The sequence below is a fragment of the Amblyomma maculatum genome, chromosome 3 (genome assembly GCF_055883805.1).
Source record: "Amblyomma maculatum isolate TAMU_Amacu chromosome 3, ASM5588380v1, whole genome shotgun sequence".
Classification (NCBI taxonomy): Eukaryota; Metazoa; Arthropoda; class Arachnida; order Ixodida; family Ixodidae; genus Amblyomma; species Amblyomma maculatum.
The window spans coordinates 91,106,190-91,172,976 of record NC_139346.1 but is presented as its reverse complement, the minus strand read 5'-3'; the positions used below and the strand labels follow the sequence as shown (position 1 = coordinate 91,172,976).

General features: G+C 46.7%; 1 protein-coding gene and 2 non-coding genes across 3 annotated transcripts; 2 read left to right on the top strand and 1 right to left on the bottom strand.

The window, feature by feature from the left end:
* Positions 1 to 17,018: 17,018 nt before the first annotated feature.
* On the top strand, positions 17,019 to 17,141 carry LOC146195272 (U5 spliceosomal RNA). Its single transcript, XR_014706270.1, has one exon. It is a non-coding gene; the product is annotated as a U5 spliceosomal RNA (small nuclear RNA).
* Positions 17,142 to 43,749: 26,608 nt separating this feature from the next.
* LOC146195271 (5S ribosomal RNA) lies at positions 43,750 to 43,868 on the bottom strand. Its single transcript, XR_014706295.1, has one exon. It is a non-coding gene; the product is annotated as a 5S ribosomal RNA (ribosomal RNA).
* A 5,201-nt stretch (positions 43,869 to 49,069) lies between these two features.
* On the top strand, positions 49,070 to 50,650 carry LOC146195270 (uncharacterized). Its single transcript, XM_084596206.1, has one exon. The coding sequence runs from the start codon at positions 49,112 to 49,114 to the stop codon at positions 50,609 to 50,611; it is 1,500 nt and encodes a 499-aa protein (XP_084452332.1). The 5' UTR covers positions 49,070 to 49,111; the 3' UTR covers positions 50,612 to 50,650.
* The last annotated feature ends 16,137 nt before the right edge of the window (positions 50,651 to 66,787 follow it).

The following is a 66,787-nucleotide window of genomic DNA, read 5'->3' as shown; positions in this document are numbered from 1 at the left end:
ATGCTCGCATGACATAAAATATTTGTATAACAGTCAAAGTAAATACTGTAAGGTTGAGTTTTCAATGTTATTATATTTTATATATTAGCAAATGTGTTGTATTTAAACATTATTTTATTTTGTAAATAAATGCATGCTGTTTTAATGAAATTTTACATGATATTATGCTTATTATGAAAACAATAAAAGAATTGTTTGATATTCATGACACCACTTGTGCTGGAAGCGGTAAAAAGAGGCTAATAAATGACGCAGCTGGTGATGCTCGATTGCAGTGGCTGACAAACGAGTTCACTTGCTATATCGAAAGCATCCAAGAAACTTTCTAAAGTGTTAAAGAAGGAAAATTTCACCGAAGAAACATTTAAAAAAATGCTGTTCATCACGAGTCTAGTGTACAAGTGGTAGAATACCTCCTGGGGAAAGGTGTCGGCTCCGTCCTCACCAGGAAACTCAATAGTGGCCTCATTGAGGCTCTCTTAGGGGAAGTAAGGCTAATGTGCGGCGAGAACGACATGCTAGATGCTAAAGCCGTAACAGCAACAATTGACCACATTATCAAGATGGACGTTTCACCTTGGAGCAAAATCAAGGCAGTTTTCGTCGATGCCGAAGAAATCATTTCTGCTCGGCCACAATCAGTAACCGAGGAAATGAAGCCTAGCACCTCCTGCCATCCCATTACTCTCACATATTCCGGTTTAGCTTACGTCGATGGATACATTGATAAGTTAATCAGTGACCTCGGGTGTGACGCTGCGCTATCTTTCTTGAAACTAGCGAGAGAAGCAGCCCCATGTACACTCTTCCAAGAGGACAAGAAGTCTAGTGTACTGCATTATCCGAAACCAGTGTTTATTGCCCTATTGGACAAGGTTTTCTTAAAAAAAAAAGAAAATTGTGCATCTATCACACACAAATACTCTCGAAGTACTTCAAATCCTGATTCAAGAAGCGCAATTGAGAATTCACCATTGCTGAGTTGCCCTGAAGGAATTAACAGCCTATAAGGTCCGCTTCTTTGATATCTGAAAAATTTATCAGAATCCTTCTTGTCAATTATGCCAAGAAAGTGACAGAGAGGAATTATAGGCCAGCTTCCTATATGAACAAAGCGGCCAGGAAGATTGAGACTGAACTTTCTAGCCGCAGGTCACGTTTTGATGAATTGATGAATATGTAGTACAATGTATAACTTTAAGGACAATTTTTTTATTGTTTGCCGCTGTTTTCAATGAGGCATAACCGTTCATGACCATTTCCTAGATTAAAAGTTGTTGCTTATGTATTGAACCGACTACGTCTGTTATAAACGTACCTACGTGCATCAGTCGCGAGACTACATATACATATTCTGTCTTTCAACCGACTGATTTGCTTTGAACGAAGCTAGAACAACAACTCACTCCACTAGACAATGGCAATTTTAACTATATGCGTAAATTTTGTTCCTTACTCTGAATCTGAGACGCGCCATGAATTTTCGTCGGTGCCTCTTTTGCTCTAAATAAGAACAGAAGCGTTCGACAGAATCTCCAGCCAACAGTTTGCCATGCACTCACGTCAGGTCGCGCTACATCTGTTTACAGCTTTCGAAGGAACACTGCATAGCCTGATAAATTTATTCGAAGTGTCTAAAGGTACTTACGTCCGACGTACCCATTCGATTCTCGCAAAAATACGGCAGACGTCGATATACAGGCTCATGGCTATATGCACGTCGAACGCGTATGTTCTCATTCCGCTTGCTACGCAATGATATCAGTTAGCCGCGACTCCCGATGAGGTGCTACGAAAAGTTCATCCACTCTAACATAGATCACGCTCTTCACTCAGGATTGTGCACGGCAAGCATCGCTTGTTACGCATATAGCTGCAAGCGATGCGACGTACTGCACCAGCTCCGCCAGCTGGCACCCAGACGCGCACATTCACGAGTTTTCGCTTCGAACTAAACTATCACCTTGATCTGCCCGTAATGCAAGCGAGCTGTTCCTAGCATTTACGCTGTCTTAGATCCTGCATCGACCTCCGAAGATCGAGCACCGGCAGAACACACTCAGCTCGCCGTGCAGAACATTCGGCCGTACAAATTAAGTGTGTATACGCGTCCTGTGCGTCAAATGCCATTATGCTCGTTCCTCACATGCAGACAGAAATAGGATGTTTCTAGTTAAATCCTTCCTTTAGATTCTACCTCAGAGCCGTGGAAAAAGACATGCCGAATCTACTAGATGGCTTACGCTGATACAGCGGCAAGCTGCACGTTGACTCGTCGAGGCGAAGATCCACTTCCCCGCAATACATGAGTGCACAACCGGAAAGCCAGAAGCGCGAATGATCCACTTCCCTACAAACAGCAATGTTTTTTGGTATTTAGGGGAAGTCTAGACACGTACTCAGCCTGCATCTCTTTTTCGTCGTTGAAGTTTGCGCACATGTAATTTAAACGCCCGCATGCTCGAGGTTAGCGTGAGCCGACTGAACGGCCGCAGCTTTGAAACGAGCGCGGGAGATATGCATGCGTCGCCGGACTTCGGTACACGGTAGAAAATGTTTGCTGCACATTTCGTTGCAGATGCTGATTCTTGGAATTGTGCACAGAGTGTCATGCAAGCGATCGTTGCTACAACCACGCATCCGTGTTCCCACGGCTGGCCAGCCCTGATGAGCATAAATGCTCCGCTGTGGAAGTATCAGTGATCGAAGAGAGGACGGAGTTTGATAATAGGCTGTGGCTAAAGGTACGTCCGACGGACCCGATCAATGGTCTTAAAGGTACGTCCGACGGACCCGGTGCGTTTTTCTTCGGGATACGACGGACGTATCCGGGAAATATTTTTCAGAGGTACGGCGGACGGACCCGATCGGTAGGGTTCTTCCGACGGACCCAACGCATTTTTCTCCGATATGGGCCTTGGGATCCGTCGGGAAAGCCGGACGGATCCGAGATATCCCCAGATGTGGTTGTAACCATTTGTTGTAACAACAACATGGTAGCCACATGTAGCCAAATCGAAGTTGGTATGAGGTGTACGTGCGAGGTGCAGCAAGTATGTACTACTACTGCATGCGTGAAATGTGAAATTACAAAGAATAGTACAGTGGCAAGAATAGTGCCTAGAATGGGTGATCTACTACGTGATGGCATAATGATAGGTTTACGTGAGTTGGACCGCGGCACGGTCGCAAGCGCATGTAATCGCGGTGTTGACGGCCAGCCCGCGGCCCGCACGCCCGCTCATTTGGTCCTCGTTATCATGTGCATTAACGTCTACGACGGTCGTTATGTAATTATGTAGTTTTGATTCTTCAAAGTTTCGTCACTTCCATCTGTGATGAGATGCGTCACGTAACGCATCGCTTTCTTGGTGCTGCAAGTTCTACGTAGTCGCTGAAAAAGCTGTGTGCCGCCGGCGTGTCTCTAGCCAAAGCATCGCGTCATTCGTGTTTGTTGGAGGTGTGGTTTGTGCTTACCGTGAGATGCTGTGATGTACGGATTACGTCCTACTAGAGTGCTGTGTGAGACTACGAAGAGTGCTGTGATGAGTGCGCCGATGTCCGGACGGACATCAGTGTGTCCGTTTATGATCGGCGATGTTGCACGTGCATGTCAGTGTTTATTAGGTGCGGTGGTAATTTATTTACACGCGCTGTGCAACGATCAGACGAAAATAAGTCATCGACAATTTGTTAGCCTGCACTACAGAGCTCAAAACTCGGAAAATGGGAATGCACATGATGCAGTTCTCGCATGTTGGAGCTAGTGGACCGAAAAATATGTGCCCAGCCCACACCGCCGGGATGCGCATTACTACAGGTGAAATGGTTCAGGTTTCTGTAAAATAGCTGCCTGGCACAGCACCTTCCTAAATGTTCAGGGTTTGTACTATTGTTGAAGGCCACTTTATTATTAATAAAGAAACGAATATGCTTTATGTGTTAATGACTAGTGCTTTTTCAACATATGTTCATTTTTTTTTCGTTTTTCCTTAGTTTTCTTTGTTTTTCATGCTAGAAAAACACGAATAGTACACTTTTAAACTTGTCAGTCCAAAGCTGAACATGAATATCTGCCATGCATGTGACAGCTTTAATGCTAGAAAGGTTGACGTGTATAGCATGTACGTAGACGCTGCGACATCTCAGTGGCACGTTCGGCTACTTGCCCCAAGGTCGTGATGTTTAATGCCAGTGATGGCAGCCGCACTTTGGTGCAGGTGAAATGCAAATGCTTCTGTTTCCTGCAAGATGTCAACGCAAAGTACAAAGCCCGGGCAGTCAAATTAGTCTGGGGCTCTCCACTACGGTATTTTTCATAGCTACATATGTCACTTTAGGATGTGAAACCCTACATGCCACAGGTAGGCTGCATTGTTTTTTAGATTGTGTAACCTCTCATCTATTTTTTGCAACATTTGGCTAATTTTAGTTCTCAAACAGTTGTTAAATATGAAACCAAAGCAGTTCTTGGCATGGTTTCCTGCTTGGATTAATTTGCTAATTGCAGTTCTTTGAAACTTGCATCAATGCTGGACAGTTCAAATAGCAGGCAGTTGAATTACAGAAATGATGTGGATCGTGCATATCAGTTCGGACAAATGGAAAGTAACGGTCCCCTCCTTGCATGCATAGGTGCCCTTAGACAAATACATACTCGGGTGTGTGATTGTGACGCATATCAAGGGTCAACAGAAGGCCATGTGGAGCCAGTGTGATATTCTTCATGAAGGCTAAAGTAGAATTGTACAACAGCTGCTGTACCATGCAGAAAAAAATTGATCGTTTAGTGTATGATTAACTGACCATGAATAGCATCTTACTCAGAGTATGATGTGATATATATCTGGTTTAGCATCCCAAAATAACTACGGCTATGAGGAACACGATAGTTGAGGGCGCCGGTATAATTTCGACCACCTGGGGTTCTTTTACATGCACTGACACCGCACGGTGCATGACGGCCTATTGTTTCGCCTCTATTGAAATGCTCCTGCTCTGGCTGGAACCAAATCTGCATCTTTGGGTTCAACAGCCAAGCACTAACTACTGAGCCAGCACAATGGGGCCAAGTATCAAAATGCATGCCATTACATTTCCTTCTAGCCTGTGGTTTTCTTCACAGAACTAATGTATACAAGGAAAAGTAAATAGCAAGAAAACACTAGTTTTATTGCACATTATATTCGCATTTCAGCAAACATTCTCTAGGAAAAAAATTCTCATAATGTTTGCATGGAAACCATGAACATCTTACAAAAAAACAATGCACTTACTCCACTCCAATTATTAATGGGCAAGGTTGCATCTATGCTACTACACTGCACTTATCACAAAACCACAAGCCCCATCTGCTTTGGCCAATCACTTGATGAAACTAACGGAGCCAGATGTCGCACACCACAGACTGGTCGTCTCGCAACATATCTCCGCATATGTTGCATTTCAATTCCATGCCTTTCCACTTAGCTTCAACTGTTGCCAGCATTACTAGTCACCCATCTTTTCTGAAATTCCGTTTTACGCTGTTGGGATCAACATGCTTGTTAACAATGGTCTCTGGAATTTTTGATGCTATCATTTTCACATCTTCCTCATCTGGAAGAATGAAGGAAATGACAAGCTTTGAGCAGAAAAAAAAATTAGGGAGACTCCTAATCTCCACCTGTAAGGGTATGGTGTGCCAGCGTTAATGATTCTTGTCTGCAGATCCCACTGTGGATTCCCGTTAATTTACATGCCCTTTGCTACAAACATAATTACTAATTCCTTAATTCATGTCTCTGTTATCTCAGATATACTCATTAGCATACGGTCGTAGACTGCCCTGTTAGGTGATAGACAACCTGGCATAGACCTCTGTAAGCCTCAACCTTTCTTAATTGGAGCTGAAACGTCCCAGAACATATTTCAAATATAACTTTGTAAGCTTGACTTAACAGCTCCTGCCATGTCGTGTGGCCTCGTGACATTTGGCTCGTGGGACTTTTGGCTTGTGCACAGGGGTCATCTGTTAAATACTGGTTAACATGCATGAAAAATACATTTTCACACAAACTGGTGGCAAATGGTCAAGTGGTGCACTGCAGATTCTGAAATGTATACCTATATGCATGCAAGGATCGCATCATCACATAACATGATCAAGAGTTCTATCAGTACCTGTAGTTACATAGCATTTCAATGCCCATTAAAGGACCACCTCAGACAATGGTTGTTGTTACCACAAGACCTGTTCTAACAGCGTACTGACACCATTCCACTGAGCGATGGACATGTATATGCATACCCTAGACAGCTCATGATTGTGGATCTCATTTATTTCTATGACTTCCAAGGAATTCTTGTCGTCAGGAACCCTACACTTTATGAAATCGGGACAGTTGTCTTGAAAGGTGATGAAAAGAAATAACCAGGTTACCTTGACGCAATGCTAAATTACAGAGGGTGAATATGCTGCATGAAGATACCAAGAAGATTGTACAAAGAAATGTGAGTGAAATGGCAGGATTTTTGAAACATTGAAATAAACTACAAACTATACTTGTCAAACCTGTCACTAAGGAATGGAAATCATGCAGTAATCAAACACACAACATGGAGGCCATTTTAGGTCATCTTCACAAAACACATACCCACACCTCACACACAGCTTCATACTTATGAAAGAGGAAAAACCAATATACAAGGAGTGTGGAGATGAACTAACAATAAACCATATTTTACACGTGCGCCAGAGTCGAGAAAATAAGAGGAAACATTTTGTACAATTTTGCAACAGATCCCTTTCCATCCCAGCATGATCCTAGGAAATAAGAGAATATGTGTCCTGTTTAAGTTGTTGCGCATTTCTCTTATATACTATGCAGAACCAACTAGCCCGACAACACGCTCTTCTCAACTGTAATCCTAGAAGAGACGTGCAAATTTCCTGCACTTTTGGTTTCTTAAAATGTTCCTAAACAAGCTACATCCTAAAGAACATTTTAGTCTTTACACACAAATAAATACATTAAACCTTGTTCTTGGTGCATGGCAGCATTAGTCGCTTATGCACCATAAAAATCAACACAGTGCTGTAAGGTATACCTTGGTTAGCTGTGTTATATGAGCCAAGCTTTCGGTCTGGTGTGGTGCTTATTCACGTGAAAGCGCTGTCATGAGGGTCTATGTCCCAGCGATCGGAAAGTGACCTATTCCAATAATTTTACAAACTGAAGGCGATTCTACAGATTTCTAAAGACTGGAGTGCTCAACTGTTTTATCAACGTCCGCCTGCTTTGACAGCCTGGAGTGAAACTGTTGAAGAGAATACATTTTTGAACATTTAACGCGTTTCTGAAGGCGTTGCTTTCAATTACGGGGCCCACAAAAAGCAGCTTAATGTCAAACGCCGCCTAGGTAGGCTTTCTAGCAAGACAGCGGTGTAGCGTGAAAAATCGCTCCTCCGGTCCATCGCTGGCGCCGCTGACTTGACAGGCGAACTGTTCAAACTTACAGCTACTGACCACACCTGAAACACTGAATTGCGCATGATCAACGCAGAATAACACTGAGCACTGGTAGCTATCGATTTCGCGCCCAATATTGTGAAAATCTGTCCTCTCTTCGATCATTGATACGTCCACGGTTGAACATTTATGCGCCTCGGGGTAGGCCAGCCGTTGGAACATGGATGTGTGGTTGTAGCAACGACCACTTGCATGGCGCACTCTGCAAAATTCCAAGAGTCAGCTTCTGCAACGAAATGTGCAGCGCACATTTTCTACCGCGTACCCAAGTCCGCGGCGATGCATGCATATCGATCCCGATCGTTTCAAAGCTGCGCGGCCGTTCAGTCGGGTCATGCTAACCTCGAGCATGCGGGGGTTTAAACTACATGTACGCAAAATTCAACGACAAGAAAAAGATGCAGGCTAAGCACTTTAGTCTAGTCTTCCCCTAAATACCAAAGAACATTGCTGTTCACAGGGAATTCGGATCATTCGCGCTTCCGGCTTTCCGGTTGTGTACTCTTGCGGTGCGGTGCAGTAGGTCTTCGCCTCGACGAGTCGATGTGCAGCTCGCCGCAGTAGCAGCGCAGGCCTCTGGTAAATTCGGCATGTCTTCTGCCACGGCTCTGAGGTAGAATTCAAACGAAGAATTTAGCTAGAAACATCCTGTTTCCTCGGTCTGCATGTGAGGAACGAGCATAATGCCATTTCACATACATACTTTGGACTGCCGATCGTTCTGCACGGCTAGGTGTGTGTGTGTTGTGCCGGCGCTAGATCTTCGGAGGTCGATGCAGGACCTAAGACAGCGTAAATGCTAGGAGTAGCTCGCTTACATTACGGGCAGATCGAGGTAATAGTTCAGTGCGAAGCGAAAGCCAGCTGGTGGAGCGGGTGCAGTACGTAGCATCGCCTGCAGCTATGTGCGTGACAGCGATGCTTGCCGTACACAACCCTAAGTGAAGACCGTGATCTATGTTAGAACGGATGCACTCTTCGTAGCACCTCATCGAGAGTCGCGGCTAGCTGATATCATAGAGGATAAGATTCATTCACGCGTAGCAAGCGGAATCGTGAGCGGAATGTGGCCGCGTTCGACGTGCGTATAGCCATGAGCCTGTATATCGACGTCCGCCGTATCTTTACGAGAATCGAATGGATACGTCGGACGTACCTTTAGACACTTCGTTGATAATATAGGGCGCGAAATCGATAGCTACCAGTGCTCAGTGGAAAAATTCTGCATTGACCATGCACAACTCAGTGTTTCAGATGTGGTCAGTAGCTAAAAGTTCGAACAGTTCGCCTTTCAAGCCCGCGGTCAGCGCTGGCCCGGCGGAGCGATTTTTCACGCTACACCGCTGTCTTGCTAGAAAACCTACCTAGGCGGCGTTTGACATTCAGCTGCTTTGTGGGCCCCGTAATGTAAAGCAACGCCTTCAGAAACGCACTGTTCAAAAATGTCTTCTCTTTAACACTTTCACTACAGGCTTTCCAACAAACAAAGTAGGTGGACACTGATAAAACACTTGAGCACCCTAGCCAAAACCAAACACCCGCGAGTCTTTAGATATCTGTAGAATCGCCTTCACAGCTTTTAAATTTATGATAGCATTTGGAAAAGGTTACTTTCCGATCGCTGGGACATTAGACCCGCATGACAGCGCTGTCATGTGAATAAGGACCACACCAGACCGAAAGCTTATAAGTGTTGTGTTGATTTTTATGGTGCATAAGCGACTAATGCTGCCATGCACCAAGAATAAGGTTGAATGTATTTATTTTGCGTGTAATGACTTGTGTTCTTTAGGATGTGGCTTGTTCAGGAACATTGCTTCATTTTAGGAAACCAAAAATGCAGAGTATTTGGACTAGTGCAGTCTCTCCTAGGATCATGCCGGGATGGAAAAGGATGTTGCAAAATTGTACAAAATGTTTTCCTTTTATTTTCTCTAGTCTGGCACACATGTAAGATATGGTTTATTGTTAGTTCATATCCACTTTCCTTGCATATTGGTTTGTCATCTTTCATAAGTATGAAGCTGCGTGTCAGGTGTGGGAGTGTCTTTTGTGAACATGACCTAAAATGTACTCCATGATGTGTTTTTGATGACTGCATGATTTCCATTCCTCAATGACAGGTTCGACAAAGTTTAGTTTGTTGTTTATTTCAATGTTTCAAAAATCCTGCCATTTTGCTTTCAAATTTCTTTGTACAAGCTTCTTGGTACCTTCATTCAGCATATTCACCCTCTGTAATTTAGCGTTGTGGTAAGGTAACCTGGTTATTTCTTTTCATCACCTTTCAAGACAGCTGTCCCGCTTTCATAAAGTCCAGGGCTTCTGACGACAAGAACTCCTTGGCAGTCATAGAAATAAACACGACCCATAATCATGAGCTATCTAAGGTATGCATATATATGTCCATCGCTCAATGGAATGGTGCCAGCACGCTGTTAGAACAGGTCTTGTGGTAACAACAACCATTGTCTGAGGTGGTCCTTTAATGGACATTTGAGTGCCATGTAACTGCAGGTACCGACAGAACTCGTGATTATGCTATGAGATAATGCCTCCCTAGCATGCATATAGGTATACATTTCAGAATCTGCAGTGCACCACTTGACGATTTGCCACCAATGTTTGTGCAAAAATGTCTTTTTTATGCTTATTAGCCACCATGATTAACATACAGACCCTGCGCACAAGCCAAAAGTACCACGAGCCAATTGTCACAAGGCCACGCGACATGGCAGGAGCTATTAACCCGAGCTTACAAGGTTATATTTTGAAATATGTTCCGGGACGCTTCAGCATTGAGTAAAAAAGGTTACTCCTAGGCCATGGAGGCATGCTTGTACAGTGTGGCTAAAGCGAGGCTTACAAAGGTCAACGCCAGGTTGTCTATCGCATAACAGGGCAGCCTGCTACCATATGCTAATGAGTAAGTGTGAGATAACAGAGACATGAATTAAGGAATTAGTGATTAAGTTTGTAGCAAAGGGCATGTAAATGAATGGGAATCCAGAGCGGGATCTGCAGACAAGAGCCATTAACACTGGTCCATCATACCCTTACAGGTGGAGATTAGGTGCCTGACTAATTTTTTGTCTTCTCAAGGCTTGTCATTTTCTTCATTCTTTCAGGTGAGAAAGATGTGCAAATGATAGCATCGAGAATGCCCGAGACCACCGTTAACAAGGATGCCGATCTGAACAGCGTAAAAAATATTTCACAAAAGATGGGCGACTAGTAATGCTGGCAACAGTTGAAGCTAAGTGGAAAGGCATGAAATTGAAATCCAACGAATGCAGATATGTTGCGAGGCGACCAGTCTGTGGTGTGCAACATCTGTCTCTGTTAGTTTCATCAAATGATTGGCCAAAGCAGATGGGGCTCGTGGTTTTTTTTTTGGTGAGAAGTGCAGTGGTATAGTAGCATAAATGCAACTTGCCCATTAACAATTGGAGTGCAGTGAGTGCATTGTTTTGTTTTTGTAAGAAGTTCATTGTTTCCATGCAAATATTATGAGAAATTTCTTCCTAGAAAATGTTTACTGACGTGTGAATATAATGTGCAATAAAAAGCTATTTGCTTTTTCTTGTATACATTAGTTCTGTAAAGGAAACCACAGGCCAGAAGGAAATGTAATGGCGTGCATTTTATTACTTGACCCCGTTGTGCTGGCTCGGTAGTTATAGTGCTTGGCTGCTGAACCCATGGATGCAGATTTGATTGCAGCCACAGCAGCGGCATTTCAATAGAGGCAAAATAATAGGTTGTCATGCACTGTGCTGTGTCAGTGCATGTAAAAGAACCCCACTTGGTCGAAATAATACAGGAACCCTCAACTGTTGTGTCCCTCATAGTTGTTTTAGGATGCTAAACCAGATATTATATATCACTCTGATTAAAATGCTATTTATGGTCAGTTAATCACACACAAAATGACCAAATTTTCTGCAAAGGACAGCAGCTGTTGTACAATGTTATTTTAGTCTTCATGAAGAATATCAAACTGGCTCCACATGGCTTTCTGTAGAACCTTGATATGTTTCACGATCACACACCCGATTATATATTTATCTAGGGCACTGGTGCATGCATAGAGGGGACCATTACATTCTATTTGTCAACTGAAGTGCATGATCCACATCATTCCTGTAAGTCAACTGCCTGCTATTTGAACTGTCTAGCAGTGATGCAAGTTTCAAAGAACTGCAGTTAGCAAATCAATCCAAGCGGGAGACCGTGCCGAGAACTGCTTTGGTTTCATCTTCAACAACTGTTTGAGAACTACAATTAGCCAAATGTTGCGCAACATAGATGAGAGGTTACAAAATCTAACAAAGCAACACATCCTACATGTGGTATGTAGGGTTTCACATTCTAAAGTGACATATGTAGCTATGAAGAATACTGCAGTGGAGAGCTCTAGATAAATTGACTGCCTGGACTTTGTACTTTGCGTTGACATCTCGCAGGAAACAAATGCGCGCATTTAGCCTCCACCAAAGTGCGGCTGCCATCACTAGGATTAAATATCACGACACTGGGTCAAGTAGCTGAACGCGTCGCGTCGCTCAGATGTTGCAGTGTGTACGCACATGCTATACATGTCAACCTTTCCAGGGCCCGTATTCCAAGTTTGCGTCGCTATCTCCCCGACCTCGAGTCACCTGATTGATGGAAACGCCGGAACATGTATTTGCTACCTCTTCAGGTTCCGTAGTGGCACCGCCCGGTTCCAGCGTTTCAACCAATCAGATGACTCGAGGTTACGTGAGATAGCGACACTTCGATAACAATGCGGAATACTGGCCCTGCATTTCAGCTGTCATATGCATGGTAGATATTCATGTTCAGCTTTGGACTGAGAAGCTTAAAAGTGAACCATTCGTGTTTCTCTAGCACCAAAAAGCAAAAGAAATTAAGGTAAAAACTAACAAAAAGAACATAATACATTGAAAAAGCACTAGCCATTACCACATAAACCATATTCGTTCGTTTATTAATGATAAAGTGGCCTTCAACAATAGTACAAAGCCTGAACATTTAGGAAGATGCTGTGCCAGGCAGCTAATATTTCCCAGAAGCCTGAACCATTTCACCTGTAATATCTCGACAGTGTGGGCTGGGCACTTATTTTTCTGTCTACTCCAACATGCAAAAACTGTATCATGTGCATTCCCAACAACTTTGTGCAAGGCTAGGTTAAAATATTGCTTTTAATTTTTTTTTCGAGGCTTCAAAACGCACTAATGTAAACAATGGGGGTACTTTGTTGAAACACCACATTTTCCGAGTTTTGAGCTCTGTAGTGCAGTCTGATAACACGTCGATGACTTATTGTCACCTGACAGTCGCGCACTGTGCGTGTGGATCTCTTTACGCCACGTTTTGGACTTACCACTGCACCTAATAAACACTGGAATGCACTCGGAACATCGGTGATCATAAATGTACACGCTGTCGTCTGTGCGGACATCGGCGCACGCATCACATCATCACGGCACTCTCTTAGTCTCACACAGCACTTTCGATACGACGTAGCATGGACATCATAGCATCTCACGGAAAGCAGAACCCGGCGCGTACACCTCCATTCGCACAACAAACAAGGATGACGCGATGCTTGGGCTAGAGACACAACGGCGGTACCCAGCTTTCTCAGCGCCGCTTGTATGTATGTAGAACTTGCAGCACCGCAAAGCATATATAAACCTCAATACAAGCAGAAAGCGACGCGTTACGTGACGCATCTCATCGCAGATTGAAGTGAGGAAACTTTGAAGAATCAAAACTACATAACTATCGTCGTAGACGATAATCCACATTATAACGAGGACCAAATGAGCGGGCGTGCGGGCCTCGGGCTGGCCGTCAACACCGCGATTACATGCGCTTGCGCTCTGGTCGTGCTTGCACTCACGTAAATCTATCATCATGCCATCACGTAGTCTATCACCCATTCCAGGCACTATTTGTTCCTCGTAATTTCACATTTCACGTATGCTTGGATCCACCGTGCTTGGACTACTTGGATCTCGCACACCTCGTATCAACTTCGATTTGGCTACATTTGGCTATCGCTACCAAGTAACCATTATATTTTCAACACAGCAACGCTAGCGTCCTTCCGAAGATGGCTAAAGAAAAAAAAATAAAAATAAAAAGGGATGCTACAACACTACAATCTACACATCTGGCTTTTCCGACGTATCCCAAGTCCAAAAGGCCCATCTCCATCCATCTACCTTGCCTATCCCGGAGAAAAATGCATAGGGTCCGTCGGACGTTAAACTTGAACCCCACCGACCGGGTCCGTCCTCCGTACCTCTGACAAATATTTGCCGGATCCGTCCGTCGCACCCCGAAGAAAAACGCACCGGGTCCGTCGGACGTACCTTTAAGACCATTAGCCACAGCCAAATTTATTTCTGTTCAAAAGTTCTCCATTCGACCGTGCTCGGCGCAAAGGCGCGTGCGCGCGTGTGCGGTGCTTACTATATTTTATTCCTCGTACACGATAAATCTTAGACGCTGAATACGGTGTCTTTGTATAAACCATAAGGGGTGAAATGTCAGGAGGGAAGAGCGAGCGCGCGTTTTCCTCGCGCGTGAACGGCGGTAGCAGAGGCGCAGCAGTAAAGAGGGGTTTTACGCAGCAGTGGGGTTGGTTGGTTGGTTGGGGTCTTTGGGTTATTCTCGGGGGGGGGGGGGGGGGGGACCGGACACGGGTTATGCCGGCCCACGGCCGGTCTCGGGGGAGAGAGCGCTTCTCTTCTCTTACGGCCTCTCCAATGGGGTCTGTTTCCACCGCCCGCCGCGTCTCGGTGGGGTCGCCACCGCCCCACTGCTGCTTCTCCGCTACAGCCGTTCACGCGCAAGGGAAACGCGCGCTCGCTTTTAGCTTCGCCCGCGTCAGTTGCAACCGGCAGGTCCTGACATTTCGCCCCTTATGGTTTATACAAAGTCCGTAATCAACATCGAACATTTATCGTGTACGAGGAATAAAATACAGTCAACAATCCGCTCTCACGCGCGCGCTCCTTCGTCAGTGCGGCCGTGCACGGTCAAATGAAGCTTCGGGTACACTTCACCATTTTTTACCCCTAAGTTTTGAACAAAAATAAATTTACCACGCTATGCAATGTGCCTTTGAATGTTTTAAGCAGGTGTAGCGCGACCTGACATGAGTGCATGGTGAACTGTTGGGTGGAGATTCTGTCAACCGCTACCGTTTTCGTTTAGATCAGAAGAGGCACCGGCAAACATTCATGGCGCGTCTCAGATTCAGAGTAAAGAACAAAAATTTACTGATATAGTAAAAATTTCACTTGTCTAGTGGAGTGGGTTGTTCTAGCTTCGTTCAAAACATATCAGTCGGTTGAAAGACCGAAGCAGTATATGTATTCTCGCGACTACTTTTAATCAAGGAAATGGGCATAAACAGTTAAGCAGAATCGAAAAGAGCGGCAAACAATAAACAAAATTGTCCTTCAAAGTTACACATTGCACTATATATTCATCAATTCATCAAAATGCGCCCTGCGTCTAGAAATTTCAGTCTCAAAATCTTCCTGCACGGCTTGTGCACATAAGGAGTTGGCCTCTCGGTCTTCTCTGTCACTTTCCTGGTATAATTAATCGAGAAGAAGAATCCTGAGAAATTTTTCAAATATCAAAGAAGCGGACCTAATAATATAGCTGTTATCAATTCCTTCCGGGCAACTCAGTGTTGAATTCTGAAATGCTGACTGAATCAGGATCTTAAGTACTTCGAGAACATTTGTGTGTAGTAGGTGCACGGCAGCTTTTTCGAAAAAAAAAAAAAAAGCTTGTCCAATAGGGGCAACAAGCTCTGGTTTCAGATAATGCAGTCCACTAGAATATTGTCCTCGTATAAGAGCGTACTACATGGGGCTGCTTCTTGCGCTAGTTTCAAGAAGAATAGCGCAAGCGTCACACCTGAAGTTGATTAACTAAACTATATATCCAGCAACGTAAGGTAAACCGGAATATGTGACAGTGGGAGATGGGATGGTAGGAGATGCCATCACTTCCTTCAGTGCCTTGATTTTGCTCCCAGACGAAACGTCCGTCTTGACAATGTAGTCATGTGCCGCTAGCTGTTATGGCCCTCGCATCTAGCATATATATGTCATTGCCTTTCGCACATTAACCTTACTTTCCCGGAGAGAGCCTCAATGGGTCGCTATATAAGGCTTGAAATGAGTCTTCAGTGAGAGTGTCCTTCTTTAACGCTTTAGAAGTTTCTTGCATACTTTCGATATAGCACGTGAACTCATTTGTAAGTCACTGCATCGAGTATCACCTTCATTATTTATTGGCCTCTTTTTACCACTTCGAGCACAAGTGGTGTCATGAATATCAAACAACTTTTTATTGTTTTCATAATAAGCTGAATATGATGTAAAGATTTCATTAAAACAATGTTTATTTGAAAAATTAAAATGATGTTTATAATACCACACATTGGCTAATATATGATTTATAAGAACATTTAAAACTCAACCCTACAACGTTTACTTTGACTGTTATATTAATACTTTATATCATGAAAGCATTTTGTAATTCACATTACATTTTTATGAAGTTATTTTCATCTTCGGTGCTACATGAATGGTTTCGTATCTAGCGCTGGAAGACGGTTTTGCTGTTGCAGACGAGTTGCTGTCATGTTAGCCTTGAAAAAGCTTCGATGTGATCACTGCTCATTCAGTTTTCTTTTTGTTCCTATTCTTGTACAGGCTTGGGAAAAATTCGGATTAAAATGGACAAAAGTAGCTACTATGCCGCAAAGTATGCCATGCTTGTCGAACGTTTGCTGAACGACAGTGTTTTTTATATCCGTTCACGTGTGTAGTACGTTGACGACATGCCGCTGCAGCATCTACCTTCTGTGTTATTTAATTTCGGGGCTGCACTCACCACGAAACTCGCTAGCGACAGCGCGAAACCATAGCGGAGCGAACAGTGAGCAGGTCGCGCCCCTTGCGGCGGCGGAGAGTGCAACTCAAGGAGAAAAGTTCCCATTGTTCCCGCGGCGATTGAGAAGGCCGTAAGAAAGAGCGCGCGCTCTCCCTCGAGACCGGCCGTGGCCGGCCTTAATTCGCGGCGGCAGCGCGCTCTCCCTCGAGACGCGACCCGCCGTGCTTCATGTGTGCGCCGCGGCGCCCAGCTAGCGGTGGCGCTAGCAGCGCGCCGTCTCGGCGTGCACCTCTAGCTACCGTCACTAGATGGCGATTGCCGCGCACAGTGCATGGACCATAAAATGTGTGCGTTTCCAGAAATGCGTTGAGCCTAAGGTCCGAATTTATGCAATATCTTGTAAATATTTGCTAACAGAAGAAGCTTATTAGATATAATAGTGCTTATGCTTTGTTAGGAAATCATTTTACGAAGCAGTTAGGCAGTACTCTAATCATAGCATGGACACACAACTAACACCTGTAGGCGGCACGGCTGGAATAGGGTGGCGAGCGAAACGTTGTTGATGTATCGCTCAGGTCTCTCCTCAAATCCACGTACTAATCTTTCGCCTTTTACTAAAGATTACCGTGGGGAGGGACACTCCAATGAGCCTATAGGCCAATTTTTGTGTGGCCTTACCCGTTTGGGTTAGGCCAAATTCGTTAATCAAAAATAAGACTTTAAGCTAGATACTCATGTGCGAAAGCTTGACTGGCATGCCGCAGCGATCGCCGCATGCGATCTGCCGCCGTAGTGCCAGCCGGGACGCGTATATCCGATCCCAACAAACGGATGCGGCGCGAGGGGGAAAACGAAGATGGAGAGGGAGAAGAGGCCGTCGGCTGGCTGTTACGAGCTGCGGCCGGCACCCCCATTCAACGCTAGCGACCCGTGGGCCTCGGCCAACACCCTCTCGGCGCCCGTGTTGTGGTGGCAGCAGTAGCAGTGCGCGATACGCGTTGTTGCGTGGATGTGTGTGCGCGCTCTTGTGCTATACTTGTGCCGCGAGTTTTCTCCAAAGACCGCATGAGGCTAGTCATCTTGTCTTGCCCTGGATGAACTAAATGCGATTTGTGCATTGATTCAATCGCTGGCGCAAGGCCGCTCCACGAAGCCCTTCGTGGCTGCGACGCAGGTTTGTTACATACCGCTTACATGCAAATCGGCCCCGAAATGCGATCTATTTTATGAGGTAACCCAAGCCTTGTATTTCGGCAAGATCCCCACTAAGGTACGACTGTATTACTTACGCCCTCCGGTGAAGAAAAGACCTGCATTTAAAAAAAAAGCAAACCGTCCGCGGCTGTGCTTTCTGACCGCCTCTACTGCGTGCAGACACATTCCGCCGTGCATGCAGTGAGAGTGATTTGTGCATTTCGCAAGGCGACAATGAAATGAAAGTGCGGAGACCAAAAGCACTTGGCTGCTTTCGGGATGACGTGTTTTGTTCTACTGACAGTAATGTGCGGCTTCTGCAAGCTCTAAATGAAACAGCTGTGATTGAAGTTTGGTTATGTGTGAAGCACGAAGTTTGTTACTCGTCCGCTTTCATGAATGACATGCACGCCCTTTTTTATTTGATCTTGGAAACCAATTCCAAAATTTGGAGATCGCCCGCACTATCATCAGAGGAAGTGACCTTTACAGTATGAAACATTGTTTTTGTATGCTACTTTTTCGATAAATGACAGCAATGTGGCACTTTTCAGAACAATCTTGTTTGCGTTATGCCCCGTCGCCATCTGCTGCCTCTGACTGCACTCGCGAGTTTAGTTTCGTTAATTTGCATGGTTACTAAACAGCGTTTTGTTGCTCTTTTGGTGTGGTATAAGGGGTTCAACTTCTAAAAGCAAGTTTCTTTTTTTTTGCAAAGTAAGTGATGACAATTTGTTGCTACAATATATTAATCCATTTCCCTCCGCCACCAGCCCAAAGTGCCATGTCCGGTGAAGGTATATGTCTATACTGATCAGTTAAGCGAGACAGAATGCATGAAACAAAGTCAGTGACTGTTTTCACATAGAGGAATAGAGAAGAAGTAATTCATTTGTAGCCAATGTGCATGAAGCAAAAAAGGTACTATCATTGGCATGTTTTAACCTTTGCAGCATATCTGCGCTCTTGCTGCCCATGCAGCCACTAGTTGCTACTGTTACGATATGGACAAACTGTCCCGATGAACTAGAATTCTGGCAGGGATTGTCCACAATCACTATAATATTTGGCTTCTGCTGTGCCTTGGTTGTATAGTCCTTCCCCCTAGCAATAGCAACACACTTTCACCACTAGTACATCAAGTGAAAGTTGCTGGTTTGCATCATGCACCTTGCAGCAGCAACCTTGTGCCACTCTTAGGATAAATTAAATTTGAAGGGAATAAACACTGCATGTGATGAATAAGACACCAGTGGAGTGCACATCAATAGAGTGCCCAGATGTACAGGCGCCCAAATCTTTAACTGGCGTGCGCGAGCGGCGACTTTTCTGTGCGTCAGCGCCCTATGACAGAGCGAAGTTGGAAACAGGATGAGGCTAAGCGCATGCTCACAAAGCACGCTCAGCTGGACGCGTCGTCTGCCAGGCTGTTCCGTCCAGCTGAGCGTGCTTTGTGAGCATGCGCTTAGCCTCATCCTGTTTCCAACTTCGCTCCGTCATAGGGCGCTGACGCACAGAAAAGTCGCCGCTCGCGCACGCCAGTTAAAGATTTGGGCGCCTGTACCATTCACAGTAGCATACTGCACCAGTTAAAACTGTCAAAAAGTGTGAGAAGCTCATAGCCAACTTTATTATAAGCGGAACATATTTCAGCTCCATCATGTAATGAGTTGCAAGACGAGAAGCGAAACTTTTCCATAGACGTATCATCAATAGTGGTATTTAGTTAGAAATGTTGCAGTAAGGTGTTCACTTGGCACAAATGGTCTGAGGCTAAGGTTGATGGAAACTGCCTAGCCGGTGTCATCGTCCAGAAGAGCCAGACTTTTTCCATGGCCACAGTGGAAAATGTGAAGTGCTTCCGAGCTTCTCCTTTCCTACTTTTTTTACCCTCCGTCTTTGTTTATACATAACTTATTTTTCATTTTCAATTCAGTTTCATTGCTTCATTAACATAAACTTGTATTTTTCACGTTGAGAAAAACATCCATGAGCAATTTCATTGCTTTAAAATATGGACCTCTGTTAAGAACTTATTCCTGCTTCATTTCTTCACATGCACCAAGCAAAAACCATTAAGCTCTGGTGTCGTAATTTCTGGATGCATAAACAATACTGCCCTACACTGTCACTATCTCCAAAAAAATCTGTTATTGTGTCCTGTAAAGCTGGAAAAAAGGTACAAAATTCTTGTGATGCTCAAGTTGGCAGACAATCCCTGCATATTGTCAATTTCAGTCGTACTCCATGTCTGTCATCTTAAAGTAGAAGGGTATGAAAAGTGAACCAGATATGATTAACGCAGCCTTTTCGATATATTTTGTTCTCAGTGACTTATGAATACACAGCATTCTAAATATATTTTCTGTCACATATGGCCCCTATAGCCAACATGATTAAATGGTTTAGAAGAATGTCAGTTTGGGCTAAATAGTGCATACTGTTCGAGACTGAAAATAATAGTGCTAAGAAGTGACACAAGAGAGAATGACGCAGGACGAGCGCTAAATTCATCTGACCTTTATTCACTGCCAAGGCAGCAAATATATAGAAATTTTAAGGCATGCGCATGAACAACAACACGACGCATTAAACAAACCGTTCAAGATATGTCATCTCGGTCTTGAAAAGGTGAACCGATGTACCACTCACACGCTTTCCCTCTCTTTCTTATGTGAAACGCCTCCAAGACCTCGCGTGCCTTCAAATCTCTACTTCTGCCCAGAATCTTTATGTCATGAAGCCGTGGTTCACATATCTTTCAGTGCACGCATATTTTTTCCCCCGGTGCATGTTTTGCCGCTCGCTTGCACAATGCTGTGAAAGATGTGCACCTCCTGGTTCTTTTTGTGATAGTACATGCTCAGCTGCACGGTCATTCACACGGCGCCTCGATTCGCCCACACAGGCTTTTCCGCAGGCCAGTGGTATCTCATATACTACTCCTATGCAGCACTTCACATACTGCTTGCCATGTTTTTTGCTGCAAGCGCCCTCCTTTTCATTGCTCGCAATGCACGCGCATAATTGTGCAAGCTTTCGTGGAACCTTTTTCACATTGTGCGGAACCCTGTGAACATAGGGTACCACTTCTGGTTTCACGCTTGACTTTCTTGTCTCGCACGACTTTTTGAACATTACACGTTTGGTTTTCCTTAGGAAGGCTTCAGCATCACCAGTGATTACCGAGCTTGGGAACCCCGCCATAGCAAATCAATACACTTGCTTTTCAAAGCTCGCCTGCATAGTATGTTCACACGACTTCACAAGAGCAGACCCAAGGCAGAGGTTAGCAATAGCGCGTTTCACAGTCTTTGAATGAACCGAGGAATAAGGCAGCAGCTCCTTCCGTGCTCGAGGCGAGTATTGCCAACACACATGATGCTCGCCCAAGGTAATACTTAAATCTATACTTAAACTGAAAATATCCTCGCAAAGGGAGTTCACGGGTAAAACACAATCCCTGCCCCTCTTCTTGAAAGTTGGCTAAAACTGGGCTTACAGCATCTGTGTAGGTCAAATCTTTCTGTTCTTTAATAACTATTAGAAAATCATCAACATACCTGAAAACGTTTAGTACTTCCTTCTCAGTCAAACTGAGTTCTAGAGTGCGGTCATTAAAGGCTAAAAAAATGTTAGCACAGGGGCTACGCAGGATCTCATGCAAATCCTTCGTCTTTGTCGGTAAAAGCTGTTATCAAAAGATACAAACGTCACACTGAGATGAAATTATACCAGCTTCATAAAATTACTAATTGACACACCTGAGGAGTTCTGAAATCAACTGTGCCGCTACTCTCTATGGCATCCCTTACAGAAGTGAACAAGGAAGGCATCGTGGGGCTGTCACATGAATATGCATTCATGCACTTTGAACTCGGGTGACTACAGTTTCTGGACCAAAAAGGTACATTTAACCTAGCAGCAATGAACAATTGTCAGTATCCTTCCTTTAACTGTGCTTTGTAGGCCATATTTGTTAGCAGCTTCCTAGCACCCTCTACAGACAAAAGCTTGTGGATGTGTGTTATCAAACAGCCTGGTAGGTACCATAGGTTTTGATGGAACCAATAAGCTTGAAATGGTTGTGAAAATGTTATGAACTCTGGGGACTATGGTTTCTGGGCCAAAAAGGTACATTTAACCTAGCAGCAACAAACAATTGTCAGCATCCTTCCTTGAACTGTGCTTTGTAGGCCATATCCTACCTGCAACTCAAGTCTGAAGAGGTCTGTACCCACATTATGGCAGTTGTCCAGCTGTCCCCTTTCTTAGCAACCGAACTCTCGTGTTCATTCATGCTGCATATACATTTAGTATGTTTCCTTTTTGTTGTGGCATGAAAGGATTGGATAACCACAATATTTAAGATGACTACTGGCAGAGCACTCCAGTATTAAATTTAACAAGGACTTTATGACGTCTTAAATTACACAGCAGAAGTCAAACTGATTGAAGCACTATTGATTTTCTAATGTACCGGTGAAAAACGCAAGAACACACAATTTCAACAAAGACAGGCAATTTCCTTCAATTTGTTTACTGCACGGCAATGACATCTGAACAGCACGCACGAGCTGTTATAATTTGGTTAAAAAAAAAGTTGCATGCATCTGCTCTGGTGTATGTATGTAGGGTATGCTGTATTGCTATTTCTAAAGAAAAAAACACTTTGACCAAAATGTGGCTTCCCTGGCTTAGGGAGAGCGAACCACTTTGCGGCTCTTCATCTATTTACAAACAAACACTCTATTACCATCAAGCAAAAAGCCAGGCTTGCTAACCAAGTGTACATATGTTTTACAAAGCTAGAATTTGCATGTTTCGATTGTAGTTTGTACTGCCTTGCAGTGGATATCTAATGGGGGAGGCAGTACAACTGGTCGGCCCCACAGCTACAAATATAGCAACGACATACCAAACCCCCACAAAAATACTTATCATCGATGTGTGACCGCTTACAGAGTAAAGGATAAAAAATAATGATTTAGGCAACCAGCGCCAAGGCAACGACGAAATTGAGTCGTGTGTGTTGTCCATTTTGGCCTTGAAGTCGAACCAACTTGCCCACCAGCACAAGTCTCAATCGAACAGTATGAAGCATGAGCGCTCAAATCTCGAAGCACAAGTATAACAGTATAAATTTCAATTAATGACGGTGGCACCACCAAAGAAGTATATGGATCTAGCGCCAGTGCAGTCAAACCAGACAGGCAGACGCTTTAAAACTCGGATCAACATTATGCTACTAGCCAGAGCCAAGTACTTGCGGGCAACACATGCGGCAACAGCCGTAGACACCCTATGGTAACAGCGGACCGCGTCCGTGAAAACCGCATACATTCAGAACATAAATATCTGTAGTGCATTTCCATAAGCACAAGACAATTCACGAAAGCCAATAGTTTAAAATCCGGCTTAATGTGGAAGCAGACGGTGCCTGAAGTGGTCATCAGAAAACCAACATCGCTTCAGCACTATTATTGCTGGGAAAAAATGTGAACTTGCAGCACAACTGTTTCCACACTCGTTTAAGGTTAATTTCAAAAGAAATGCTTTGCAAACCGGGAGGAGCAAAACAAACCTCTGAGATATTCTGAGGAGATAGCGAGCTCGCTATACTGGGCGCAGCCATCTTGCAAAATAACATCAATGACAAAAACAAAATGTGTCAAATATAGCCACATTTAACTGTTCCAAAACATGCACGCAAAGTAGTGAATTATATTGTATTTTGTGTTATGACGAGTAAACAAAATAATTTGTAATGTGTCTAAAGGCACATGATTGTATGTGAACAGTAGCAGTAAGCAGCGTAGCAACACAACGCAACCACAGCGACATTAGCAGCATGGCGCATTGTGGCGCAGCACGGGAAGAAACTTGTACACGGTGGTTTTGAATTCGGACATCATCAAAGTGGAGCCATAGAGCTTTCATCATCAGGAATGTTGTAAACTTCGGCAGTGGATCATGGTTCGGACCAGCGGACGGAGACCCGAGGACGACGAGCAGCGTAGGCGCGATGTGTTCCATGCAGTGATAACAAAGATGACCCTTCGTTTAGGACTCCATACGGGTGTTGTAGCTAGAACGCAGCTCAGGGCTTATTCCGAAGCACACGTCTCTGGCAAGGCTGTAAACAACCTAATATTTGAGACGGGGCCTGCTGTCATAAAAAGACTAGGATACTGCAGCTTTTTTCAGATGCCTGCGGCTGTTTCGCTGGTGATACTCTGACGATGCGCGAGTGCTGCCATGGCTTTGTGCAAACTTTGAAAAGCTGCATTTCAAAATGCGCGAAATAAGAGAGCTAGATAACGCAACCATGGTACATGCTCTCTAGGTAAGTATGAACTTCATGCTGCAAACTGAACTATAGCTCAATTATTCAGCAATCTTGATCCGAAGGTAATTGCGTGAAATGTAGGGACAAGGAAGAAATAATTAAGCCACCATCTTCTACAACTGCACAAATGTAACGAGCGCTCATATTTTGCACAGTTTTGCATAAAGTTCTCACAAGCAAGCTTCTTTCACCTCCCAGTTATGAGCCTGCATTGTGTGCCCGTTATTGCTTCCAAAGCATTTTATAACACCAGTACAATTAGTCATACCTTGCCAACAGGTACACATTGATTCTAGACTCAAACTGCCTCATAAAAAGTTTCCTGTTATCAGAAATCTTGATGAAACAAAGATTAAATGCAGTGTCAAGCCAAGTTTGTAGCAGTCAATTGTTCAGTTCTTTCATGTGCAATATCGTGGTTGACATTTCATGCAAATGATTTAACACCTTGACGTGCCTAGTGAGTTATGACAAAACATGGTATAGGTTACATTCTTATATCTTTACAGTGGGACTGTGTTTGTTAAATAAGTGTCTCGTCTCGCACATAATTGCTGTAGAATTGTTACTGAAAGGGCCCACGAAAAGCCATTTATTAAAAATAGAAAACGCGTGCAAGCAATCAGTACCTCTGCAATGCAAACATTTTCAAGCTACCTGCATTAGCACTGATCGTATCGGTGCAAAAAATTACTCTTGTCCCCATCAACTCAGCGCATGCCACCATGCCCTGTCCCGCCTGCCTGCCTGCATCACCTGGGAGTGTCCAGTTATTTTGTGCGCCCAGCAGACCACATCATTGAAGAGTGAGCGCATGAGAGGAGTCACCTTATTTGATTGCGAGCAGTTGCCAGGAGCACTTTTTAAACATTATCTGCAAAGCTTTGAAATTTGACTTGAGTGCTCAGAAAGACCACCTCCGTGAACTTCTTGCATTAGAATATTACCATTGAAGCACTCATCAGCTCAGCATGTTTATCAGCTTCAAGCAGGTAGGGTAACTTTATAGACTGTGACTGTACTAGCTTAATCAAGCAATTCTTGAAACTTTGTGAGGGGTGCGACGATACCTCTGAGCATGTCCATCTGCTTCATTCTTTTGCTTGCCTGTGCCCGCAATGAACATGAATTCTTTCCTGCTGAATGATAGTCATAAAGGACCTATGAAAATGCCTTTCTGGGCTGTGTTAAATGCTTCACAAATTTTCCTGATCGTCGTTGCATTTGCCACATATCAAAACCTACTTTCTCAAGCACTGACGCACATTCACCCCCATTTTTCATTGATATTCTAGGTCTCTAGGGCACCACTCACGTCACACTTGTTTATGTGTTCAACAGCACAGTATTAACATTACAGCGGGCCTGAAATAACAGACAATGTTTAGTTCGAGGTCATTTCCTTCTTGCATTAACTGGAATAGTCCTTTCCGCTTGCAAGGGTAACAATTTCTTTTTCCAACGGATGCCAAGCGTTGCCCTTAAGTGGACTGATGAAGCTAAGACATTTGCAGGGGTCAAGTGGATTCAACTAGTGCAGGACATGGTTAATTCGAGAAATATGGGAGAGACCTTTGTCTTACCTGGGCCTAGAAGCAGTGTGTCCTACTCAAGATCCAAGGGTCTTGGAGGGCTGGATTCCGATCTCACCCTCTTATCTCAAAGGCAAAGTCTGAGTTTTCAGCACTTGCCAAAGTGGCCATGCCGTATAGTCTTCTGCCATACAGACAACCTGATACCCAGTAAGCGCCCGGCCATGACAGCTGCCAACTACTTTCTGACAAAGTTAAAGTGGAAAGACGGGTTAGTTGGTATTGGTATGACGACTGCGGGTACAAAAACACAGGACGAAGGAAGGAGACAGGCGCAGGATGAACGCTTCGTCCTGCATCCTTTAAAGCATTTGCCCTGCGTCTGTCTCCTTTCTTCTTCCTGTGTTTTTTGCACTGAGATGCATATTTTTTTCTGGCAATGACATGTGATTTTTCGCTCATGATGCTGACACATTCCATAACGCTGACAGCAAATTTTCTGCAAAACGCTGCAAAAATTTTGTTATGTTAAAAGTTTTACAGGCTTCCCACGCAAATTCAGTTGAGTGGTACCTTCTCGTGAATGCAGAATAAAGCTCGCTCGATGGCCAATTGGCTGCTGTTGCCTTTTCGTCCTACCAAAATGTTTGCTCACCTATGCCAATGTCAAAATGACATTGCGGCAAAGCGAGCCAGTTCCAAATCAAACAGTTTCATGGTGTAGCGCCTTCCCCTGGCTGCGCAAAGACTGCGGCCAAAGCATGGCCGCTGTAAAAATGAAAAAGGACGCCGGCTGGCAGTGGCACTTGAAACCACAGTTGGCTGGTCTGTTCTAGTCTAGATCCTTATCAGCTGTCTCGTCCTTCGCTCCCGAGGTCTTCAGCCTACAATGTATTCGGCCCCTGTTCCTTTTTGCATAATGCCAGCCTTGCCTCGAGCCCAAGTAGCATTTAGCTTCTGCGGCATTGTTTTGATATGATAGCTTAAAGACCGTTTTCCAGAAAATCCAGCAACAGCAGCAATATTGATGTGAGCGAAAAATCATGGGCATGCCTCTGGCATGCAGTTGGCAGCAGCAGTTCTGGTAGCAGTTGGCAGGTGAGAAGCCGTGCACTGACTGGTCAGCAGGTTGTCTGTCGCCACGAAGCCACAAGACATGGCCGACTTGGACACAAGCAGCTTCTTTGAGATGGAGGGGGAAATGAGAATCGGACCCACCGGAAGCCTTCTATACTGTAACAAGAATCTCCCATTGATAGCGCAAGCTACAACAGCGATGCATCATATCCTCATCGATCGGAGCAGCCAGCTGGGAGCCCCAACCGAGTGCCGTGCGCAGAGTGGAGTGGTTGGCAGCCATTGTCTCCCTCCTCACACAGAGCAGACAACTGACGTTACATGGCATCTCTTCTCTTGCTGCAACACAGCAGGCCCACACCTGTGTAGCCTAGACTAGTTGAACCTGTTATGCCCATTTAAAAACTGCTCGAGTAATTCATCCGTACTAAACAGGCATGAAACAGATAACGAGTCAAGCACATTACTCCTATGCCATGCAGGCACGTTCTAGGTTGAAGCAGGTCTTTTTAGCTATGGCTTTTGGTGTTTCACGTAATGTGGTAGCTCACGAGTATAAGCTAATGAGTAGGTGTGGGATGATAGTGTCACAAATTCAGGAATTGGTGATTCAGCGAGTTGTAAAGTAATGAGGATCTGCAGGGGAAGCCATTAAAACTATCGCATTAGGGCTGATGTCTTCCAGGTTTTTTCTCATTTCTTGCGTTTTTTTTAAGGTTTGATTTTTTTTTTATTTTTGAGGAAATATGCTAAAAGGAACCTATAAAGGTAATTATTGTCATTGTAATGCAGTACATTTCTAGGATTTTCTTTGTTGGTATTCAAGTCAAATTTTAAATGTCTCTGCATACCCCCTTTAATTTACAAATTTCTCAAAATTGCTTTTCGCAGTCTATTTGGACATCATCTCACGGCCTACTCTTAGCTGCCCCCTACTGACATAAACTTGGCCATCTGGGACCAAATGATGCAGGCGAAATGGGCCACAGTGGGGAATGGTTGTGACATTTTCTTTACTTTTCTCATCGGCATGTGTCGAGTTGAAGGGAAAGGAGGGGCATTATTTTTTACCTGCATCTGTGTAGTAAAGCCAGCTTAAGAATTTGTGTCATGGAAATGAGTGATGAAATACTAATCGTTAGTGCACCTTTTCTAGCCACAGCAAATACCTTTTCATTGTTCCTTTAATCGAGCTGAACTAGTTCGTTCATTATCACAAAAATGTATGCAGCTTTGCTTTCATCTATTTGTTCCTTCTTTGTTGTGGTTTCCATGCTGCAGTTTTATAACAACTTCATTCCTTTCGTGCACAGACAAGGGTAGGAAAATGAATGGCTCGTGACGACATGCATATGAAAAAAGCCAAAAGTGATTGAAATCAAGTAAAGCATATGGAAATTTTTAATATTGTTGTTTCACAGGATTTTCCATTGACTAATGGAAAATTATTACTGTAATCGTTTTTTACCTGAAAGATTACGGCGGAAGTAGGAGAGACGGCAACTATATGTAAATAGAGAGATCCAAAGCTACAGCAGTGGCTGTTAAACCTTGTTCGTCCGAGTATACTAATTCGGTTGTGCATAGCTGAATATTGAGATTGCTCACAAGGGTCACCCCCAACCAATGCGGCAATAGGTCTAATACCACAAGTGCCACTTGGAATGCGATTGAGTGGTGAGAGTAACAGCTGTACCAAAACCCTTTAGTCCTCCTCTAGGAGCACCAAAGGGTTCTAGCCAGAGCCACTGTTAAAGGTATACTGCAGGGAATTTGCAACTTTCTCTGAAATCGCTGAAATTGCATTCGGGAGATACAGTTATCAAAAGCTGTTTTGTGCACTGCTTTGAGATTATTGTACTGGCAAGTTATATTTTGTAGAAGATGGCTGTAAAAGTGTGAACTTTCCTTAGAACTAGTGCTAGGTAGTTTTTAATGAGGAATTATATACAACTCTGAAAAGTTTTGTTAAGCAAAAGCTGTAAAGAACTGTATTAACACAATAAGTACAAACCATCTTCTCTTGGTCACGTGTCAGTGTATGTTGTGCCTCGAGGCTCCTGTATTGTGCTCTTTCTGTGATGGGTTCGTTGCGACATAGGCAAGTGGCTTTGCCTTATGAGTGACCTTAAAGCAACTCGCACTTCCTTTAGTTTTGCACTTGTGCAATCAAGCACAAGAGACGAATTATAGGGTCATTCAGCACTACACATCTTGCATCTACAGTACACCTAATGTGGAAAGCCTGGGAGTGTTGCCAGCAATCTCTCTGTTATGCTTTTCTCACTCCGAAATTTTTTTTTATACTGTCCTCAACAGTTGAAAACGCAGCTGAGTTGATGCAGATAATTTTCGGATAATGATTGGGTTTGTCTGCACATTCACAAAGCATGCTTGGGTAGAAATACAGAAAAATACCGAGTTCTCACTATACACTAACTATCTTAAACGCAGTGGCGAACTGATTGTAATCTTCATTTATCGGAATTTGTTTTTGGCAGAATCACAAAGTGGCGGAAATATGTGTAGGTGGTTTCTTCACATTCACATTCAAGAGACTAACAGACCAAAATGTGTCATAAATTATGATGGAAATGGCAAGCTCTAGCCTTGCAATTGAGGACAGCAGTACAGGAAGCAAAAGGATTTATTTATCACTGAAAATCTCATCAAATGAGCTAGAGTGTTACATTGCTGTGAAACCTTGCCGTTACCGGTGCATCCCACCATATGGCCACATCTCGGTGAAGTATTAGAGTGCACATGATTTTTTCTTTTTTTTCACGAGTGTTCATGTTCTATTTTAGTTTATGCACTCTCTGGCCATCACTCTGCTGATTATAAATGCTCCCTTCACTTCGCCAGTGAAGTGCATCTAGCTTCTGTCACTCAGTGGAACCACAATGTTTTGCATTTCTTGGCTGCAATGGCGACCACGGTCATTTAATGCTTGCATAGACTTAGGCGTTTGTCAAAGTGCCATAACGGCTGGGTGCGGGAACTCATATATATATTATTCTCTTCTGTAAAAAAAAATGAATGTCTGGCAGCAAAGCTTTCCTTTTATATTAGCTTTCAATACATCCTTTTTGCCCGCCTGTGATTGACATTTTGCTCATTTATCATGGTTTCCAGCTTCTTCATACAAACAAAAGACATCAGTAACATCAACTGATGAAAATATTCTTGGTAAAAACTTTTCTACAGCATTTCTAACAAAAATTTCATGGAATGATTACCTTAGAAGTATGTTTTTCATTGTGCCGAAAAGATTAGGTGTTTAAACTTTTGTAAGGTGTGAGAAATGTACTCATTTTGCAAAGCCATTGTTGTTGCACGTTGCAGCCATAAAAAGTTTGCAATCTGCAGTTCTCGTAGGACGTAAATTCACTAAGGTGTAAACAAAAAAAATGAGAGATATAATTAGCTGAGGAGGAAAAACTCGAAAGCCCATCATATTCTCCACTGTAGCCATAGAAAAAAGTCTAGCTCTTCCGCACGATGACACAGCTAGGCAGCTCCGAATGGCTTTATTAACCACTGGCTGTTTGTGTCACAGGAACACTTGTTCCTAATACAGTGTGCATTAAAAAACGTTTTGCTTTTTGTCCTGTAACTCATTACATGATGGAACTGAAAGAATTTACATTTAAAATAACGCTTAGAAATGAGCTCAGTCCTACTTCACGCATTTTGATTCAGTTTTCACTGGTGGCAGCACGCTAACTGTGACTGGTGCATTTGTTGACTAAACTATCAGTGAACAGCAGTTGACGATTTAATTTATTCTAGGAAGCAGCTAGAAGTTCAATGGCACAAGGTTGGTACTGTGGGGGGCACGAGGTAAACCAGCAACTTATGATGTACAGACTGATGTAAAGACGTCAGCAAGTCTGCCCGGAGTGCTCGAACACCAACCTGTCGCACAAAGAAAATGAAATTTTTGAGCAGGGGCCCAATTCTAGGAACAATGATGGCGCTATACTGAAGGTGCATAGGCATACTACTTGCACTGACAGCTACACTTTACCACTTATAGAGCAGCCCAAACAAAATTTCACTTTGTTCGCTCCGCAGCACACCTCTCCAGCATTGTAGACGTGCCGACGACTGCACTAGTGGTGAAAGTGTGTTGCTATTGCTAGGGGGAAGGACTATACAACCAAGGCACAGCAGAAGCCAAATATTATAGTGATTGTGTTCAGCCATTTCGCTGCTAATATGTTATTATTATGCTATTATGAATCAAATCATATAAGAATACCCAAGTACAGATGCAGATCTGCTAAGCGAACTCCGAAGCAGATATCTCAATACCGGTAGCAACCCCAATGCTACCTATGAGTACGAAGGGGTTCCTAATGAAGACTTCGACAGAGAGATCGCGGAAGCGGAAATTTGGGCCGCAATTGGCCATTTACATACTACCTCTCAGCAATTAACGACTTAATGAATGAATATTGGAACAAAGGTGAACTTTCGCAGATGTGCAAACACGTGAAGGTTGTCTTTATTCCTAAACACAAAAAGAAACTAAGCATAGAGAACTTAAGGCCCATCTCTCTTACGTCGTGCTTAGGTAAACTTATGGAACATGTTATTCTAAATAGGCTTTAGAACTACGCAGAAGAGAATGACCTTCTGCCCAGCTCAATGATTGGCTTCAAAACTCAACTCTCTACTCAGGACGTAATGCTTCAGTTGCATGCAGAAGTGATAGATCCCCCTAACAAAACCGGAACCAAAGCGATTTTTGCCTTGGATCTGGAAAAAGCCTTCGACAATGTCTCTCATGAAGCCATTCTCCAAACCCTCGCCAACATAAACGCAGGGAACAAAACCTTTAATTACATTCCTTCCTTTCTCTTGGGAAGGACTGCGGGCAGAGCTAAGTATCGCAGGACTTGCATCGGACAAAATAGCAATAGGAGACAGAGGAACCCCGCAAGGATCAGTCCTCTCTCCCTTCTTGTTCAACCTAGCAATGATAGGTCTGCCTCCCAAACTTGAAGAAATCCAAGATCTTCAACACTCCCTATATGCTGACGATGTCACCTTGTGGGTAGCAAAAGGTTCGGACGCTCACATAGAGGAAACGCTTCAAGAAGCAGTGAATGTAGTCCAGTCATACACTAACCAGATTGGGCTGAAATGCTCACAACATAAGTCTGAACTACTAGCAGTGAGAAGGAAAACGCAAGACAAAGTAGAGATAAAAGTCTACCTGCACGGACTACCCATACCCACAGTTGATATTATTAGAGTGCTCGGGCTCTACATCCAGAGCAATAGGAAGAGCAATGTTACTATCAACAGGCTGGAAATGACTGTGCGATAAATCACTAGACTGATACACAGAGTAACGGCAAGAAAGAGGCTGACATTTGTCGTCTTATCCATGCCTTTGTACTAAGTCGATTCACATACTCTGTCCCTTATCTCCGCCTCATTCAATCTGACAAGGAGAAATTAGACACTCATTAGAAGCACCTACAAGGCTGGGCTAGGTCTACCCAGAAACACTGCAACCGAAAAACTTCTCTCACTTGGGATACACAACAATGTAGAGGAGCTGATTGCAGCTACAAAGACTAACAAACTCTAAAGCAGGCAGACAAATTCTCAACCGCATGAGAATTAATGCCGAACCACTAGCCAACCACTAGGACCACTACCAAGAGGAGCTGGCGACAAAATTATCTCCAAACCTGTGCCCAAAAACATGCATCTCTCCTTCCATGAAGGCAGGAGGAAAGCTAGAGCTAGGGCCCTAAACAGAAAATACCGAAATCACGATGGGGTGGTGTATACCGACGCCTTGGATTACTATATGGCTGACGGTGCTGTTGCTATCTTTGTAATTAAGCAGTACAGTAAGTAAATGCGTATCAGCTGCTTCGGTCAAAGTCCGCTACTCGGACCAGGAGGAAGAAGCCGCTATCGCTACAGCAGATGCGGACATAATTGTCACTGATTCAAAAACTGCCATACGTAACTTCTTGCGTAGCAGAATATCAAATACTGCCAGAAACAACCTCGCGGATATCAGACTCGACAGAGAAATAGAACTCATATGGACACCTGCCCACTCAGGGTACCGAGGCAATGAGGGTGCTCATCAACACGCTCGAGGTTTTGTCGGCCGAGCGGTGAGACCTAATGCCGAGGAACTTGAAATGGAAGAATTGCTCACATACAGCGACCTACAGCAACATACCCCTGCCAGCATTTTAGTTCATCGGGATAGTTTGCCCATATGATAACAGTAGCAACTAGTGCAGCTCCCTCATGACTGCATGGGCAGCAAGAGCGCAAGTATGCTGCAAGGGAATACACTGTCAAGGTTATAACATGCCAAAGTTAATACTTTTCTTGCTTCGTGCACACTGACTACAAATGAATTACTTCTCCTCTATGTGAAAACAGTAATAGACTTTGTTTCATGCATTTTGCCTTGCTTAACTAATCAGTATTAGACACATACCTTCACCAGACATTGCACTTCGGGCTGGTAGCAGAAATAAATGGATTAATATATTGTACCAATAAATTATTATTAAACTTTTACCACTTTGTTCGCAAGAAAAAAAAAACATTTTTGCAAATGTGCGTAACATGCAAGGCTGATTTTGTTAATGCCCACATCACATTGACACAGATAAAGTAACATAGTGTGTACCAGTGAAAAAAGTGATTTCTAGTCTGTGTTTGTGCTAGGCTTTGTTTCTGCTGCTGTCTGCAATCAACAAACTACATTTCTAAGGATTGCATTTGCAAAAGAAAATAGTACTCATATCAAGACATCCTAGGCCGAGGACCTGGGTTCAGTTCCAGCCATAGTGGTCGTTACATATCAATGAAGGTGAAATGCAAGACACACTTGCAATGTCAGTGCACACGAAGAACCTCAAATCAATGGCATTAATGCAGAGCTGTCCACTATGACGTCTCTTATAGGCAGTTTTTCTATATCACTTATGGAAGTTAAACACCATATACCACACCGAAGGAGGAACAACACTTTCTTTACTGACCAAATAAGTGAAAAAGAAAAGAAACTCGCGATTGCCCTGGCCTTTAACCCTGATGTTGAAGGAAAGAAAGTGTATTCAGAGGCAGCAGCTGGTGGTGGCAATTTCCACCTGAGCATGGATATTCAATGAATGCTTGTTTTAATCTGAAAGTAAATCTCTAGAAGGAAAATTGTTGATGAAGGGCGACATCTGCAGGTTTTGTTGATGCTATATTGCCATTTATGACACTGTGAGCACCCTTTCACTCTTATCTACTACCCTGCGAAACTAAAGCTTTAAACTGTTTAAAGAAGCAAACAAGATAGCTTTGAACAGTGCCACATTGCTGCAATACCTAAGCAACAGCTGCACGAGCTGTTTAAAGCCACTTGCAAAATACACAAATCATTTTCACTACATGCACGGCGGAAGGTGTTTGCACGCAGTAGAGGCACTCAGAAAAGTAATGTATCAGCTTTTGGGGTTGAAGCACAGCTACGGACGGTCACCATTTTTTTTTTTTATGCAGGCCTTTGCTTCACTGGACGGTTTAGGTGGGGTTCTCACCTAAATACAAGGCGTGCGATAGCATTTCGGAGCCGATTTGCATATGTTAACGATATGTAACACAAACCTGCGTCTGAGAGCCACGACGGGTTTCATGACGCGGTCGTGCGCCAGCGATTGAATACATGCACAAATAAACCGCATTTAATCCCCCTTTTGCGCGAGTTTTCTGCGCATGCGCGAAGCCCCAGCGGCGACTGATGAAAACACACTGAGAGGCGTCGACGGCGCTTCTCGTCGCCGCACTCATAGCCAACGCACGGGGGCTGGAGGCGCGGTACGTTCACAGCCTCGGTAAAACGATGCCAACCACCTGTGCCGCTTACGGCTGCCACTCTCGAGGCGTGCCGGGATGCAAGACGCGTTTTGTTAGGTTTCCTTCGGCGAGCCGCGACCTGCAACGGCGTGAAGCTTGGATTAGGGCAACCAAGCGTCAAGACGTGAATGGGCGACCTTGGCAGCCGACTGCGTGCTCTCGACTGTGCGAAAAACACTTCGTTACAGGTATGTATGCATCTAAAGGAAATGTGCATGATGAAAAGTATCTACCGGAGTTTGCACCAAGCCTGTAACCCACTAGTGATAGCCGCAATGAGCATTTGTTCGGCGCGTCTGATGGCGATGTATTTTGTCGTTTGTTTTATTTATGTGCGAAGGGGCCGGGTAGCGCAGATATCACAGGTGGCTGTGTGCGCTAGACCGTAATATTTAGCATGTTTTATTGCGACTGCCGCCTGACTAAAAAGAAGAAAAAAAGGGTGTTTGTTGTGATGCACCGCCGTTAGCGAGCTGAGTGGTTGAGCTGGTCATGAGGCTCGCGAACGGCAGTGCATTAAAACGCCGTATTTTTTTTCTTTTTCTTGTTAGTGAGGTGGCAGTCACGATAAAACATGCTAAATATTACGGCCTAGCGCACACAGCCGCCTGTGATATCTAAGGTACCTAGCCCTTTCGCACATAAAGATAAGAAGGGACAAAATACATCGCCTTCAGGCCTTGGTGCAACTGAAGCAATCACGCACCGAAGAAATCCTCATTGCAGCTATCACTGGTGCGCTACAGCCTGGGTGAAAACTCCAGTAGGTACTTTTCATCATGCCTATTTCGCTTAGATGCATACATACCTGTAGTATCTGTGTTTTTGCCGCTCGGACGCACTTGCACGACGCACAGTATTTTTTTTTTTTTAAATTAAAGGCTCGCCTTCGTGCACGCCAAAGCATCCGGACTTTGTTCCTTTAATGTACGCAATCAGATGCACTTCGTTAGGGAGCTTGATAATCGTCTTCGTCCAACCGTTTGCAACGGCAAGGAAACCGCCCGGCACAATAAATGAGTCCCCTGGAGGGTTCATGCTCGTTCACTTGCAGAGTGGATCGCTCTGGACGTAGAACAGGGTTGGTTCCTGACCGAGATGCGCATCCGATATGTAGGAGATTCACATGTGTCACCAAGTTGTTGATTCCGCAGAAATCGCGGCGGAGGCAGAAATGAACGTTGGAGATCCTTTCACAACAGAATGACCATTCTCTGCGCACCGAGAACCTTTTCACCACTGCGACCACATCCGTTCTGACTCCTGAGGCCAGAAACCGGCTACAGCTCTGAATCATCCATTGCCAGAAAAATGCAGCGCGTTTCCTGCAGGTGTGCATTCCGGCCGGGACAATGCCCTTTTCACGGGGTGTGTATATGTGACTCTCTGCCGATCTTCGTGGATGAAATCCTATAGCTGCACGGTTGTAGATGACGCGAGGAGGAAGCAACGCCCATTGCACCATGCCGGCGCCGCCGTGACCGCATTGTGCTCGGTAACTCAAGACACCCCGCGCATATGCGCCGCTCAAAGTCACAGGAGACGATTCCACCTAGCTCTGCAGCATCAACAAACCCCTGGCTGCTTTGCCCTTTGAGATCCCTCTCTCTCTCTGCCCCCACGCTCTCCTGTCTGCCGAAAACCTGCACGCTGAGAGCGTCTCATTCTGTCACGTCGAACACGGCCCGCGCTACACGCTCTTACATATACGTACGTGCGTTATGAGTGGATTGTGAAAACGCTCTACCTTCCCCCATACTGCGTGAACATGATATGCTGCAACCACTGTCACTACTTTCCGCTCCGAGGCCAAAAAAAGGAGGGAAGCTTTCGCTTTCTACCAGCGTTGGCGTGGCCATTTCGTATGGTGCGCTCTCGCGTCGTCTGCTACACTGCCGCTCAATGTGTTTCCCGCCCGCTCCCGCATGACGGCGCCACATCCTCGCGCAAAAGGCGGAAGACTAGCCACTAGAGCACTAGCCTCATGCAGTCTTTAGGGTAGTCTCCAACGGCTAGCAGCAACGTTACTAGAACAAACTCTAGCAGTCAGCACAAGGGATCTTGCGGAAATACAAGGCTTGCGTTCCCTCATAAAATAGATCGCATTTCGGGACCGATTTGCATGTAAGCGGTATGTAACAAACCTGCGTCTGAGCCACGAAGGGCTTCGTGGAGCGGCCGTGCGCCAGCGATTGAATCAATGCACAAATCGCATTTAGTTCATCCGGGGCAAGACAAGACGACTAGCCTCATGCGGTCTTTGGAGAAGACTCGCGGCACATGTATAGCACAAGAGCGCGCACACACATCCACGCAACAACGCGCATCGTACGCTGCCACAACACGAGCGCCGAGACCCATGCCTTGAGTCGCTAGCGTGGACTGGGGGTGCCGGCCGCAGCTCGTAACAGCCAGCCGAAGGCCTCTTCTCCCTCTCCATCTTCGTTTTCTCCCTCGCGCCGCATCCGTTTGTTGGGATCGGATATACGCAGCCGGGACACATGGAGCACCGTGCGTCCGGCGAGCGAGCTCCATCAAGCTCCGCCCACAGCAGCTGTCACCGCGCAACAGAGATGGAAGACTGCTTGGCTTGATCAACTTCACATGAATTCACGCTCGTACAAGAAATGACAAAACAGCGATGTATGTTATCAGGATTGTCTACTGTACTCGTGCAACAACAGCATGCCTGCACACGTACGAAGCGTTCGGCAACGATACCACCCGCGGACGCGCTGGGCGACGAACTCCACCGATTCGTGCTTGCCCTAGTCGTCGCTAGGCCTAGCCGGTGTCGTACCGGAGGCAGCGGACCACGCTTCGGAGCGGGCCGACGCTGTAATAAAGGTTCGAATTTTATCACCAGCGTACTGAGAAGGCCATCTTATAATAGAATGAACATAAGCTCGATTTGAGCGGCACATTCGGCAGCGGAGCGAGCAGACGTTTGGCGATCGACCGGGCAGCAGCAGTGGTTGGGCGAACAAACTCGCTTGTGTCGCAGTTATCCCTCGTAGCAGCTCTTCAGATTGGCTGGCGATCTTCACAATTTACGTGTAGTTGACAGTCCTGTATTTAGTGACTTTTTATGCACACGAAGAAACAATACTGAAGGGTTTTTTAGATGCCGGCGCGTCCGCGTCGTCTGCTCGGTAGTACCTCGGCCCCTCGACGGTGGAGCCGAGAGGCGCTCCATCTTAGTGTTCCTGTATATGCTCCCTAGGGAGCAGAGTTGCGCGACTGGCATCCCTGCGCCGCCCTTGGCGATGACGTCAAACGTTCCATTCGAAGGAGGAACTTGCTAATCGCAACAGGAGGAGCCAACTTTACAGGCGAAACATTTTTCTCGCCGCTTGCAGTGCCGTCAGCTGTCGTCGCATCGGTTTCTACAGTGTGTTCCCACCTTTTTTGTGCGCTCTAATGGCATGGCTGTGCAGTGCAGAACGTTCTCTTCAAATATGACGGGGTGCAGTGCGCCAAACTGCACAAACCGCACCGAAAGCGGCAAAGTGTTTTATTCAGTGCCCTGCGGAAGGTTAGTCCTACGTCGGCAACTACAGTGGCTTTTAAGTATGGGCCGCGTGAAACAGCCCCGAAAGGAGCTCGAATATGCGAGGTAAGTTCTTTTCATTTCATCTGAATGCATCCTTTGCGCTTATTTTCTGTAAAGTGGCTTTGTTTATTAACTTTTGGGCGATCCCTAGACACGTTAATTTGCTTGCGCATCTGCCGACTTCATCGCTCGAATTGCTCGCGGTGCACTTGAGAACTGCTCTTTTTCTGGGTGTAAGACACCAGCTCTTGCAGTATAATATGCTGGCGGTATGTAATGCTACATCTGCTTTTACTGACTGTCACCTCATTGTTTCGGGAACCACGTTATTACTTCCCATGAAATATTTTACTGGCCTTCCTTATATTTCCCCCTAACTTCCACTAATGTAAGTCTGTTTTCACTCTAGTATCGCCGGGTCACGAAAGACAGTGAAGTGCAGAATTTAACGCGAAGCTAATGTACTTCTGAAAGTAACTAAACAACGCGATTCATAACTTGCACGAAAACTATCTGTTGCGCTGGCTTTTTCTCTGGCCGGCTGTGGTTTTAACAGGTATAAACTGCATCCTTTCCGTAATTTTAATGTCACGATTTTCTTACTTGCGGTTCCGTTGCGTGTGGTTGTTGCCGTTCATTCGCCACTGGGTACTCCGTTATTGTCACCGCGAAGCTGCGGTTAAAATTCTGATCGTAAATTCGCCAGCGGGAACGGTGGAAAATTGCGCGGAATGTGGTATACTGCTATTCTTTGCACACTTCCATTGCGGGGTCATAGAAAATTGTCATGAATTCATGATTGCACTGTCGCGTCTCTCATAACCTGAGTCCCTTTGAGACGTTAAACCCCAGACGAACCATGATTGCACTGTGCGTCACCTGTTGCACATCGACCTTTTTTAAATACAAATCTAGTCAACAGTGTTCGTACATGTTTTCTTCTGCACATAATCCTATGCAGGATCATTTCACAGCAGACCAGTTTGAGTGGTCCTACTTCAAAGGAAGGAAACGACTCAAGCCAGATGTTGTGCCTACCATCTTTTCTGGTGAGCGAACCATTTGGAATTTTCAAGCTTGCATTGCTCTTAACTCTCCATTCATTGGGATACCAATAGTGTACTCTTGTTCATGCAGACATGCCTTTTTAGGTACTGAAAAACAGCATGGCTGATGAGCTGTCCCCACCGACAATAGGTTAATACATTCAGCTCGATCACGCAGTAGCTGTGACGTGCATGAAAATTATGAGGTGCAAAGTTTTCATTCGGCCTTTTACACCTGAACAGCCATATCAGTGTGCTGCGCTTGTGATTGCCCAGAACATGCATTCAGTATCAGCATATGAGATCTTTTAGTGTCCAGTGCACGATATGAATACTGAAAATTAGGATTTTCTTTAAATAATAATAATTCTTCAAGCTTGGAACTAACTCTTCATTCATTGCAATGTCAACAATGTACTCTTGTTCATGCAGACATGCCTTTGCAGGCACTGGAAAACAGCATGGCTGATGAGCTGTCCCCACCGACATTAGGTTAATACATTCAGCTCGATCACGCAGTAGCTGTGACGTGCATGAAAATTATGAGGTGCAAAGTTTTCATTCGCCCTTTTTCACCTGAACAGCCGTATCGGTGTGCTGCGCTTGTGATGGCTTGTGAGGATGCCATCTAACCATCGCATTCGCTGCCTACCCCTTCTCCGGTAACCCTTCCCAAGATCAAAGCTTTCTCCAGCGACTCCTCTCTTCTCATCAGATGACCAAAGTAGCAAAGCTGTAACTTTAGAATTTGACCCTCCAATGAGCAGTCAGGGTTTATGGTCGACAATATCGACTGATTTGATCTTCTGGCAGTCCAAGGAACTTTCAAGAGTCTCCGCCAGCACCACAATTCCAATGCGTCAATTCTTCGGCGGTCAGCCTTCATCACAGTCCGACTCTCGCATCCATACATCACAACTGGAAAGACCATAGCATGAGTTGGATCTTGGTTGGCAGTCTGATGTCTCTACTCTTTACTAGCGGTCATGGATAGCCATGGCTCTCTTTCCCAAAAGCAGGCGTCTCCCAATTTCATGGCTGCAGTCACATTGCAGGATGATCTTGGAGCCCAGGAAGAGAAAATCTGTCACGGCTTCCACTTCTTGTCCCTTGATGCTCCAGGACTTGATAGGGCAAGACGCCATGATCTTTGTCTTTTTAATGTTCAGTTTAAGCCCAAATTTCTCACTCTCTTCTTGTACGCGCATCAGAAGTCTCTTGAGTTCCACTTTACTTTTTGTCATTAAAGTGGTATCATCCGCACATCTAAGGTTGTTGATAAGTTTTCCAGCAATATTCGCTCCAGCTGAAGACTCGTCCAGACTGGCCTTCCTCATCTCAGCATATAGGTTAAATAGGCAGGGCGACAGTATGCAGCCTTGTCTCGCTCCTTTTTCAATCAGGAACCCATCAGTAAGACCATGCTCAGTTCTGAATGTGGCCTCTTGTCCTTCATACAGGTTCCTGAGGAGCCAGATGAGGTGAATTGGAACTCCTATCTCGTGGAGAGCTTGCCACAATGATCTACGCAGTCAAACGCTTTCGCATAATCAATAAAGCAGAAGTAGATGTGTTTCTGGAACTCTCTTGCTTTTTCCATGATCCAGCGAAGGTTTGCAATCTGGTCTCTCGTTCCTCTTCCCTTGCAAAACCCAGCTTGCACGTCCGGAAGCTCCCGATCCACATACTGCCGCAACCTACCTTGGAGGATTTTCAACATCACCTTGCTAGCATGCGAAATAAGCGCGATCATGCAGTAGTTGGAACAAGCTTTGGCACTGCCTTTCTTTGGAATGGGGATGTAAACTGACATCCTCCAATCCTGTGGCCACTGCAAAGTTGTCCAAATTTGCTGACATATGTTATACAGAATTTTAACAGCTCCTTGGTTAAGGTTTTGAAGCAACTCAGCTGGAATGCCATCAATTGCGCTAGCTTTGGTCTTAGCAAGCCTGGCTAAGGCCCATTCAACTTCACTCTTCAGGATGCCTGGCTCGAGATCAGTGATCACAACCGTTTTATGTTGGGTTTGCACATCCGGGTCTTCCTTGTACAGTTCTGTGTATTCTCGCCACCTCTTCTTTATCTTTGACGCTTCAGTGAGGACCCTGCCTCGTTTGTTCTTTATCACGCCCAGCTTAGCAGAAAAGCTTCCGTTGATATCTTTGATTGTCTTATACAGAGCTCTTGTGTTCCTCAGTTGGCTGTTGTCCTCAACTGCTTGGCACTGTTGTGTAGCCGACCCTTATTGTGCCACAGATTCTCCTTCTGTCACTTAAACTATTGCACTTCTCGCATTGTGGTTAAGCATGAAGTGTGTCTTCAGGCAACATATTTTTATCTGTGTGCAGGAACCTCGAAAGAAGACCGGAGTGACCACTCAACCTGGACCTCCTCAAACAGCTTTCAGCTGAAGACACTTAACCAAGTTGAACGTCTTTCCTGATTTCTCTTCTTTTCTTTTATAACAGTGCAGCACCTACGATTTACTCCAGCATTGTACTCAAATGATATTTGTATGGCTGACACTGTCTACTTCCCCCTGATGCTGCAACCACCATTTGGCAGCTTAGTCTGAAACTGAAAATAGATGCTCTATTTTATTAACCAGCCACACACAAACTCGAATCTGGTGACTCATGCTTACCTTTCAGAAATAACCTTTGTCTTTCTGTACCATGCATTATCCAAAATAAAAGTAGTCAATGAAAACTAGTGTCTACCCCTTTATGGTGTTATGGCCTTTAATGACTACCAGTGTTTCAGCACAGGGCCTGCATGTCCCTCTGAGTGTTCAGCATTACAGTGAAGTGTACAGTGATTGTCAAGTACAATCACTTTAGCCTCTCTACTTATTCTGCAGTAATGGGGCTATGTAGTGTACCTGTTACAGGAGCACTAGTCGTCTGTATACAATAAAGTTCTAAATACAAGCTGTTTGTAAAGTGTTTTTCTAATCCCTATCTCCTGCACAGAAGTAGGTTTCCAGTCTATGTCTGCATGCTAACTAGATTTGCCTACTTTGGTTAACTGTTCTACTTATCAAAAAGCCCTGAAGGACCCTCTGATAACGATGGTATTCAGGGGGGGGGGGGATAGAAATGGAGATGAATATAAAATGCAAATTGGAATACAATCGTAGCATTTTGCGTTACAGTGAATGCAGCCGTTAGAAAAAGACAAATTCATATATTAAAAACGGAATGATGCTTACAAATAGCTCGCGACTGGATAAGGGCAGTTTGAACGATCGCAGCATGGAAAATTATCAGTGGACGAATGCAAGTCATGTATGGTGCTATAGGTAATATATTGCAAGATAATGGAGCGCGAGCAAGTCTGCGACCTGTGGTATTGGTTCATTTCACCTGTCAGTCAATTGCATTGCTTTAGACTGCCTGTCTTTGAACGGCGTGCAGCGGGGTTTTGTTGTAAGCTTCGTCTAATATTGCAGACGATCCCTACAGAATTGTGCATTGTAATGTTTTTTCTGCCGGGGGATGCAAAACGTCTATTGTCATTACTTGTGTTTTTACATCATTAATGTCATGTCTACGAGCTACTGCAACCGTTTCTCCATCTCTGACAGATCATGCTGTGCTAGCATGTTACGCGAATCAGATGAGTTTTCGATGTCATTTCCAGAAAATGCACGATGCGCTTGGCATCAGTGCCTGCGCCTTTATACAGCGCAAGGAAAAAGGATGCGTGTAAATAGAGCGCAATGTACATGCCAATAAAAAAAAGCGACCTGCTTTACATCGTCTGCCCCGCCGTGATCACAGCCCCTGCACGCCCAAGGAGTGGCTTTCCCGCAGAGCCACCCTGTAGACGCAAGGAGCGGCTTTCCCGCAGAGCTTGGAACATAATGGCGGACCTTCGCGCAACTCTGCTCTCTGCGGGAGCATATACAGGAACACTACTCCACCTATGGCTCCACCGCACAGCCTCCCTACGTAACCGTGACGGCGTCGCTGTTCGCGCTCGCATTGGCTGCAGCCACCCGCCGGAGCGTCGCTTCGCCACGCATCGCATGCGGACTGCCGGAGACCGTTTGGACGCAGGTGGCGAGTGCCGGTTTGCCGGATCGGACTCGTCCGGACGCGGCGCGCCGGTGCGGATCGCACTCGCTTTTCGGACATGCGTCCCCGCCTTTACGCTCCAAGGCTGTCAAGCATTCCTAATCTTAACGACCACGGTAAGCTGTTTGGAATGCACACTGCGCTTCCAGGTGCGTTGTGGTCAGCGCGATAAATATTGAGGGCGTGCTTGTTCCTCTGTTTAAAACAATTCTTTGTCTCTATTACTTTCACAATGGTGTTTTAATTATGGTTGGTTGGTTGGTTCATAGGAAGGGAAAGGCGCAGTATCTGTCACACTTGCTCTGTGGACACCTGAACCGCGCCGTAAGGGAAGGGATGAAGGTGGGAGTGAAAGTGGATACAGAGAAAGGGGGGCCGTAGTGGAGGGCTACGGAGTAATTTCGACCACCTGGGGATCTTTAACGTGCGCTGACATCGCACAGCACACGGACGCCACTTCGTTTCGCCTCCATCGAAACGCAGCCGCCGAGGCCGGGATTCGATCCCGGGAACTCCGGCACAGTAGTCGGGCGTCTTACCACTGCACCACCCCGGCGGGGCAAAGGAAGTGCCATCAGCACTCGGTGTTCCCAGGTGGTCTCCCTCCCAAGTACTGACCGAGCCCAATGCTGCTTAGCTTCGGTGATCGGACGAGAACCGGCGTATTCAGCATGGTATGGCCGATGGCTTTTAATTATGGAGACGCTGTTTCTCGGCGAAAATATACATTGGGAAAGAATGCAGGCGCATGCGGTGTACAGTTAGAGAATTAGCGCTGTTACTGGTTCTAATGGGGAGATCGTTTTTTTTTTTTTACTTCCAGTTTTTCTTTCTCCCGCCAAGATCGGCATTGTTATCAAATTCTAATCTCTTGCAATATGAATAAATAAGCGATATCTTGCGCTTTGAGAACAGCCTGTGTATATTGCTTGCATTATAGATACCGTCCATGAGTGAAAACGTTGCTCATGGTCGCCAGAACTCGCACATCAACTTCACATCTGTAAAAGTCACAGAGTGGCCCAGCTGCTGTAGGCACTGCTGACCCAGTAAAGTAATCATTCATGCGCCGGGCGAGCAAAATTTTGTTTGTACAACAGGTACGCAAGTAAGCCTTCCCAACCACATTTAACTACTGCTATGCAGTCAAAACTTGAAACTGATAATTTTGCGACATTACGCGCGTGTTGGAGCATATACCGCGGTAATGCGTCGTGCTTCAACAACGCGCACTCTGAATTTGCGGACGCTCTACGCCTTAAATGATGGTCCTTTTCACAAGTTTTCTTGCACAATTCTTATAAGGCATGAAATTTTGCTTCAAAAATATCGGCGCAGGGCTTCAACAATTTTTTTTATTGGTTCACAGGAAGGAAAAGGCGTGGTAACTGTCTCACTTGTTTTCTGTGGACACCTTAACCGCGCCGTAAGAGAAAGGAGGAAGGTGGGAGTGAAAGTGGAAATAGAGAAAGAGGAGCCGTAGTGGAGGGCTGCGGAGTAATTTCGACCACCTGGGGATCTTTAACGCGCGCTGACATCGCATAGCACACGGACGCCACTTCGTTTCGCCTCCATTGAAACGCAGCCGCCGTTTCGAACCCGGGAGCTCCGGCACAGTGGTCGGGCGTCTTACCACTGCACCACCCCGGCGGCGCAGGCTTCAACAAAGTTTTTCGTGTTTCCCTCCGATAGTGCGTCAGCCGTCGTCTCCTTCCACCACCGTCGAGGCCGCGCCGCGGGGCAGAGTGGAACGGAGGAGAAGGGAAGTGGTTGGGTGTTCTTTGCATTATGGCGGGCAAGTGGATGATCACGACTACCTCACATCTCACACGTATTCAACTTTGAAAGGCTTTCTGTCTTTGTATGAAATGCCTGCGCGTTTCATTTTTTTTTTATATATTTGTGGTGCGCATCGAAGGCGCTGACAAGTGCAAAGTCCGACGCGGGCGCCTCATCAGTGATTGCTGCGCCGTAGCGCATTGTCTTACACTCCTTGGCAGGTCGACGGGTGTTGTATTGCAGGGCCTTGCGCGCTCGCTCCTGAGACGCGTGTGATGGAAGCGGCGCCGTCTACCAGTGCCGGTAGCGCTGGGCGGTGCGAACGAGGTGCAATAATGCTATCGCGTTCCACTCTTGAAGGCGAAGCTTAAGCGTCCTCCAAATTTTTTTATGCGAAGCATATTAACGTAGGTTTCGGGCCTTCGCGCGACGCCCGGCGGTGGCCATCATTGACCCTGAAGTGGGGTCACGTGACATGACTTCACACCGGCTGCAGATGGGGCCTCATATCGCGCCGTCGGTCGTCTCCCGGCGGTGGCCACCATTGAAGTGAGATCACATGATGTGCAATAACGCTAGCGCGTTCCACTCTTGAAGGCGAAGCTTAAGCGTCCTCCAAATTTTTTTTTTTGATGATTGCTGACCACTCCAAATAATATTTGTGAAAGAAGGCTGAACGTGCGCAATCATAATCTCGTCCAGCTAGAACTTCCCTTATAAACGAGCGAGGCATAATATTATCCGAACAAAGCTCTATATTGACAATGCTGCGGTTCAGGAAGGTGAGATGTTCATTACCAGATAGTAATATCTACACACTGGGCAATGACTTCTATATATTATCAAAAAAAAAAAACAGCAACAACAAAACAAACATAGCGAAGCGTTAGCACTTACACCATAACATATTTGTCTCTAAGCGAAGTTTGCGTATACATACGCCGTGTTAAAACAATAATTTTTTCGATTATTCAATTCAGGTCTTTCATCCTGAACGTTGAGCTTGCAAAATTTACCCTAAAAAACGCAAAAGAAACAGGCATGACGCAGAGTGGTTAATAAACGCCCACTACTCGCCACCCGTAAAACATCGCGCTCAACGAAAGTCGACGACTTGGGCGATAAAGTGTCTCCCTGTAAAGCAAAAGTCTCTTTTTTTTTTTTGTGCGCATTAAGGTTCTTCTCACTCACAAAGTAGGTCTGATGATAATCTGGCTGGGAAATCAATTGTAAAATGCTTCACAAACACTGCGCATAACTAGAGAATAGGACGCCGAAAGCCGTCGCCGCTCACTACAGCCGACCATCGCGGATGGGTGGATGGATGGAATATAGGAGCGTCCTCTTTGAAACGGGGTGGTAGCAGTTGTTGTTATGCTTATCCCCCCCCCCCCCCCCCTATATATTAATTATTGGTTTAGATTAGTTAACTATACCATCATTCTATTTATTGAATTTTTGTTTCCACATTACTAACATTGTCACTTTTCTGCTTTTAAGCCACCGATCTTCCAGTCGTTTTCTGCTAGCTTCCACCGTCGGTTTAATCCCCCGGCCACTCGTATCTCTAAACCCCAGAGCTTCAGGAAGAGTGACTGCGCCTGCATCAACTTCTGGATGGACATCATTACATTCGAGTATGATATGGTCAGTTGTTTCTGTGGAGTTGCCACATACTTTACATGCGTCATCTCCATTGTTAAATTTCTTTTTCTAGCTGCGTGCTCTAAGGCACCCTGATCTAGCTTCAAAAAGTAGGGCACTGCCTCTTGAGTTATCAAAGAAAGATTCCTTTTCTGATTTGTCTTTTCCACTTTCGGTATAGTTCCACACTCTGTTTCGTTTCCATTGAATTTATCTATTTATCTAACACCTGTGTTTTTCACCTGTTGCTTAATGCTCTTTATTTCTTCGTCCTTGTGACCAGCATACTTACTGGTTAGTCTCCTAGTTTTTTTTCCTCCATTAGGAGTCAATGCTTTTTAGGTATAGGTATTTAAATGCTTTAGCTGTCCATCTGCTACTACCCAATTTCCTCAGGCGTTCCTCATATATTTTACTCTGAGCTTCCCGTACTTCGAAAGATGCCCAGCCCATATCTCCTTGTACCGCCTCATTTGTGGTTTTGCCGTGGGCACCAAGTGCTAATCGTCCGACGGCTCTCTGATTTATATCTAATGTCGACTGTACCTCTGATTTTAGGCACAAAACCGCATTACTGAAAGTAAGCCCGGGCACCATAATGCCTTCCCAAGTACCCCAAAATACCCCTGAAAACCTAATACCAGTTGTATCCTCACAATGCCCTATGCTTCTTTATGCCGGTATTTTTTCGCCCTTTTGCCTTAAGTGATTGCTCATGCTTTTCAATGTATGCCGACACTTCGTTTAACCATACCCCGAGTTATTTATATTCTGCTACTCTGGGTATTCCATGGCCTTGTATTTTAGGACCCTGATCAGTTGAGCCGTTGAAAATCATCAGACGCAACCTAACTGCGCTAAAATTGAAGCAGAGCGTCCCCTTCGTCTCCACAATACTTAACAAGAGTTTGCAATTCTTCTTGGTTCTCTGCTAGCAGCACAATATCGTCTGCATACATCAAACCGGAGAAGCGCTGCTCTACCTCCTTTCCGCCTAATCTATATGACAGGTTAAAACCTAGGTTACTTTCTTGTATCCTCCGTTCCAGATTTATTATCCTTGATTAAGACAAGGCAACCTTGTCTTAATCCTTTGCATACCTTTACAGCTTCCGTACTTCTTATCCCTTCCCATGCAATTTCTACTTCGTTATCCCGGTATATTTCCTGTAGGAACTCTGTACATGACCGATACCTTGTTTACGTTGTCGTACGCCCCGTTTATGCCCAGGAAAACCAAATACAAAGGTCTATTTTCCACTCTAGATATTTCGATGCATTGGGTAAGCACGAACAGGCTATCATCTAAGCGCCTACCATTTCTAAAGCCGTTCTGAAGTTCTCCGAGTATCGCGTTACTTTGTACCCATGCTTGCATCTTTAATATCACCGCCTGCATGGCCAACCTGTACATAACAGATGTTATGGTAATCGGCCTGTAGGATTTTATGCGCATCCTTTCTCCTTTTCCTTTATAAATCAAATTCATTTTACTCTGCCGCCAGCTGCGTGGGATTTGCTTATTCGTTATGACTGTTTCCAAAGCTTTTAACAACGTTTCCTTACTTCTTGGACCAAGTTCATTAATCAGCTTGATCGGAATTCCATCTATTCCTGTAGATGTGTTTTTAGGAATATTTTTTTCTGCCTTTTTTCAGTTTAGATTGTGGGATTCGGGCTTGCTGCGGCTGCCCTTTGCGCGGCCGCCGCCCGCTTCCCAGTTGTTCTCCCCGTTCCCTTTCTCCCGCCTGAGGCGGCGGAGAGGGGCTCGAGCGACTTGTCACTGTCGTTCGGGCCACAGCTCCGCCCTGGCGTCCCAGTGGCTGTTCTCATTGGCGCCTTTTGGCGGGAACACGGCACCGCTTCGAGGGCCGCGCTCGCGCGACCCTCCGAGCGGGGCCTAGGGGGAGACTCCTCCGAGACATCGTAAGGTGCGTACGCTACTGTTCTTGTCTGCCGGCCTTTGTCGCGCAGACCAGTGTGTACTCGAGTTCGTCTGCTCCGGGTCGTACCTGAGAGCGCAACTCGAGCCTGTCGATCGTGATCCAACGATCCGCGACAGGCGTACCTTGCGGTGGTTGCCCATTTTCTCTCAAAGGAACCCTCTGGTCACTGCGAGAGAGAGATCACAGCACGCCCTTGCGTGCTTGCGGCGCACTCCGTGTCACTTGTGCGTTTTGTATATTTTGTATGTGTGTGCGTGTGTGTGTGTGTATGTGCCGCTGGAGGATGGCGTTTCAATAAACGTCTCCTTCGTGAACTTGGAGGTGTCCTTGCAGCGAAGCGCTCTCCTCCCGGTGGAGGTTGAATGCGCGCTGCAGTGTTTCAGGGTGCGCGTGGTAACGGCTGATCGGGGTTTCGGCTCGCGCGACGCTCGAACCCGCGGTGGTTGGTGGCTTATGTCATCGTAGGAAACCACAACTGGCGCCCAACGTGAATTGTCCTGTCTCTTTGAGTTGGACTGCATATCGGCCGAGCCGGTCGCCTTGACGATCAAGCTCTTGCACCATGTCTGCCGCCCCCTGCGGGGCACACGGCAGCGAATCTGAAACGCGATATATGTCGGCTCCTTACGCAGTCGTAGCGTCTTTTGATCCGTTGGATGCTGTTCCTCTGAACAGCCAAACACAGTGGCTGGCCGCCGGCCCCATTGGGCTATACGGCAATGCCGCGAGTAACGTTGATCCCTCGGCTCCCATTGGAGCTTTCTCCGGACCACCCTGTGGTGGGACCGCTACACAGATACCTCCGCTGTATCAGTTTTCCGCCCATGGCGGAAGCAGTTCGCGCGATGCCGTCGCTACCGGCAGCTACGCGCAACAGCAGCCGTGCCCCGCTAGCAGTCAGTTTTGCTCGGTGAACGGTGAGGCGCCGGCCGGACTCCCTGCGGAGACCGCGCCGCTCATCGAACTGGAGGACCGTTTGCCTTCTTTGTTCATGCAACCCGCCCAAACCTCCTCTGAGGGAAGGACGCAGGCGCTGCTCACAAGCGCTGCCCAGATGATTCAGTCGCTAACAGGGGCGGTTGAGGCGCTTTCGGCCGCGCCGAAGTTGTCTCACCCCGCGGTCATGTTGCCCATGCCGACGTACCGCGGCTATGATGATCCTATCAGTGCCCGGGATTTCATTGATTCCCTCGCCCATTACCAGAGAGCTATGGGTTTCCCTGATGAGGTTGTGCTTGCACGCATCATCCCCGCAGCGCTGACTGACACGGCAGCTAGGTGGTACCGGCTTTCCGGCCACCGAGCAGCGACTGTCGAGGAGTTCCGTGCAGCATTCATGCGCGAATTCCTGCCCGCTGACTATGAGCGTAGGATGCGGCGAGAGCTGGAGCTCCGCACACAGGCCCCGGACGAGTCGCTCCAGGAGTTTGTGCGGGCGATGGAAGACCTTTTCTCAATCGCGGAGCCAACAGCCTCAAACGAGGAACGCGTCGAAAGAGTGATCAGGCAGGCACATCCGACTTTTTCGGCATACCTGCGCGGCGGCCGATTCCGAGATCTAGAGGAGCTGTCCGCCGAGGCAAAGCGCATTCAAGGCGACATCCTCGCCGCGCGTGCCTATCGCCCGCCACCGCCGGCAAGCGAGGCCCTTGAGCCACGCTGCGCATGGAGAGGGGCCATGACCCTTCCTCACCGGCGTGAACCCGCACAAACTGCCTTTGCAGCCGTTGGCGGGCGAAACGACGCTTGGGAGCTGAGCGAAAGAGCTCTGGATCCTTACTCGTACGGAAGACGAGCAGCCTGCGCTGCACAGTTTTCTTACTCGCGTGCCGAAGGACGCCATGCGACCCAAAGCACAGCGGAGGGAGAAGCTCGCAAAAACCGGCCCTTGTTCGGTGGGGCAGCGAGCGGGCCCAGGCAGGGAGACGCGCCTTTGTCACGCGGCCAAGCTCGCGGGGGTGTGCGTTGTTTCCGTTGCCAAGAGAGGGGACACTTAGCAAGAGAATGCCCCGTAGCCAGGCCTTCTGCGAGGCAGGAAAACGGCGACGGGGGTCGGTTGTAAAGAGACAGCCGGCCCAAGCTTTGCTAATTCCCTCTGCGTACAGGGTAAGCTGCCTCGGTGGTGCGCCCGCACCGTTTATTTCGGTCACCCTTGCTGGCCCCGAATTTCCGGCGTTACTGGATACAGGAGCCAGCGCCTCCTTTTTCAGTGAACAGGTGTTGTCCCACTTGCAAAAGCACTCTGTGCGCTTGCGGGATTGCCGTTCGACATTTAACCTCGCGAAAGGCGTGGCCCATTCGGCTGGCGCCGCGAGGCTGACTGTCAGATGGGGAGAGCGAGCGAGACGCACGCGTTTCATTCATCTCCCTGGGCTCAGTGTGCCCATGATTCTCGGACGGGACTTTCTCCAGAAAACCGGGATCGTGGTGGACATTGCGAATGGCGGCTATTGCGAAGGACCGTTTTCCCAGCTGAAGCCGTTCATTAGCCCCCCGGCGTCGGTATCTGCCTATGCAGTCGAGACGTTCGGAGAGTGCCACGCTCAGCGATCGGGGCCCTGCCCTTATGTCGAGCGTTATGCCGTTCACACCCCCATGTGGGAGCGAGCGGCGCGGTACGACGACGCACCCCATCCACTGGCCGCCTCTGCGGTAACTTTGGATGAGACACAGAAGGCTCGGTTGACAGCACTTTTGCGTCAGTACGAGGAGCTCTTCACCGATCAACCTGGCTGTACCACTTTAGTGAGCCACGCGATCAACACCGGAGAAGCGCTTCCGTTGAAGTACAATCCCAGACCCGTCAGCCTTGCGAAGAGGCAGGTGATTGATGGGTTGTTGGATGAGATGCTATCGTCGGACATTATCCGTCGCTCGTCCAGCGCCTGGGCGTCTCCGGTGGTGTTGGTGCCCAAAAAGGATGGCAGCCATCGCTTGTGTGTGGATTATCGCCGTCTGAATGCGCTGACTCGCAAGGATGCCTATCCGCTCCCAACGATCAGCTCAATCGTAGGAAGCCTAGGCAGTGCGCGGTATTTTACCACGCTAGATGCCTCCAAAGGTTACCTACAGGTCCAGATGGATGACATTGACCGGCCTAAGACCGCGTTCACGTGCCACAGAGGGCTGTTTGAGTTCACTCGCATGCCCTTTGGCCTCTGCAATGGTCCTGCGACTTTTCAGAGGCTGATGGACCGCGTCCTAGGCGAAGCGAAATGGTCCCATGCCATGTGCTACCTGGACGACATCGTGATTTATTCACGAACCTTTGATGAGCACTTAAGCCACATTGCCGACGTGCTCGAGAGGGTACGGGCTGCCGGGATGACTTTGAATCCTGCAAAAGCCCAAATAGCGCGAACCCGAGTTCAGTTGCTTGGGTTTACGCTGGGCGAAGGCTCCATTGAGCCGGATCAGGAAAAACTTCGAGCCATACTCGAGTTTCCTGTGCCCAAGGACGTACGCGGCCTGCGCCGTTTTCTGGGAATGACCAATTTTTATAGGTCATTTATCCCGTCCTGTGCCCGCGTGCACGCGCCCTTGACCAAGCTCTTGGGAAAGACTGCTGCGTGGCGATGGGGGCCTGAGCAAGAGCAATCCTTTCGCCGCCTGTCTAGTGCCATCGCAGAAACAGCGCAGCTCAGGCTACCCGACCTGACCAGACAGTTCGTAGTCCAGACTGACGCGAGCGATCTGGGATTAGGAGCCGTTCTCCTACAGGAATTCGATGGCGTGCTGCAACCTCTTGCCTTTGCAAGTCGTTCTTTGCTGCCCGCGGAAAGGAATTATTCCGTTACCGAGAAGGAATGCCTCGCCATCGTGTTTGCACTGCGCAAGTTTGACGTCTACCTTGATGGAACGCATTTCGTGGTGCAGACAGACCACAGCGCGCTCAGCTGGCTGATGCGGCTCCGGGAGCCTGCGGGACGGCTGGCGCGCTGGGCTCTCCTGATACAGCATTACGACTTTTCGGTGCAGTATCGCAAGGGGAGCACGAACGTGGTAGCTGACGCGCTATCCCGTGCCCCACTCGCCAGCGGTGCCTTTGCGCCGGCAAGCGGAGGGGGCGAAACAGCGGACGAGCCGCCGAGCGGCAGGAGGGGGACGCCCGCAAACGGGCCTACCCATTCCGCCACCCAGGCAAGCAGCACTTCGCGAAGCGGGCGGGGGAGGCTCTTTGTGAGCACCCCAGATGCGCCGAGGCTAGCGAGCGAAGTTTTGGCGGCTAACCTGCGCGGGGACGAAAACAGGCTCCCCTCTGGGATGACTGGAATCGTGTTCAGCCGTAAAGAGCTACTGACGGCCCAGCAAAATGACTCCTTTTGTCGCGAGGTTAGCGACGGTCTCAGGGAGACGGAGCGCCGTGACGCTACTTGTACTGTAGCGGGCGCAGCGGGGCAAGAGCCAGCGTGTGTCGCGGCGAGCCCCGGGGACTCATATTTGCTGGACCATGACGGGCTCCTGCTGAAGTACATAGCCACAGATAATGAGTCCATTGACCCATTTAAAGTGGTTATCCCCAAAAGTCTGAGAGGCGCTCTGTTGCGATTCTCTCACGACGAGCCACTTGCCGGTCACCTGAGTGGCTCCAAAGTTTTCACAAAACTGAGTCAATCGGTGACGTGGCCCGGCATGAAGCGCGACATTTTCCGCTATTGCCGTTTCTGCCATGTCTGTCAAACGGTGAAGTCAAGGGGTGGCAAGCCACCGGGCATGATGAAACCAATTGACAGTGTGCGTCCGTGGCAGTTGGCCACCTGCGATTTGATGGGGCCTTTCCCCAGAAACAAGCAGGGGTTCATTTACCTGATGGTAGTCGTTGATCATTTTTCCAAGTGGGTCGAGTTGTACCCCCTTCGGAAAGTGACAGCGCGAGCGGTGCTGGATAAACTCCAGAAAGTGTTCTGTCGCTTCGGCTTTCCGGAACGGCTGATCACGGACAATGCGTCCTACTTCACGGCTCCGGTGTTCGGTAATACCTGCCGTTCCCTCGGAATCGAGCACTACACCACTTCCCCCTACCATCCCCAGTCTAATCTGACCGAGCGGATCAACAGAACGCTCAAACCAATGCTTACGGCCTTTGCCGAGTGTCAAAAAGACTGGGCAGACCATTTGAGTGAGTTCGCGTTCGCCATTCGAACAGCTGAGAATCGCTCAACTGGTTTCTCTCCCGCCTTCCTCAATTTCGGAAGGGAGCTGGCGAATCCGATGTCAGGCGTCGTTCAGAGCCAGCAGCTCGAGGATGAGAACGCGCGAGCAGACTGCTCTGCTTATGCGTCAACGCTTCGGGACCGGCTGTGTCGGGCTCTCAGCAGAGCAAGACAGAGTTTGGCGACGGCCAGAGCCCAGCAGAAGGTTCAGTACGACCGCAAGCACCGCAGCCTGACATTTCAGGTGGGCGATCTTGTCCTGAAGCGCAACCACGCTCTTAGTGACGCGAGCAAGGGGTTCTCAGCCGCGCTTGCTCCTAAGTGGCTTGGTCCGTACCGAGTGGTCAAAGTCTGGTCGCCACTCGCGTACCTGCTGGAGGATTCCTCTACGGGGAAAACCAGCCGTGCCCACATCGCAGACCTGAAGGCCTATGTGTCGCGGTCTGACGAGCTTGCGTCAGTGCCCATTGTCACCACAGGCAAGCGACGAGGCACACCCGATGCGGCGGAACGCAAGCGTGCCCCGCACCGGTACAATCTGAGGCGACGGTCACCTGTGTGATTTAATGCCGGACGGCGGACTTTTTCCGCACCCGAAGGCATATCGCCTCACCGAGCGAGCTTTCTCGTCGGACCCTACCCGGAAACAACGTCGGCCGTCCCCTTTCTGTCCCGCTTAGTTCCAGCCTCTGTGCGTTATTGTGTTATTGAATTTTGTCTCTTCTAGCATCTTTGTTTTGTGTTGTTGTTTATTTGATTCCGTTCTCGCTTCACCTAGTGTACAGTGAGTGCTTTCTTTTGCAGAGCGCGTCTTTTCTCCTCTTTCCTTTTAAACACGCGACGGTGGCTCATTAAGCATGCCCGTCGCGCGGCTGTGTTCGGTGCGTGTAGAGGGGAAGTTAGGGTAGTTGGGGGACAAGCAGCGTGGACCATGCCCCCTTCCCCTTCACCCAAGACCGCCGAGGCTGCGAAGGTGCTCGGGACAGGTTGCCGCTGAAGCTCGGCGTAACACTTTGTGTGGTGTGTGCGTTGCTGTTGGTGAGCGTGCCCGGGAGCGGAGGCGACGACGTTGCGGCGTGTGTGTTTGCCGGCGTGTGCTGAGCGCGGTGGAAAGAAAGCCCGCGTGTGCTGAGCGAAAAAAAAAAAAAAAAACGTCCCGCGCGGTCACCACATGTGCATCTTGGATGGCCGCCGAGAAGTTTCCGGGGCCCCCCTTCCGCGTGTTCACTGTTCCCGCACCGACTGCGATCGGAGATCGTCTGCAGCCAGCAGCTGCCAACTGGCCACCCAGAAGTCGACGAGCGGTGAGTCACCGGTTACCGCCGGCTCTCTGTGCTGCACCGACGAACTGTGTCGAACTTTGGAACTTTGCCGCTGACACTTTCGTATTTACTTCGTATTCGGAACTTTACATATTATTCTTCAGGTCATCTTATCCTTTTTTTTTGTTTTGCTTTTTGTGTGTGCCTTGTTGGTGTTTGTCTTTCTTGAGTGTCTGTGTTTCGAGATCTTTTTGGCTGGAGCTGAAGCGTAGTTGACTTGTTGCGTGAGGATAGCATTCTTTTCTTCATGCTGGGGACCTGCCGCTTGCTTTCGCTGATGGGTAGGAGGGCAATTAAGGAGAGGAGGATGTGGGATTCGGGCTTGCTGCGGCTGCCCTTTGCGCGGCCGCCGCCCGCTTCCCAGTTGTTCTCCCCGTTCCCTTTCTCCCGCCTGAGGCGGCGGAGAGGGGCTCGGACGACTTGCCACTGTCGTCCGGGCCACAGCTCCGCCCTGGCGTCCCAGTGGCTGTTCTCATTGGCGCCTTTTGGCGGGAACACGGCACCGCTTCGAGGGCCGCGCTCGCGCGACCCTCCGAGCGGGGCCTAGGGGGAGACTCCTCCGAGACATCGTAAGGTGCGTACGCTACTGTTCTTGTCTGCCGGCCTTTGTCGCGCAGACCAGTGTGTACTCGAGTTCGTCTGCTCCGGGTCGTACCTGAGAGCGCAACTCGAGCCTGTCGATCGTGATCCAACGATCCGCGACAGGCGTACCTTGCGGTGGTTGCCCATTTTCTCTCAAAGGAACCCTCTGGTCACTGCGAGAGAGAGATCACAGCACGCCCTTGCGTGCTTGCGGCGCACTCCGTGTCACTTGTGCGTTTTGTATATTTTGTATGTGTGTGCGTGTGTGTGTGTGTATGTGCCGCTGGAGGATGGCGTTTCAATAAACGTCTCCTTCGTGAACTTGGAGGTGTCCTTGCAGCGAAGCGCTCTCCTCCCGGTGGAGGTTGAATGCGCGCTGCAGTGTTTCAGGGTGCGCGTGGTAACGGCTGATCGGGGTTTCGGCTCGCGCGACGCTCGAACCCGCGGTGGTTGGTGGCTTATGTCATCGTAGGAAACCACAAGATTGGTCAGTTCTAAGCTGCTTTGTATTCTGCTACCTTGTGTTGCTTCCTGATTTGCGGAAATTACCCTATCGTCGCTCTTAAATGACTCGGCTATAACTTATGTAATGTAGTTCACTGCGTTATCTCCCTTTAAACAATTTCCCTCGTTATCTTGAATTCGGTCCCGCTTTCTTTGATTCTTTTCACCTAGCCAGCTTATATGGCTCCAGAATTTTCTTGGTCCGCCTCTAGTGGCATCGTGTATGTCAGCCATCCAGCGATCGGTGGACTGCTTTATTTTACTTTGGACGAGGACCTGTACCTCAAGTTTCTTTTGTCGATATGATTCCCATTTTTGGTCGATTTCTCTTGAGATACCTGTGCTTTCTTTGCCTCTCGGTGTTCCTTTGAAGCTGCCCGTCGTTGTTCAATAGCTTCCCTGATTTCCTAATTCTACCAGCTGCGTGGCTTCCTCTTTCCATTCCAGCGGTTTGCTACTTTAACCTCTTTAATTTTTCTCCTTATGAGTAGTTCTACCTGTTCATAATCCCAGTCTTCCACTGGGCTTTCCTCCATTGCTTCCTCTATGTCTGCTGCTATTTGCGCTATTTGATCGTCGCTTAATTTTGCGTTTACTTTTTGTCTAATTTCCATTTGTCTTTTCATTCAGGGTCCCATCTGCAGACTAATACGTTTATGATCACTTCCCAGACTACACTCCCCTTCTAATAATAATAATAATAATAATTGGCTCACAGGAAGGGAAAGGCGCTGTATCTGTCACACTTGCTATGTGGGCACCTGTACCTGTAGGAAGAAAAGAAAATGCAGGGGCCTGCTACTGGCTCTGCAGTTGAGCCACATCCGCTGCCTCATGCGGATAGAAGAGAAAATAGACAAGAAAGAAAAAAAAAGAAGAGGGAGAGAAAGACGCGCGCCGCAACAACAGCCGTCGTCCACCACCACCACCGAAATGGTGTCGGGTACAATGACGGCCTACAACAGATAAAAATCAGTGGCTGGCTAGCCCCCGCCGCGAGCGGCGTTGACCTACCGTCCCTGCCCCGTAGGGCCTGGAATCTCCACCCTTCCCCCTATGTGGGCACCTGAACCGTGCCGTAAGGGAAGGGATGAAGGTGGGAGTGAAAGTGGAAAGAGAGAAAGGGGAGCCGTAGTGGAGGGCTACGGAGTAATTTCGACCTCTTGGGGATCTTTATCGTGGTGCGCTGACATCGCACAGCACACGGACGCCTCTTCGTTTCGCCTCCACTGAAACGCAGCCGCCGAGGTCGGGTTCGAACCCGGGAACTCCGGACAGTGGTCGGGCGTCTTACCTACTGCACCACCCCGGCGGGGCACCCCCTTCGTCTATTTTCAATTTTGTGATCTTGCTATAAATTCCCTGGGACATTAGACAGTAGTCAATGCTCGTCTGCCTATTGCGGAATTCCCAGGTGATTGTCCCTCGCATTTGTTTCTCTATTTACAAAAACTAGGTCGTGTCGCTCACAGAAATCTAGCATTACTGATTGATTGATTTATAGGAAGGGAAAAGCGCGGTAACTGTCGCACTTGTTTGCTGTGGACACCTCAACCGCGCCGTAAGGGAAGGGAGGGAGTGAAAGTGAAAAGAGAGAAAGAGGAGCCGTAGTGGAGGGTTACGGAGCAATTTCGACCACCTGGGCATTTGCTTCCCGTTACAATCCGTGTATCTATCCAGATCGTCGATGTGGCCGTTCATGCCCACCAGTAGAATAACCCCGCCGGTGTGGTGCAGTGGTAAGACGCCCGACTACTGTGCCGGAGTACCCGGGTTCGAACCCGACCTTGGCGGCTGCGTGTCGGTGGAGGCGAAACGAAGAGGCGTCCGTGTGCTGTGCGATGTCAGCGCACGTTAAAGATCCCCAGGTGGTCGAAATTACTCCGAAGCCCTAAACTACGGCTCCTCTTTCTCTCTTTCAACTTTGCCTCCCACCTTCCTTCCTTCCCTTACGGCGCGGTTGAGGTGTCCACAGAAAACAGTGAGACAGTTACCGTGCCTTTCCCTTATATTAAATCGGTCAATCAATCAATCAGTAGAATAATATCGGCTCCGTCTCCAAACTGGCTTATATCGTCACTGAGACATTCAACGAGATCCTTATTTTCTTGCCTGCATTCGTGTCCTGTTCCTAAATAAACTACCCCTAGCCATATAAATAAACTACCCCCACCCTTATGCCGGCTATTGTCACTAACACCTGTCCCAGCCCCATCTGCGATGGAGGCGTAACGAAGAAGCTGGGGGGTTGGGTTGGTTTGTGGGGTTTAACGTCCCAAAGCGACTCTGGCTATGAGAGACGCCGTAGTGGAGGACTCTGGAAATTTCGACCACCTGGGGTTCTTTACCGTGCGCTGACATCACACAGTGCACCATCATGTGTTCGGGACCTTATAGAAGCAGACGCTTCTCGCATACTGGTGGGAATATTTTAGGGACTATCGCGATAGAAATAAACGCGAGCAGCGCGGCGCCTATGGTTTCCGCCTTTTGAATTTCTCTCCGTCACGCTTGTAATAAAGTTGCAACAAAAATAAAGTCGTCAGTTATACATGGAAGGCGAATCGAGCTCAGTCTTATTACTACCTAGGTGCATGCGCGGACTGAAGAAATTTTAATAGCGCGGGGTAGAAATTTTAAGCGTTCTTTCATTTTTTTTAATGCCCTTGAATATCCTACGTGGCTTCCAGTCGCATTATTTCTTCCCTCTTTCCTTTCAATTGAACGTTTGCATCATCATCCTTCACTATTCGAAAAAGCTTGAAAAGCACCCTAAAATCACGAGAACAGTGGCAGCTTGAGAGGTCGCCAAAGGCGAAATGAGTAAAAGGTGCTACCATCAATCTTTTGCAAGAGATGTAGAACTGTGAACGAATTAAATCTCGAGATTAAAATAGGAGAAAACTACGTGGCGTCTATAGTTATTATTATACGGTCACATATTTGTTTTCGTTTGAGGGTCTAAGAGTCCCAAAGCGTCTGAGGCTATGAGCCTCTTAATGCAGGGCGCCGGGCAATTTCGACCACCTGGGCTTCTGTTACCTTGCACTCGTATTGCACAGCATACGGGCGTCTTGCATTTTGTCTCCATCAAAACGCGGCTGCTATTGAATCCGGGTCTCTGGGTTCAGAGGAGCGACCTAACCACTGAGCCACTGCGGCGTGGCACATCACGCACTTCATACGCACTATTTTGGACCCTGCTTTGGTACAGCGACAGTTCTTCCTTTTTACGAATGAACAGCAGAACATATGCGTTAATAATTCACATGAATGAGGAGCGCTAAGTGGACATCGCACAGGAAACGGGCCCGATAGCGGCAAACCCAGGGCGCGTCTTTCATGCGCCGTTTTCAACCAACCACCATTGCAAAGAGCATGGAAAATTGAAGTAAACGAAAATGCAGCCAAAACAGTAGGCGGCACCTAGCAAACATGCACTGTTTCTCACAACTTGCTACGAACACGCCTACTAGTAGTTCGATCGTGACTCTGGAAATAAACGTTTATTACGCCATGAGGCGTGTTGAGCTTGCACTGGGTTATGTTGCGCTCCATTTATTTCGACAAGGCGCAGTTCTAACGGGAATTTTATCGATCGACGAACCTTGAAACATTCATGAAGCAGTGAGCTGTGACATCTAATCGACCGCCTCGTGCAAACTACCCATGGGAAACAAAATTTGTTATCTGATTGACACTTTAGTGATCATCTTCGGGCATAGTTTTTTTTTTTTCAATTTAGTTTCTTCGATTTTGATTCACATGCAGCAGTTCACTTTCTTGACTCGTCGCACTGTGATAATCCCATTTGGAATTCGTGTCTTCTTCAAAAGCTTCAGCGGAGAGCTGTGCAGTCTCATCCCTTACAAAAATAGATATTGAATTTCTGTTACGCACGTAATGTGTTTTTGATGAGTCATCAAACACTGAAAGGAGATTCAAGATTAGATGTGTTTTAACATCAGATCCGCAACAGACTTTCCTTTGAGATCACACAAGAAGTTTTGTGCTTGGAAAACGCAACAGTATTTTTGGGTAGGAGCTAATGTGGAAATACATTGACTTTCTCAAATGAGGAAAAGTATACATCACTAAGTGAATATATATTCTTTCCTTGTTAACTGCACACTTTCAGATCCCTATGTTTGCATTTCTGTTTAGCATATGTGGGATGTTGCCTAAGAAACAACTTTTATGTGTTTTAACATGAGATCCGCAACAGACTTTCATTTGAGATTACGCAAGAAGTTTTGTGCTTGGAAAACACAGTATTTTTGTATAGGAGCTAATGTGGAAATACATTGACTTTCTCAAATGAGAGAAAGTATACATCACTAAGCCAATGTATATACTTTACTATGTTTTCATTTCTGTTTAGCATGCACTGTAAAAACAAAAACAACTTTTTGGACATTTGTTTCATTCAAAACACGCTTACACCCTGAGTCTTGGGTGTTTGTGCCATTGCAAATCACTTCTTGCGAAGCGAAGGGGTGCTATGTTTGGACAATATGCTTTAGGGTGTTACGGGCAAGGATGTTGTTGTGTACGCGAACCGACGCACTGCCACACCGCCTCCAAGCAAACGGACGCACGGCCGCTCCATTTCCAATGCCTCCTTGCACCTGCGAGCAGGCCGCTTCGGAAAGACCAGTAGGGGTACCCTGCCTGCGCCGACGACGACGCGCGGACGTAACCCGAGCCGTGCGTTGCCTCGGAACTGGACCGTCCTGGGAGCATGTGCGCGACCAGGGCACGAGAAGCAATGCCTTCTTTTTAATGCATGATATTTTGCGTGTTTCTTAAGCTTTCGAGCTCCTTCTTGCTCTGCGTATAGATTAGCCGAGCCCTGAGTCATCGCATCGCTTCCCGAAATGTTTAGATACAAACAAGATTTAGTTACCAGTAAAATAGTGTTGGCGCTGCTGCGCTTGCCGGTATTGAAGCTTGGTCGCACTTTTTTTCCTTAAAGGTTCGTGCTACAGCTCCGTGTTCAGCGAAAATTACGCCCAAGGTAGCAACCACCGAAGAGCCAGCGCTGATAAATTTGCCAGCGATGCCAAACTCGACATGTTAAAATGACTCCAGTGGACAAAATAGTGCGCATAGGTATCCAGAACATTAGATGCAAGTTCTAATGGTCAAGAAGTTGTAATTGTTAGAGCAGCCGCAATGGCCTGTACACTTCGAAACATGCTTCGAAACATTAAGTCCCAATCTTATGAATGCAGTTCAGACATAAGAAGCAAATAGAGACTTTTTGTATAGCGTATGGACTCTTTCGTACGATAAACGCTAGAAAATTATGGGACGCTATTCCGTGTGTGGCATCGGCGCTTTTAGTTGGCCGTACGAAAGCGCGAACGCAAACTACAGTGGCGACATCTAGGTTTAGAATAAGAAAACATATTCGGGATTTTTTTTACTCGCAAGCCAAACCTAGCCAAGTCGCACCGGAGCCAGTTTCTTAGCTGTGACAGTTTTGTTGTACTCCCTAACGCTGGTATTCCTGCGCTGACGACTTTTACCTTGTATTGCCATCATGGTGCATAACGGCCTCCTTTCAGCCCCGTACTGCCAAGCATATTTTTACGGATACACGCGTGTAAGCAGTCAAGCCAAGACGATTCACTTCATGGCGTTGCCATACCAACAAAGCAACGCTACTCGTCAGGCTTAAGGACTGCGCTGCCGCGGTGCAAAATAAAAAATAGAGGTAAATATTCGCTAATTATTTGTGCTAAATGCTACACGAGGCAAAGCGAAAACCCCGTGTGCCATTTATAGGCGCCAGCGCGCACAAAAACGTGGTAACGAAGACAAATTCACTCTGAAGCGGTAGGCCTGGACGCCGCCATCTTGTCAACGCTGATCTCCCATCGTACGTGAGGGCTGCGTACGATAAACTCAAGTTTCAGCGTACGCTGGCCTATCGTACGAAAGAGTTCGGTCTCGGCTATCGTATAGCGCATGCGCAGTGCCTGTCACGATATTTTTGGCGTGCGCTATTCCTTTGCGTGTGTCTGTGTACGCTATACTAAAAGTCTCTAATACGTTACCAACGTTACCAGTTCCCCGAGTGGCCGAGTGGTTAGCGTAGAAAGCTACGGAGTAAAGGTCTATTCACACTTGCGACTAGATGAGGTCGCGCGAGGAGAGGAGCTATGTTCACACTTGCGACTGTCGCCTTCTCGAAAAACCAGTTGGGAGTAGGAAAGCTGCAGGGCGATGACAGCGAACGTCGGTAGCAGCCGCTTGCCAGACACTTCAGCTTTTTCAGGCGAGAACACCGACGACGAATAGACGGTGTCAATATAAAATGTTGCGCCTGCGTGAAAAACCCATTTCTGAAAAGTTTATAGTACTTACCGGATAGTCCGAATATCTTTCCAATCTCCTCCCAGGCCATATCCTTCTCCCTGCCGGATGCCGTTTGTTGAAAAGGTAGGGGTATTCTTTAATTGCATTGAGAAGGTGCTCGATCGAGTACTCCGGGACCTCGCTGATTGGTGAAATGGTTTGCGACTAGTAGTCGCGCGACTAGAAATTCGAGCAGTGCCCGATCGGCCCGCGGCAGTCGCTTTTCGACCGATGCGACCATTTGCGACTGTCGCTTTTCGACCAAAACGGTCGCGCGACCGCTGCTAGCCGCAAGTGTGAACGGGCGTTAAGAGGTACCGAGTTCGAATCGCGCCAGAGGTGTAGTTTTTTTTTCGCTTAGTTTTAATTTTTTTTTCATTTTTTAGCTTTTCTTAATGTAGTTGAGGTGCTTCGCTACGTTTTAGCTTTTACTTTTTATCCAAAAGTGAAAGCCATCAGGCGCTCATTGGTCAACACTCATGAACAACGCACAAGAAATGCACACATTAGTTACCAACCAGAAACACGGTGGCCAACTTTCTTGTGAAACTCATCAAAAATGCATCAAGAAAATGTATAGAAATGTTAATGTGCATGATTAGAAATGTAATTAATATTTAATCAGAAACTCATTAAGCTTTTTTGTAAGGGATAGTTGGCTATTCGCCACGAGGTCGACCTAGAGGTGGCGCCACCGTCACTCCGAAAGTGTGGATCGGCAGCCGGCGGCGCTCGCAGTAACGCATGCTGCGTAGGTCTGCTTCCGAGTTTACGGCGGGTTTGTTGGCGATGAAAACGTGTCTTGAGCAGTATTTCTGCAATATTGCAGAAAAAGATCCGATAATTTCGCCAATGCAGCAGAAGAAGAGCGGATTTTAGGAAAACAAAGCACGCAACCATCAGACTTCCAGATTTACTTTGCGCGTTTCTTGCGCTGTACCGCGCTCACGCGCCTAATGCTTGGGCCACAGCTTTGTTTTTCTTATCGACTTTTAAACAGTTTGCGCGTGTCTCATGCGAGTGAGACCGGTAAATTTAGTGTCAAGCCCACGCAGATACCTGCAATACTTTAGATTGAATTGAGAAAGCCTGGTTCATATTATATCGTACTTGACTCGAGGATTAAGCAGGTTAAATGTAGCATTGGCAGCGCAAGTGTGGCGAGTTGCTTTAGACTTCTGGCCCCAGACAACCACGCACAAGTATTCCCTAAAAATGAGATCACGCCGACACTCCATAGGAAACCTCGCCGCACAGGAAAGCTGATTGTTCACGTGTACAGCGCTGAGTGGATTGAATTTACCGAGATGCTTTTTGCGGCCACTGTCATAGAATGTGATAGTGTATTACTGCATGCGTCACTAACTGTAAATGATTTACTGAAACCGAGGAAAGTATAAGGGATTTCTGATATGTGTGATGTTAATATATAACGGCAAATTAGTAGTGTAATTATTTTGTTTTGCAATGCCAATAAATTTCACCGTGTGAGAGAACTTTTACACACTTGACAGAATTTACAATAATCAGCGATTAATTTTCAGTAACGTTAAAGCACAAGCTACGAATTACTCGCTGCGAAGACATCGTTATAAAACTGCGCATGGGCACTGTCATGTTCTAGGAAGCAATTTTACAGGCTGAAAATTTCTTTATCACTATTTATTTACCAGAAACTAAATCTTATGTGAAGTAAAATATTAGGGTTGCTTCCAAAACAGATGCCGGATATAAAACTATTCCGAAAGAAATAGAGGTCATCTTATCATGCGACTATAAAGATGTATTTATTCCCGAACTAAACACTGATATTTAAGCCCGCATGAAGCTGTTTTACTCCTCTTGTCAGAAACGACGAGTTTGCTCGGAAGACAGCACTTGGACGAAAAGGGATTATAATGATTATAATAGGCTACCAGTAAAGTACATTAGTCTAGGTGTATTATGTAATATTCAGGGTAACAATTAGGTGCAGGGAATATGTTTCTCGAACATTAGAGCATTTCTCTAAAGCAAAATGTGCTCACTAAAACTTTTACGGATGCACAGAAGCCTTCAACAACAAAAAAAAAAGAAAGAAAAGAAATGCTTATTGGCCCGGGTTTAACGCATGAAAGCGGCATCAGCTATGACGGATGATTGCAGAGGCTGGTTTTGGTGTCGTTTTTTTTTCATTATTAACATCAAATTTACCACGTGGGATTGTTTATTGTGCAGTCAAATCCCGCAGCAGAGGAGCGCCTTTCGAAACGGTTGTGATTGAATCCCCCGTTCTCGAAACCAGCAGTCGAGCGCTCTTTTTTTGCTTTTAAACCTCTGTCGCGGTGTCTCAATGGTACCATTGAGACACCGCGACAGAGGTTTAAAAGCAAAAAAAAAAAAAGTGCTCACACAAATCTATCGTGAATACAGAAGGCATAGTTGGCATAGAGTGGTCTGTTCAAACTGCATTCTGCTATATGAAGCAGTCTGCGGTTGCATATGTTTCAGTAGCTGCGGTATTCCAAACAGAAACGGGAATATGCGATTTCTGAGCTTTTGCATTAACTTTTATTGACGGCAGCGACCTGTTTTGCTTTGAAACGGCGGTAACGACAGTACCACTTCGTTTGAGACATTGCATGTCAAAGGATCTCAAGCGCCGAAGACCGCGATGGATGATGTCCTTATCCAAGCATGACATGCTCGATACGGACAAGTATTATTTTTTTAATGAAAGGTGGGATTATAGAGTGTTCATATTTATTTTGCAAGAGGCATATAGGTAAGCAAAAGCTCACAGGAACCGCGAAACAAACAAAAACACTCCTGTACACGCCGCACGCGCGCGTAAATCACTGCGGGCTAACACGCGACGCGAAAACGCATCCACACTGAGTAGGTTTCACCGCTGAGCCGCAAGGTGGCGACTCTGCTCGATCTCGAGGCCAATACTAGTTTGCGACTGCTGCAGCCTTCGAAGCATCGGTACCTGCTCCCAGTTTTCTTCATCTAAACTTTGGTAATTAGTGATTACACAGTCCCGGTTATGCCACCGGGCCCACAACTACACAAACTAGTCCGCCCATAGCAGTCGCAAAATGGGAAACCACTCCCGAGTACAAAAGACGGTCCAAAGAGCACATGCCATGGAACGGCAGCAAAGCAAGGCCAGCGCGCGTGAGCGCCTTCAAGATTCTTTATTTATCCGCCAGACGGCGTGACCTGTTCCGTGAAACTGCATTGCAGGGTTGCAGGGTGCCCCTGCAGGCTTGTATGACCAATTTCTAAAACGGCGAGCATTAAATTGTGGGGAACTATGTGTGTTTTTTGTTCCTGAATCTTGCGGAATTGTTTCGCAACATTCAACTTGGCATCTTCTTTCGTTTTTATGGGATTGTTATGTAACTCTAATTTCTTGCTCAATCCTACCTTTTATTAGACAGCAATTTTCGATTAACTTTTGACTTAAGTATGGGTTTGGCATACGGCCATGTTTTTTCCTGTTCCTACAAAAGCTAACACGAAGCCCGCAAAGAGTCACAGTGTTTCTTTTAATTTAACTGCAATAATTTTTTTAGACCCTGAAAGCCTTGGTGTAAAGACTAGGCTCAATGACTGTAGCGAAATTACTTCTTACCGAGTAGAAGAAATCTGACAAACTGTAAGCACGGGATGTGACCAGCATCGATCTGTGACACCAGCAAGATTCAGTGGCGCTGTGTCGCCAGGTTGTGGCGCTAGGGCCAACTGGAATGAAAAGAAGGCTTAGAGTCAGTAAAAATACACGAAACTAACATATTTCAAATCGTTTCTCTTATTTGACAGTGCATTTATGCTGCGATCCCTCGGTTTGGAGCAACCATGAAAGTCACAGATCTGAAATTATGAAGACAAAAGGCTTAGTATTTTTGAAATACCGCGAAGCGTAAGGGGTGCAAGCCGTGACCTATAGACCATGCACCGTGTTTGCAAACAAAGGGGGCGCTGGCGGCGTCGCAGCCGACTGGGGGTGAAAAATAGGGTTAGCGCCCATAGGAATACATGGAACCGAAATCTTTCTAAGCAGCTTTCTCATTTCGCAGGGCACCTGTGATGTCGTTATTCAGTACAAAGCAACTATGGACATCCTACAACAGATCACGAAAGTATGAAATCTCATTACCGAGGCGAAGTATTTTTAAAATACCGCGAAACGTTGGGGGTGCAAGTTGGGAGGGCGACCCGCAGAAATACATGTAAACACAACTTACCGGAACATTTTTCTCATTTCACAGAGCATCATAAGTGGTGGCCGGTCGTTAAACGTTGACCAGCGCGTTGAAGAACTGTGTG

What these genes read in the sequence shown, in the direction of transcription:
- LOC146195270 (XM_084596206.1), top strand. Translation starts at nt 49,112, where the DNA reads ATGTCTGCCGCCCCCTGCGGGGCACACGGCAGCGAATCTGAAACGCGA.